General features: G+C 40.7%; 1 non-coding gene across 1 annotated transcript; it reads right to left on the reverse strand.

Moving 5' to 3' along the window:
• Window positions 1–30,748: 30,748 nt before the first annotated feature.
• On the reverse strand, window positions 30,749–30,823 carry Trnal-caa (transfer RNA leucine (anticodon CAA)). Its single transcript has one exon. It is a non-coding gene; the product is annotated as a tRNA-Leu (tRNA).
• Between the last annotated feature and the right edge of the window lie 41,266 nt (window positions 30,824–72,089).

Below are 72,089 nucleotides of genomic sequence, written 5' to 3' on the forward strand. Positions count from 1 at the left end.
CACGGCACGCTAAAACACTATGACGACCTGCTTAACAACGTGCAGATCCACAAATAGTGCAGTGATTCTGCGCGGTTTGGATTCTGCAAGTCCTTGGTGGCTTACTGCAGGTATGTCGCACGAAATGTCTACGCACAGGTCACGTAATTCGCATGAAGTACAGGCCGGTGGTTTGTAGGCTCGGAGCTGGCGCCCTATAGCGTCCCAGGTGTTTTCCATTGGGTTCTGAATTTGGTGGCCAAGACATCAACATGAGTTCACTGTCATGTTACTGGCACCACTGTAATACGATTCTGGCCTTGTGACATGGAGAGTTATCCTGCTGTAACTTGTAAGTTACCATCGCTGTCGGAGAAGGCAAACATGATGGGATTACAGGTGATCCGCAATAATGTTCACGTAGTCCACAACTGTCATGGTACCTTCGTTTACGACCAAGAGTTCTTTGGAAGCCTAGGTGAACGTTCCCCATCGCATGATACTGTTACCATCGTCCTGCATGTTTCGAGCCGCCGTTCACCTGGATGGCGGCATTTCAAACACGACCATCGATTTTATGTGACAAAAACTTATTTCATCCGAGCAGACGACATGTTTTCATTGATTCACGGTCCAGTCCCGATAATTCCATGCCCAATGGAGGTCGCATACTGCGGAGCCCTATGTTCAACAAGGGGCGCTAAACGGTGTGCTCCGAAACAGTTATGCCGGCATCACCATTGTACTTTCTCGGCACATCTGCCACAGATCGATGTCTGCTCTGCTATACATATCAGGCAAGCCACCGATCCCCACGTTTTGCCATGAGGCGTGGAAGTCCCAGCAGCTTGTCGCGTACTCGTAGTTTCACCGTCCTTCAACCACTTTCCGTGGTGCTCGCTACCGTAGCAACCAAACAGCCTACCAGCTTCACCGTTTCCGAGATGCCAGTTCTCATGTGCCAGCCATAACACTCTATCCTTTGTCAAAACTACTTGTCTCTGGATTTACACATTTTCCGCCCGTCTCGTCGCTAGTAGGATTCTCCTTTTCGTCTTTGTTCCACTTTCACACTTTCCTTACCGTGTTAAGCGCCCGCAGTTCCTTCAGGTGACATTCAGCTTCGCAGCTGCCAGTGGTCACAATGTTTGGGCTTACGTGATATGTACTAGCGAAACAGATACGCATGGTGATCCACTTGCTGTCTTAAAATATCGTCTCATGCAACCCAAGTTCTGACAAAAGTCGATCCTTCCTCAGGTTGGATTCAATTAGGAATCGTGCTCAGCGACTGTGAAAATATTATAATGGGGTACGAACACAGCAAACAGTCGCGTATCAATCTGAATATGTATATTCACATTATTCACATTCTTTCTGGGTCCGTACCACTCACTGCTAAACGGTATGTTTGCCTTACCATGTGATCTTCATTCTGTACAACTGCTACACTGAAGCGCCAAAGAAACTGGTATGGGCATGCGTATCCAAATACATAGATCAGAATACGGTGCTGCGGTCGGCAACGCGTATATAAGACAACAAGTGTCTGACGCAGTTGTTAGATCAGTTACTGCTGCTACAATGGCAGATCATAAAGATGTGAGTTTGAAGGTGGTGTTACAGTCGCCGCACGAGCGATGGGACACAGCATCTCCGAGGTAGCGATGAAGTGGGGATTTTCCCGTACGACCATTTCGCGAGTGTACAGTGACTATCAAGAATTTAGTAAAACATCAAATCTCCAAAACGCTGCAACCAGAAAAAGATCCTGCAAGAACGGGACCAGCGACGACTGAAGACAATCGTTCAACGTGACAGAAGTGCAAGCCTTCCGCAAACTGCTGCAAATTTCAGTGCTGGGCCATCAGCAAGTTCAGCGTGCGAACTGTTCAACGAAACATCACCGATATGGGCTTTCGGAGCCGAAGGCCAACTTGTGTTCCTTTGACGACTGCACGACACAGAGTTTTGCGCCTCGACATAGGGCTGTTGATGACTGGAAACATGTCTGGTCGGGCACATCTCATTTCAAATTGTGTCGAGCGGATGGACGTGTACGGGCATGGAGACAACCTCGTGAATCCATGGACCCTGCATGTAAGCAGGGACTGTTCAAGCTGGTGGAGGTCCATGGTGTGGGGCGTGTGCAGTTGGAGTGATATGAGACCCTTGATACGTCTAAATACGGCCTCTGAGGGGTGACAGGTACATAAGCATCCTGTCTGATCACCTGCATCCATATGCCCATTGTGCATTCCGACGGACTTAGGCAATTCCAACAGGACAATACGACACCCCACACGTCCAGAATTGCTACAGAGTGGCTCCAGGAACTCTCTTCTGAGTTTAAACACTTCCGATAGCCACTAAACTTCCCAGACATGAAAATTATTGAGTATATCTCGGATGCCTTGCAACGTGCTGTTCAGAAGAGATCTCCATCCTCTCGTACTCTTACGGATTTATGGTGTCAGTTCCCTCCAGCACTACTTCAGACATTAGTCGAGTCCATACTACGTCGTGTTGCAGCGCTTCTGCGTGCTCATCGGGGCCCTACACGATATTAAGCAGGTGTACCAGTTTCTTTGGCTCTTCAGTGTAAATGCTTCGATATAATCAATTCAAGTATCTGATTCCTATGTTTCCTTATACCATTTAGCACTGATGATGGCTGTATTCTAGCTGAAATCTAGCTGGATCTGAAATAAAATACAGATTGATACGCGACTGTTTGCTGTGATCGTCCCTGATTATAATCGATCGTTTTCTAGAGTGGTATAATGTGCGTGAGATTAGTAGTCTAGAAGAGAGCAGGAATCATTAGTGCATCACTATTTTACGTGTTGTAAATGCAAGGTTGCATAAAACTCGACTGAAAGGGACAGTTTCACCACTCTGTACAAGGGAACTGACAAGTGATGCATGCACATCTTTCTCATTGATATAACTTTTCAAGGAAACTACTTAACCTTATGGAAAAGAGGGATTAGCGTCCAACATCTGATCAAGAAGGAAGTATTTATGAAACAGAAAAGCCCATAAGCTCTATGGTGAACATGTATCTGTGAATGGACTCTACAGAGCACCATCTGACGAAGTCTGAGACAGACGTTGACCACAAGGGTGTATAAATGCAAGCCAAAATGATCGCCGTTCAGATAAACTGGGGGAGGGGGAGGGTGGGACAAGCAAGTGCAAGCATCCTGGACCTTCATGATGACGAGATCACACTGCATCCAGAGGGGGTGTGTGAATAAGCTTCTTCTATGAAACGTATGTGCATCTCACGAAGATGGAAGCAGGCGAGTCTGATGAGAAACACAGGAGAATAAACGTTCTGCAACTACTGCTGCGAGAAGTCAAGGCGTTGTGTTGGCAACAGTGATACGGCTCGGGGATTATTTTCGACTAATTCTCTAGGGTATTTGAGCCATGTGGAAAGTATGTTAGACAAATTCTATCACGAATTTTTCCCCAGTTGACACGGTCTACTCTGGGAACGATGAATTTTCCCCGGAAGGTAATGGTATATGGATCGACAAATGTCTAACAGAGCGCTATTATGCCTTCATAGTACGTTCGTGGGCCCCTGATCTCCCGGATCATAGTGAAAGTTAACAAACTGATACCACGAATCGTTACGTTATCTGGTTCCTCTGCCTCGCATCCTTCAACATCAATGGGAAGCACTATAGAAAACATTTACGGACACATCCTGCACTTTGCTGTGGAGAGTAAAGGCTGTTTCTCGACTCCGCTGTATTGATAATTTATTTACTTGCTTCGAAGCCGATAGCAAATAAAAAAAGAAACAACAAAGCCATCTGACTGTAGAAAAAATAATGATGGAATAGTCTTTATTCCTGATAACAAATCATTTAACAACTGAGATGTTCAGTGTCTATGAGGAAGATCGTGGAAACATGTCAGGAACTGACCTTTACTTCCAGTTCGTTCAGTAATGGTTTATGTTGGCAGCTGTGCTACTCTTGGTACTAAAGTGTTACTCATACTGTACCTCGACAATGTGTAAGTGGGTAAGTGGAGATAAATTAATGTAACAGAGATAGGTGGAAATCCTGCATTTTTTAAGGAAAACAACTGTGTTCGCGAGACACCATTTTAATTATAGCCTTCCAACATTAAATAAAGAATTCCGTGTTTCTGGTTTCTGTCTGCAACGAGTTTCTCTTCTGCAGGTTATGTTAATGTTCTCATCTATACGGTCTCTTGCGTAAGGGTTCGTCAATAGGAAGTTCATCAGAGACCGTTTTAAAATGTTATTTAGCTTGCCACTGACATATGCAGGGGAGTAGCTAGCAAAGATGTACGTTAAGTGAATTTTTTTCGTGATTTTGAGGATGAGGTGTGGAGTTTTACGTGGCAGACTGTTGGGGCAGGGGGGAAGGGGAATAAGAGGTAATGGAATGATTGGATAGAGGGACGCAAAAGGAACTGTTGGAAACGAAAGGAAAGGAATGGGGAAGAGAACAGCCCTGACAGCTAGAAAAGGTTTTTATTAGATCTGAAAGGTTGGTTGATCTCGTGGCTGATTTTGCTGTCAGGTCGAGAGGTGTAATTAAAATTTGCTTGTATACATTACGGAAACTACACAGGTTGGAGGGACATGCTGCTGTAGGTGGAACAGATTATGGGGTTTGGAAATCAAGGTTAAGCGGTAGGGTGGTTGATGTCAAGTTTTCGGGAAGTGTAGGAGATTCGAGAGTGTCCAGTGATGAAGGGAAGAGGGCGGACATCAAGATACTGGGTTCTTGTTGAAGAAGAAAAGCAAATTTTGGAAGCCAGGTAGAGAGCACGGTGTTCGATGATTTGGAGGTAGAGATAGAAATTTGGAGGAGTAGATTTCCTGGCGCCATTGGCATAAGAGAGGACAGATCAGATGAAGGCCTTTCGTTGGGGAGGATGGTAGAGGAATGCCATAATGATGTGAGTTAATTGTTTTAGTATGTTGTGGGCATTCGGGATTTTGATGTTAGTTAACAGTCGATAATTAGTCGAAGATACTTAATGTGTTAGTTAAATGGATAGAACGGTTGTAGATGGTGATGCAGAACTCTAGGAACGCAAATTGCGGGTGGTTCGCCGTATAATTACTACCTGGGCCTTTGAAAAGTTCACCTTTAGGGGCCACTTGTCTTACCAGGAGGTGAACTGGTTGAGACGGAGCTGAAGGACTCGCCCCACTGCTTGTTCCGCGGAGCTCGCGTGAAGTTAGCCGCTGGCTGGAGAGGCGAGCGCTGTTGCCAAGGGGACGTGCGACGTGCCACGCGCCGCGTCCCGTGTCTGCTCGCTCAGCTGTCGCCGCCTTCCGGGAAGTGCCGCCGTGATTACTGCTATCTGCCTCGACCTCAGTGCTATATTTATGTAACTGCGGCAGATTCGCAACAGCTGCCACCGCACTGTGTTAATTGTACGTTGCTCTGGTGGTCGAAATGAACTGGAGAAAAAGAAAAAAAAAAAGACTAAGGTGTGCCCTCCGATGTCTATTCTTCGGCTGCCACTTTCTGCCTCACTTTTGTTTTTGAAATGTGTGACTTCATAATCTTTTCTGTTACTTTAGGCGGAGAAATTCGTGTATGGGTTCGTAGCTGCTCAACAATTGTTTTTAAGTAGGGAATCCGCTGCTTCCCTTCATTGTTTTTTTATTGTTTTATTTATTTATACAGGATGTACACAAATTATCTTTACAAATTTGTATATTAACAACTTGAAAACTGTACTAGTTGATAACAAATGATTTTCAACGTCTGACAAAATAATTCATAAAGTTTTGTTTCTTCACTCATCAGGACTTTATTCCCTATATACATAAACGATCTGGCGAACAGTGTGAGCAGCAGTCAACGGTTGTTTCTTGTGAAGTTGTGGTGTCTGGGAAGGAATCGAATATGAGTGTCTGTAGGATCGCACATTATGACTATTCGGGAGGACGACGGTTCAAACCCGCGTCCGGCCATCCAGATTTAGGTTTTCCGTGATTTCCCTAAATCATTCCAGGCAAATGTTGGGATGGTTCCTTTGCAAGGGCACGGCCGACTTCCTTCCCCGTCCTTCCCTAATCCGATGAGACCGATGACCTCGCTGTTTGGTCTCTTCCGCCAAACAACTCCAACATGATGACAGAGACAAAATTTATAGTTGGTGTGCTGAATGGCAGCTGTCTCTAAACGTTGAAAAATCTTAAGTTAATGCTGATGAGTAGGAAAAACAGCCCCTAATGTGCGGATACAGCATTAGTGGTGTGCTGCTTGACTCAGTCACGTCGTTTAAATATCTAGACTTAACGTTCCGAAGCGATGTGAAATGGGACGAGCATGTGAGGTTATGGGAGGGAAGGCAAATGGTCGACTTCTGTTTATTGAGTTTATTGGGAAAATTTTAAGAAAGTGTGGGCCATTTGTAAAGGAGACCACTTATAAGACGCTAGTGCGGCCTATTCTTAAGTATTGCTGAAGTGTTTGGGTTCTGCACCACGACGGATTAAAGGAAGAGATCGAAGCAATTCACGGGCGGGCTGGAGATTCTTTACCGGTAGATTAAAACAATACGCGAGTGTTGCGGAGATGCTTCGGAAACTCAAATTGTAATTCCTGGGGGAAAGGTGATGTTCTGTTGGAGGAACACTATTTAGAAAATTTAGAGAACCGGTATTTGAAGATGACTGCAGAACGATCCTACTGCCGCCAACATGTATTTCGTGCAAGGACCACAAAGATAAAATACGAGAGAAATTAGGTCTCATATGGAGGCATATAGACAGTCGTTTATTTCTCGCTCCATCTGCGAGTGGAACAGGAAAGGAAACGACTAATAGTGGTAAGGGTTACCTTAGACAGGCACCTTCGGTGGCTTGAGTATTATGTACGTACTTGTAGATCTATAATAGTACATGTTCGTCTAGACTGGAAGTGCTGTTGTCCTCAACTCTGAACTTTTGCACCTGTAAAATTTGCTTGTGTGTGGACCGCTTTGGCACTCTTCTTTCTTTCGACTTCGTCACTGTAGCAGCTGGGTCGTGTGCAGGAAATCTGTAAACCTTGAACGCTTTCCAATTTTCTGTAAATGAACAAAAAGTACTTCTTCTCAAAACAATTATATTTCGCCTTCCTATGCAGTTAGTTAATGTAAAGTAACATCACGTGTTCAGTTTGCGCACAAACATTTATTTCGACGTTACTTGCGCGAGGTCTGACACTGAATGACAAGGGCGATTTCGGAGGTAACTTATCGCCTTCTGTTGTGTGACGTCATCATCTTCATTGCCACGGTGGACTCTTACTGGATGGCGCGCCCGGCTTCTCCAAGGCAGGATGTCGAAGCACGGAATAAATTCAATGTCCATTAGGTACTGCAACTCGAGGTGCCCATCTGTATCATTTTACATGCAAAAACAATGATAAAAACTTCAAATAGTTTTCCATTCCAAACTATTTAACTAATAAATGGTTTAAACTATCGCGATCATCTTTTGTTAACTAGACAGATGTTGGATTACACTTCACTTTTGCACAATATACGTCAGTGTGGAGACCGCTAGTGGCACGGACAACGTCCAGTTGGTATTCAGTTTCTCTCCTACGTTCCAGGAACGCCATGGAGACATGTTCAAGTGAACTGCGACTGCATGTCTTCAAGGCATAGAGATTAGATTAGATTAGATTAGATTAATGGATCATGAATACGATATTTCGTAATGATGTGGAACGAGTCAAATTTTACAACACATGACATAATTAAGTTAATTTAACAACATACTTAAGTTAATATAACAACTTATTTATTTTTTGTGTTTTTTTATTTAATTTCTTTATTTTATTTTATTTTTTAAAATATCTTTTTCTTTTTTTCTTAATTTATATCTAAAAATTCCTCTATGGAGTAGAAGGAGTTGTCATTCAGAAATTCTTTTAATTTCTTCTTAAATACTTGTTGGTTATCTGTCAGACTTTTGATACTACTTGGTAAGTGACCAAAGACTTTAGTGCCAGTATAGTTCACCCCTTTCTGTGCCGAAGTTAGATTTAATCTTGAATAGTGAAGATCATCCTTTCTCCTAGTATTGTAGTTATGCACACTGCACACGCATATTGGTCTATAAACTCTGTTCGATACACCTGAACCCCACAGGGAGAAGTCTATTGGTGTGAGATCAGCTGATCATGGCGGCCACCTAATAAGACCATTGTATCCAATCCACCTATCTGGAAGCTTTTTCTTCCGCGAATTGACAGACATTTAGTGTCCAGTGAGGTGATGCCCCATCCTACTGGAACATGATATCAGGTTACAAGTGTTCTAGTTGTGTCTTAGCATACTCTTGTAATACGTCTAGCAAACATCACTGTTGACAATAAAGTCGCTGAATGAGAACGGACCAATTATACAATTGTCAGCACTACACATTGGCCTTGGGACAGTCTCGATTTGACGTGTACCTGAAGTACCTTGATCCACATATGTGGACGTTATGACGGTTCATTTTGCCGGATGCATGAAAAGTTTACCCATCGGAGAAACAAATATTTTAAAAAAAAGTCGTTGTTTGTGTCAGTTGTGACTAGTATATCCTCTGCAAACTGTTCAAATGGTTAAAATGGCTCTGAGCATTATGGGACTTAACTTCTGAGGTCATCAGTCCCCTAGAACTTAGAACTACTTAAACCTAACTAACCTAAGGACATCACACACATCCATGCACGAGACAGGATTCGAACCTGCGACCGTAGCGGTCTCGCGGTTCCAGACTGTAGCGCCTAGGACCGCACGGCCACCCCGGCCGACTGCAACTGTTCACGCAGAGATTTGTCCATCGGCTTTAGTAACTAACACAGCAGGATGTTGTAGGTATAATGACGGAATTCCTTATACTAGAAGTTACACACTGTCGATTGTGGCATTTCCAACTCTCTGGCTGCCATAGGTGCTGCTATTGACAATTCCTTGCAAACACCCGCCGTACCTAGTCCACGTTGTCCGAAACAAGAAGGTAACCCGCCCTCTATGTTTGGAGAACACTACCTATTTCCATAAATAACGTACGACAAGCCCAGACAGTTGGTCCAGACGGCGGTTCTCTTTAATAATGAGCCAGAAAACTTCGTTACAGTTCCGTAGCGGACTTCGCCTCTATGAAACAGGCTACGCTTTGGGATTTCTCCTTTGGCGTCCACGTATTTCGTCGAATCTCTGCATCTGAAAAAAAAAAATGAATTACGTTATCAAATGTTGAAAGCAGTTATTAAAGTCTACATTTGTGAAGGTAATTTATTTACACTTCGTATTTCTTTTTTTATTACTAGTTTCTAGATCGCAGTCCCAGTCAAGTGCTCATTCTCGTAATCAGCGAAGCTGTTAAGCTTGAAAGCAGCATCTTCACGCAGTTAGACTTAAGATTTGCATAAGAATGTTACATACATCGACCACAGACTATATACGAGGTCTGTTCAAGAACTTCCTGAACTCTGTCCACAAACTTTTTCTACGCGGACTTTTTAATTATTGTAGTTAAAAAAATGGTTCAAATGGCTCTGAGCACTATGGGACTTAACATCCGAGGTCGTCAGTCCCCTAGATCTTAGAACTACTTAAACCTAACTAACCTAAGGACATCACACACATCCATGCCCGAGGCAGGATTCGAACCTGCGACCGTAGCGGTCGCGCGGTTCCCGACTGAAGCGCCTAAAACCGCTCGGCTAAACTGGCCGGCCATTGTAGTTAGACTCCTTCAAAATACTCTCCTCCACAATTGACACACCACTCCCAGCGCCATTTCAATTGACGGAAGCAGTCTTGGTACGCCTCTGGCGGGATCGTGCAAAGTGCCGTCTGCGAATTTTCTTTTATCTCGTCTATCGTTGCAAATCTTCGCCCTTTCAACAGGGTATTCAACTTTGGAACTAAAGTCTGCAGGGGCCATGTCTGTAGAGTACGGAGGATGAGGCAGCACAGAGATTTCCTCTCTCGTGCAACAGTCATGTAGCAACAGGGATGAACGTGCGGGTGCGTTATCATGAGGTAAGAGACATGAATTGGCTCGCCACGTTTCAGGCCGTTTCCTTCTCACATTTTCCTGCAAGCGTTGCAACACGTCCCGATAGTACCGTTGATTAAGTTTGTCCCGTGGGACAAATTCATGACGAACTAATCCTTCAAAGTCATGAAAAAACTGTCAGCGTGGCTTCGAAATTTGACCTGACCTGACGAGCTTGGAGAATCTTTCCCGACCGATTGTTAAGATAGAACCTTGGCCGCCGGCCGGGGCGGCCGAGCGGTTCTAGGCGCTACAGTCTGGAACCGCGCGACCGCTACGGTCGCAGGTTCGAGTCCTGCCTCGGGCATGGATGTGTGTGATGTCCTTAGGCTAGTTAGGTTTAAGTAGTTCTAAGTTCTAGGGGACTGATGACCTCAGAAGTTAAGTCCCATAGTGCTCAGAGCCATTTGAACCATTTTTTTCGAACCTTGGCCCTAACATCATATACATAGATCCACGTTTCACCACCAGCTATGATTCTGTTGAAGAATATCTCGTTCTCATTTGCTCTATCCAAAAGCTCTTCACAGATTGCGAGACGAAGGTCTTTCTGGTCTTGAATCACGAGCCGTGAGACGAACTTGGCTGCACCACGATGCATTCCAAGATGCTGTGTCAGGATTTCATGACATGATCCAACTGAAATGTTGCATTCTTCTGCAATCTCTCGGACAATCATATTTGATTGGCACGCGCAATTTCGTTGACGTTCCTGACATAGGCGTCATTGCTAGTCATCGAAGGGCGCACTGAAAGAGGGTCAACTTTAACTTCCGTCCGGCCATTTTTAAACCGAGTGAACCATTATTAATACCGAGCACGGCTTAAGCACTCATCACATTGTGCTTCCTGCATCATTTGGTGTGTCTCTGTAAAGATTTTCTTGAGTTTCAAGCAAAATTTAATGCAGACGCGTTGCTCTTCAAACTCTGCCATATCGAAATTCACGAACTATGCGATACAACATTCTAATCAATACAGCACTGAATAATAACTAACAGACATACAACAATGAAACTTCGGACAGTTACACATTAACCATAGGCGTGTGCAGGGATGCCTACCGCATTTCGCTCCAACATACCATTGGCGCGAAATTACGAATGTTCGGGAATTTTTTTTGAACAGACATCGTACTATAGACTATCACCAATGAGGCTAACGACAGCCATCATTGAGGAAGTGAGACTGATTGTGGCTCACAATCTGCGATTTCCTGTGATATCGATAGCGGAGGAACTGAGTGTTAGCGAGATCGTTATTAATTAATTAACAAAAGTCCTGTCAGTTGCCGTCGAGAATTTTATTCATTACCGATTTTGGCGTTTAAATTGGCGATTTTCAAGTGATTCGGAAAACTGCCATAAATATGATATATAAACATTGTGTATAACAGAAGATGAAAAAACAAGGCTTACACACGCTCGTAATTACAGATAGAGTATAAAATTTACATTATGCTGTAGAGGAGCAACGTCCAAATGACAACAGTGCAGATCAAATGGATTTAAAATGTTATGTGCGCAATGATATCATGAGAAACATGCACTACAGTCCATTAATTCGTTAAATTATATGTATTCTTTGGGTTTATTCATTGTTGATAGTACTCACAAAGATATTACTAATAAAATGTTTGACGGTTGTTTTCGGTTGATGTCTCGTAAACCGGCAGATGAGCGGAAGGCAACGTGAATGGAAAATGTCGGGAATCCATTGATACGTTTGACCGAGAGTTATCATCATCTTCACAGGTGAAGAGGTATGTTGTTGTCGATTACAGAGTACTGTGGATGACCAATACGGTATAGTATACAGCTCTTTTGATTTCGAAGAAGATATAAAGATTTGCAACAGCGTTCTAGAAACCGATTGCAAAAGAAGCGTCTTTGGCAGGAGTAAATGCTGCCAATCGGCAGAATAGTATTCTCATCTTTAATGTTGCTGATTTTTCAATCGTCAGTTGCTATTTACATGAATGATCTTTAAGTTAGGACCATCTGTCTGCAACAGAACGAAGGCAGTATTTGTTTTGCTAGACGAGTTTCGCCTCAAATTCTTCGAGCATCATTAAAGGCCTGAACTATACTTTTTCGTTTGTCTGCAGCACTTGCATCTTACATGTTCTCCCGTTGCACATGTGGGTTACAAACAGTTCTGATTTAGGCAGGTTTGGCTCAATATACGCTTTATTACTGCGTGTGTTGATATTATTCTACACGTGGTCATGCTGTAGTACTGATCAATACATAGCATCAACACATATGGTAAGTAATAAAGAGTATATTGAACAAAAGATACCTAGGCCAGAAGTGTTGGTAGCTCTCACATGCACAACCATTGATATCTCCAGAATAAAATTTTCACTCTGCAGTGAAGTGTGAGCTGATATCATACTTTCTGGCAGATTAAAACTGTGTGAAACGTGCTGTAGAGTAAAAATTTAATTCTGGAAACGTCCCCCAGGCTGTGCCTAAGCCATGTCTCCGCAATATCCTCTCTTCCAGAAGTGTTAGTCTTGCAAGGTTCGCAGGAGGGTTTCTCTGAAGTTCGGAAGGTAGGAGTCGAGGTACTGGAGGAAATAAGGCTGTGAGGACGGGTCATGAGTCGTGCTTGCATATCTCGGTTGGTAGAGCACTTGGCCCCCCCCCTCCCCCTCCCCGCCCCCCCGAAAGGCAAAGATGGCGAGTTCGAGTCTCGGTCTGGCACACAGTTTTAATCTGCCAGGAGGTTTCAGTCATTAATATTATAAAAGCATTTTGTTGTATTATATGTTTTATGGCACTATTATCTCAACTTTTTATATGCACTTGGGATGCATAATGAGCAAAATAGCTCTCCATCACATCCTGGCGAAAACTCAGCAGATTGTACATGTCTCTGACATCTATATTGCTGTACAGGGGCGTCAGAAACGGTCTGAGAAGCTAGTGGGGACGTCGTAAAGTAGGTTGTTCTGAAAATAATTATTAAGAAAAATTCGATACGTTGCGCCATTTCCGAATTAATCAGCATTGGAGTTAGCACTCGCGCTGTTGCGCGCACAAATTCAAGTGAGCCGCCAGAGAAATTGTCGCCAAACGTGCACTTCTTTGGTTTCCTATAACCGAACAAGAGAGCAATTCATGGAACGGTAGTAAGCATCGAAACCCAACCAAAGGTTGAGCCGTCTCGTGTACTATCATCTACGCTATGAGAACAGCTAACACTGCTGCTTGAATGTGCGCATGTAAAGGCCTCGTTGACTACTTTCAATGGTAATTGACATGGAAATGGCGCAACATATCATATTTTTTGTTAACAATTATTTCTCAGCACAAACTACCCTGCAAAATCCTTGCAAGTTTTTTGTCTGTTTCTGATCACCCTATATAAAGATAATGCTTTGTTTAACAAAAATCTCGATAAGTTCTTGACCAATTTATTTCAGCTTCTACACGTTACTCTTATAAACATTTGGAGGGACACTATACATATGTTTCACCATCTGAGTCGTCCGAAACTTCATAATCCTACTCACTCGCAGTGAAATACTGTCGTTGAAGCTACTACCCTCACAGATCCAGCAGCTGGAGAGGTCTCTCTCATACCCTGTATACCAATGGTCATAACCGATTTATCCAATCTTTTTAAGAGATTTCAATTCCTAATTAAAGGGGGGGAGGAGGTAGACAGTAGTAGTAAGTGGGCATGTTGAGTGCACCTGGCATGTATTAATGCTACTCTTTTTATGAATTAAGTAAATTAACTATATTATATTTATACAGGTTTTCAGTATGAAGTTTTTTATATACACTGTATTACTGTGAAAAAATCAGAGCAAAAATTCATTACCATTATTTTTAATTTCCTTGTTCCTTTATATCTCAGCTCAGAATCCCCTCCTTCAAAATACTGAAAGTCCAACTACTAATTAATTTCAAATAGCTGCCTTGCAAAATAATTTTAAATTCGTTCTTCAGTTCCAAGTATATTTTCTCTCCATGACTAGTATTCAAATATTCACAACCAGTAAAGTTATATAAAAAAATTACTTATGGCTCACTAATACTTTTAAACAAATTAGTATTGTTAGTGTTGTTGAGCTTCTTCAGTAAGGCTTCCATTTATATTGAATAAAATTTATTAATAAAATTTAAAACCTGTGTCATACTGTATCATAATTTTCTGGTACTATTCTTTTATTGTACTGAAATGAGAATTCTTTCTTAAGCATTTGTTTATTAAAATTATAATAGTTACATCTCTAGTTATTTGGTTGTAGTCTTTTCTCACTTCATGCTCAATTAATCTTCATTGTCATTCAGCTTTTGAGTATTCTTATAGTTTAAAGTGAATTCCTTTATTTTCATCTTTGAATTTTTATCATATAATAATAACTTTTAGGTCCAGCTGAAACCCAACTCTAATTTAGTTATTTGCTAATTCTTCAGTCCATTCACCTAGCACAGTATTTTCACCATTATCGATATATAATATACAGCCTGTACCAAAATATATAATATCTTTTCATACCTTATCTCATAATCTAAGTCTTGCATTTGATACAGTGACTGCAGCTATAAAGATATTTGTATATATATTTACATTCTCCACATTTACAAACTACATCACAAACTTCTTGGTAATTGTTGAAGCGTTCTTCATTGTTGTTGTTGTGGTCTTCAGTCCAGAGACTGGTTTGATGCAGCTCTCCATGCTACTGTATCATGTGCAAGCTTCTTCATCTCCCAGTACCTACTGCAGCCTACATCCTTCTGAATCTGCTTAGTGTATTCATCTCTTGGTCTCCCTCTACGATTTTTACCCTCCATGCTGCCCTCCAATACTAAATTGGTGATCCCTCGATGTCTCAGAACATGTCCTACCAGCCGATCCCTTCTTCTACTCAAGTTGTGCCACAAGCTCCTCTTCTCCCCAAGTCTATTCAATACCTCCTCATTAGTTATGTGATCTACCCATCTAATCGTCAGCATTCTTCTGTAGCACCACATTTCGAAAGCTTCTATTCTCTTCTTGTTTAAACTATTTATTGTCCACGTTTCACTTCCATACATGGCTACACTCCATACAAATACTTTCAGAAACGACTTCGTGGCACTTTAATCTATACTCTATGTTAACAAATTTCTCTTCTTCAGAAACGTTTTCCTTGCCATTACCAGTCTACATTTTATATCCTCTCTACTTCGCCCATTGCCAATTATTTTGCTCCCCAAATAGCAAAACTCCTTTACTACTTTAAGTATCTCATTTTCTAATCTAATTCCCTCAGCATCACCTGACTTAATTCTACTACATTCCATTATCCTCGTTTTGCTTTTGTTGATGTTCATCTTATATCCTCCATTCAAGACACTGTCCATTTTGTTCAACTGCTCTTCCAAGTCCTTTGCTGTCTCTGACAGAATTACAATGTCATCTGCGAACCTCAAAGTTTTTATTTCTTTTCCATTGATTTTAATACCTACTCCGAACTTTTCTTTTGTTTCCTTAATTGCTTGCTCAATATACAGATTGAATAACATTGGGGATAGGCTACAACCCTGTCTCACTCCCTTCTCAACCACTGCTTCCCTTTCATACCGCTCGACTCTTATAACTGCCATCTGCTTTCTGTACAAGTTGTAAATAGCCTTTCGCTCCCTGTATTTTACCCCTGCCACCTTCAGAATTTGAAAGAGAGTATTCCAATCAACATTGTCAAAAGCTTTCTCTAAGTCTACAAATGCTAGAAACGTAGGTTCGCCTTTCCTTAATCTTTCTTCTAACAGTCAGTATTGCCTCATGTGTTCCAACATTTCTACGGAATCCAAACTGATCTTTCTTGAGGTTGGCTTCTATCAGTTTTTCCATTCGTCCGTAAAGAATTCGCGCTAGTATTTTGCAGCTGTGACTTATTAAACTGATAGTTCCATAATTTTCACATCTGACAACTCCTGCTTTCTTTGGGATTGGAATTATTATATCCTTCTTGAAGTCTGAGGGAATTTCGCCTGTCTCATAGATCTTGCTCACCAAATGGTAGAGTTTTGTCAGGACTGGCTCTCCCAAGGCTGTCAGTAGTTCTAATGGAATGTTGTCCACTCCCAGGGCCTTGTTTCGACTCAGGTCTTGCGATGCTCTGTCAAACTCTTCACGCAGTATTATATCTCCCATTTCATCTTCATCTACATTCTCTTCCATTTCCACAATATTGTCCTCAAGTACGTCGCCCTCGTATAGACCCTCTATATACTCCTTCCACCTTTCTGCTTTTCCTTCTTTGCTTAGAACTGGGATTCCTTCTGAGCTCTTTATATTCATGCAAGTGGTTCTCCTTTCTCCAAAGGTCTCTTTAATTTTCCTGTAGGCATTATCTATCTTACCCTAGTGAGATAAGCCTCTACATCCTTACATTTGTCCTCTAGCCATCCCTGCTTAGCCATTTTGCACTTCCTGTCGATCTCATTTTTGAGACGTTTGTATTCCTTTTTGCCTGCTTCATTTACTGCATTTTTATATTTTCTCCTGTCATCAATTGAATTCAATATATCTTCTGTTACCCAAGGGTTTCTACCAGCCCTCGTCTTTTTACCTGTTTGATCCTCTGCTGCATTCACTGTTTCATCCCTCAAAGCTACCCATTCTTCCTCTACTGTATTTCTTTTCCCCATTCCTGTCAATTGTTCCCTTATGCTCTCCCTGAAACTCTGTACAACCTCTGGTTTAGTCAGTTGATCCAGGTCCCATCTCCTTAAATTCCCACCTTTTTTCAGTTTCGTCAGTTTTAATCTACAGTTCATAACCAGTAGATTGTGATGAGCATCCACATCTGCCCCTGGAAATGTCTTACAATTTAAAATCTGGTTCCTAAATCTCTGTCTTACCATTATATAATCTATCTGATATCTTTTAGTATCTTCAGGGTTCTTCCATTTATACAACCTTCTTTCATGATTCTTGAACCAAGTGTTAGCTATGATTAAGTTATGCTCTGTGCAAAATTCTACCAGGCGGCTTCCTCTCTCATTTCTTAGCTCCAATCCATATTCACCTACTATGTTTCCTTCTCTCCCTATTCCTACTCCCGAATTCCAGTCACCCATGGCTATTAAATTTTCGTCTCCCTTCACTACCTGAATAATTTCTTTTATATCATCATACATTTCATCGATTTCTTCATCAACTGCAGAGCTAGTTGGCATATAAACTTGTACTACTGTAGTAGGCATGGGCGTGGGCCACAATAATGCGTTTACTATGCTGTTTGTAGTAGCTTACCCGTACTCCTATTTTTTATTAATTATTAAACGTACTCCTGCATTACACCTATTTGATTTTGTATTTATAACACTGTATTCACCTGACCAAAATTCTTGTTCCTCCTGCCACCAAACTTCACTAATTCCCACTATATCTAACTTTAACCTATCCATTTCCCTTTTTAAATTTTCTAACCTACCTGCCCGATTAAGGTATCTGACATTCCATGCTCCGATCCGTAGAACGCCAGTTGTCTTTCTCCTGATAACGACGTTCTCTTGAGTAGTCACCGCTCGGAGATCCGAATGGGGGACTATTTTACCTCTGGAATATTTTACCCAAGAGGACGCCATCATCATTTAATCATAGAGTAAAGCTGCATGCCCTCACGAAAAATTACGGCTGTAGTTTCCCCTTGCTTTCAGCCGTTCGCAGTACCAGTACAGCAAGGCCATTTTGGTTAGTGTTACAAGGCCAGACTGTTGCCCTTGCAACTACTGAAAAGGCTTCTCCCCCTCTTCAGGAACCACACGTTTGTCTGTACGGTATGGCTCTCTGTATCATTGTGGCATGCAAGCCGCCCCACCAACGGCAAGGTCCATGGTTCATGGGGGGGGGGGGAGCATATATTACATTTTTCATAATATATCTTATTTTCTGCAGTGTTATGTACTGTACAATTGCATAATACACATTTTTATCTCTATCTTGCATTCATGTTCATTCTTGTTGTTATACATTCTGTTACATTTATCACAGGAATATGATGACCCTAAGAATGCTGACAAACAGTTAAATACATCAAAATGGTTGTGATTTTTATGCAGATGTATTTTTATTGCTGTCACAGAACTGTGATGGATAACTGAATTGAAATTTTTAGCATATACAACATTTATTTGAATATCCAATGGTTGCACATCATTTTTTAAAATCACCTGGAGTAAATGCTCCTCCATTGTATTCGCCTAATTGGTTACATAATGTCCTGTTCAATGCTTTATGTAATTTGCATTTATCTCCTCTAATTTTCTTAAGTTCACAAGTAGTTAATTCTTTGCCTAACATAAAATCTATGTGATGTGTTGATGCAACTATTATTCCTTTAGGACAATACAGGTTATCTGTATTATTAATTCTAGTAATTCCTTTAGTCTTTCTATCACCAGCTTAATTTATTATTTAATTACATTTGCCACCTCTTGGAATAGCTAACATTTGAATATGAAATGTAGTATTCCCTACATCAGCAGGTTCATCATATGTTAATGTCTCTCAGATTTTATTGCACAAAACTTGAACAGATTCTTTAGTATTATTTGATGCTTTGTGTCCTGTAGAAATTGGATTAAATATTTTTGAATTTTCTGTTGGTATATTCACCTCACCTCCTTTTCTAAAATTAGCTATTTCTACTATAGGATTAAGTGCTTTCGTTATATAATCAGTTATCTCACTAACAGTATCGAGTTTATTAATATTAGCATTTTAAAGAGTCTCTAGTCAACATACCAAGATTTAATTTTTTCATTTAATTTAGATTTTACTTCTTTAACCTCAAATAAATCGTTTTTCGACAGCTTGTTCTCTTTTTCTTGCTCAAACAGCTCACTACTGAATGGTTAGTTTTTATCTAGTATTATTTTCTTGTTATCTTAATGGTCCAGTTTGTCCATAAACATCCTGGTCAAATCTGTAACAAACATTTATATTATGTACACGTTTTGGTCTTGTTTTAGTCTTTTGGAATAATTCTTGATGAAATAGAACATCTTGTAAAATAATTAAATTAATTAATTATGACTTCTTTAATTTACTGTAGCCTCTAATACCAAGATTTTTAACTGTAGTTTTGAGTTCTGCTTCTCATATTATTGGGAATCCTTGTAGGAATAGGTAAATGATGTGATTTAATTAATTAAGTGATCTTTTATTAATCTGTTGTAATTAGTTGTATTATTTCTTCTCCCCACATGAACCACGGACCTTGCTGTTGGTGGGGAGACTTGCGTACCTCAGCAATGCAGATAGCCATACCGAAGGTGCAACTGCAAAGGAGGGGTATATATTCAGAGGCCAGACAAATGTGTGGTTCCTGAAGAGGGGCAGCAGGCTTTCCAGTAGATGCAGGGGAAACAGTCTGGATGATTGATTGATCTGGCCATGTAAGACTAACCAAAATGGCCCTGCTGTGGTGGTACTGCAAACTGTTGAAAGGAAGGGGAAACAACAGCTGTAAATTTTCCCAACAGCTTGGAGCTTTATGTATGGTTACATGATGATGGCGTCCTCTTGGGTAAAATATTCCAGAGGTGAACTAGTCCCCCATTCGGATTTGTGGGCATGGGCTACTCAGGTCTTTGTCAGGAGAAAGAAAACTGGCATTCTATGTATCGGAGTACGGAATGTCAGAACTCTTAATTGGGCAGGTAGGTTAGAAAATTTATAAAGGGAAATGGATAGGTTAAAGTTACATATAGTGGGAATTAGTGAAGTTTGGTGGCAGGAGGAACAAGACTTCTGGTCAAGTGAATACTAGGTTATAAATACAAAATCAAATAGAGATAATGCAGGAAAACATTTAATAATGAATAAATAGGAGTGTGGATAAGTTACTATGAACAGCACAGTGATTGCATATTGTGGCCAAGATAGATATGAAGCTCATGCCTATCACAGTAGTACAAGTTTATATGCTAACTATCTCTGCAGATGATGGAGAGATTGATGAAATGTATGCTTAGGTAAAAGAAATTATTCAGATAGTGAAGGCAGACGAACCTTTAATAGTCATGGGTGACTGGAATTCGATACTAGGAAAAGGAAGACAACATTCCATTAGAACTACTGATAGCCTTAGGAGAGCCAGCCCTGACAAAACTACCATCTGGTGAGCAAGATGTATGAGACATGCAAAATACCCTCAGACTTCAAGAAGAATATAATAATTCCAATCCCAAAGAGAGCAGGTGTTGACAGATGTGAAAATTACCAAATTGTCTGTTTAATAAGTCACAGCTGCAAAATACTAACATGAATCCTTTACAGACTAATGAAAAAACTGGTAGACGCCAACCTCGGGGACGATCAGTTTGGATTCTGTAGAAATGGAACACATGAGGCAATACTGACCCTATGACATATCTTAGAAGATAAACTAAGGAAAGGCAAACCTACGTTTCTAGCATTTGTAGACTTAGAGAAAGCTTTTGAAGGTGGCAGGGGTAAAATACAGGGAGCAAAAGGCTATTTACAATTGTACAGAAACAAGATGGCATTTATAAGAGTCAAGGAGCATGAAAGGGAATCAGTGGTTGGGAAGGGAGTGAGACAGGGTTCTAACCTATCCCTGATGTAATTCAAACTGTATATTAAGCAAGCAGCAAAGGACACAAATGAAAAATTCGGAGTAGGAATTAAAATCCATGGAGAAGAAATAAATACTTTGAGGTTCACCAATGACATTGTAATTCTGTCAGAGACAGCAAAGGACTTGGAAGAGCAGTTGGACAGAATGTACGGTGTCTTGAAAGGAGGACATAAGACAAACATCAACAAAAGCAAAATGAGGATAATGGAATGTAGTCGAATTAAATTGGGTGCTGCTGAGGGAATTAGATTAGGAAATGAGGCACTTAAAAGTAGTTAATGAATTTTGCTATTTGATGTTCAAAGTAGAGAAGATATATAATGTAGACTGGCAAAGGCAAGGAAAGCGTTTCTGAAGAAGAGAAATTTGTTAACATTGAGTATTTCCTATTACATTAGAAAAGACTGACCGCTCCAATTGGAAATATTGAAGGGAAATGAAAAATCAACCATTTACTTCAATGAAGGAGGCCTTTATTATGTACTTTTAAAATCACAAAAGGAGGAACACAAAAATTTTAAAAATGGGTTATACATTAAGTTTTATCATCAGTTTTTAGACATGGAGGATGCGAAATTAAGGAGATATATCGAACTCAAATAACTCACTTGGAAAGTATAATCAAGATTGAGGATGAATACACAGAAAATTTAAATGGCATAATTGGTAATGCTTTAGAAATAGTACAAGAAAGGAACAGAGAAATAGATACCTTATTACCTCACGTTCTTCCTCAAACATTCGATCGGAATTGAAGACCACCATTGTTCTTTGAAAATTATTTGATGAATACTTTGAATATAATTACTATGTATTAGAAGCACAACGAAAAAATTTACAAGGGCAATTGTATATAATTGAAGATAGATATCGAAATCTCGAAGAAATGTTAAGACTTATTTCTAATTTTAATTCAGTAAATTTATACCAAAGAAGGACAGAAACCTTAAGAATTATATATTGGCACAGTTATATTAATGTTTTGGATATCTGTACACAAGAACAGTTGATTATTGATATAATTAATCTTAATCCAATCCGAATCAAAATGTACAATAATATATTTCCAGAAAAGAGAAGATAAATAATTTATAATTTCTCAAGTATGGAATTTCAGAGGGTGTGGTACTAGTCTCTTTAAACTTAATAAGATCATATAAAAAAACTAATAAAAATTATTTTCTCTAAATGGAACCAATTCCATATACATCTAGTCCAGAAGCACCTATGATGAATAGTTTTCAATTAATTCAAAAGAGCAATTATCAGTTAAATTCAGGCAGTTTGCTTAAAGATATTTGGTTTCCATTATTTGAGGAAAAGAATGTGTTGATTACAAATCATACTTCATGTCTTATTCACTATGGAATGACAGGACGTCCAAGCAGAAGGGCTGAAGTAAATAACGAAATTAACTCAAATATTATTAAATCTTGAAACAATTACAACTTAGAATATACTGAACTAAAATATGATAATCCTCTTCCTTCGGAATATGAATACATTCAGAATAAAGCAAAAACACTAGTTCCTAACAATGTATTTAAAAAACATTTATTTTATTGCTTGTTGATTACTTTAAGAACTTGCAAGGAGTTTAAGAAACAAGGTTGCTAGTGGAATTAAAGATTATTATATAATACTTGAAGTTATATTTTATGATTATTTGAAATAGAAGAATATAATGTTATTCAATCTCAGGAGCTAAATATATATAATTAGAAAATAAACCAAAAGTATGTGAAAGACAAAATCAACTACTTGCGATACAGCAATAAGAAGAGAAAGCAAAGTGTGAAGAGCTAAGACAGGTAAACGACAAAAGAAAGAAAAACGGAGTTGAATGGTATAATATACATCATCACATCTGGTAATCTACAAGAAGATCTTTTCTTTAAGGTTCGTGGAACAACAATCAAATGAATGAAATCTAGATTAACTGTGTACAATACAGGAGAGCATCAAGACAAAAAATTTTACTATGTCCACCTTCGAAAATGTATCAATATAATGTCATTGAAGAAAAGTTTACATCTGCTTTTATGTGCATCAGAATTGATGAAAGTAAAGAACTATACAATAAGAAATCTGATGGCATAAAATATTGTATAGATGGGTTTGTTTAGGAAGAAATTAATTCGTTACTACTCAAACATGATCTCAATAATGAAGAAATTAAAAGTAAATTATATTCCAGTATTCTAACACCACCAGAATATATTCTACCTGTTATCATCACTTAAGAACTCATAACTAAAGCAAACACCAAGATATTAATAAAATTGTGTCAGATCATCTACCTAGAGATGAACTAGCCCAAATTATTTGTGAAATGTATGAAGGATATCCAAAATTGTGGTAGTCGCTCAACCTTGGGAGGAACTAGCTCCAATTATTTCTGATATCTATGACAACTATGGTTTTAAAAACACTAGGAAATTTTCTTGAGTTGAAAGGATGTTTATTTAAGCGAAATATGATAATGAGGATATGGAATGTCTCTGTTACTACTTTAAGAGAAACTGATCCAAATTCAGGAATAAACTTCGAGCTCCATAGTAAGTAACTTACATCTGTTTCTCACCGTATTCATAAACAATACATATTCCTTGTCTATTTAGATCGTTCAAATAATTCACTTTTCATAAGTTAACTGAACTATGAATTTCAGGTACATCATCATCCAGATAACACTTTTATACTGCACTATATGTTTATGTATAAAAATTTTATTAATAAGTATAAAAATGTAATAAAATTTCTGTTAAAATGTACCAACTTTAATTACATTTTATGCCAAAGCATCTTCAATGAATATATTGCAGGATACAGCAGAATTATTTACAATAACAAAGAAGTGTTTGTGTGATAGAGATGTAATCCATGGTTTAAAGCTAAGGATGTTGCAGAGATACTGAAGTATAAAGATAGTGATGATGCAATTCGAAAACATGTGGATAGTGGTGGTAAAGTGCAATATGAAAATATATTGAGACCCTGCGATTCACTGGGTGTGACTTATAATGAAGAAAGAACCAAATTTTTCAATGAAACTGGACTATACAAGTTTAAACTTAGATCAAATAATTGTCTTGTTGAAAAATTTGCAAAATGGATCACTAAAAAAGTTTTACTATATATTCAAAAACATGGGATATACAAACTGAATCAACAACTGAAAATTTGAAGATTTACAAATCGATAAACGAATGGCTATTTGTTTGCTAAAGAAATGAAGAGAAGAAATTGAAAACTTAAAAACATGAAAAGAATTGTTTGTAGAACAAATTATCAGAATGCAACCACATGTTGTACCAACTGTAAATACTGATTTTAGAAGTTTCTATGATTATTTGATAATAAATTTGAGTATGATTAATACGTGAGTAGATATCAAAGAAGAAAGCTTCAAAACAAGCCTCCATTGTACATTAGGTAAGACAGATTTACTGGAAGTCAACTAAAGTCTTTAAATTTGTTAATTTATAACAATTTAGACAAGTATGTAAACATCTAGTAACATTGAAGTCTATTGAATCAAACAAAATGTATAATTTAATAAATTTAATCTTATATAAAACAGTAACCTTTCAGACAATCGTATTTTGTCTCAAAATGTGAAAATATTACTGATATATATCATCCAAATAGAACAACAACAAAAAATGAAGACAAAGAATTGAGTCAAACACAATTTTTTTGTGTTTATTACATGATCAAATGGATCTAAATTAACTATTCCAGATTCATATTCTCTAGGATGATTAGCAGTGGCAGAAGCAGTTTTAGAACTTTGTCCAGGTAATTCACTAATCATAAACATACCACAAAAGTATTTGATTTTTCATTGCTTAGCCAGTTTTTCTATATCAAAATCACTTAATGCTTTAGGGTACGTATAGATTATTTTTTGCATTTTTTAAATTCCAGCACATGATTTCTCCCCCATTGCTGAATTATGTCTTTTTTGTTCCTCTAGTTCTTGATCTTTTTGTGTTTTTTATTACTGTGTTTGCTACTGTACCAACTAGTAAACCAGCAGGAGTTAAATATTGTAATGCCACCAAAAGTAATGGCAGAAATCCTCCTTCATGTTTTCTTAGTCCCGAACCTTCTTTCTTTTTGGTAGGTATTCGATAATCCTTTTACAACAGGAATGCCTAATGTTACAAGAAAATTATGATCAAATTACATATTGCCCTGATGGGCTCTTGAAATTTCGTTTGTATCTCTCTTTCTTTTTTGTGCATCAGTTATTAAATTATCAATACTATTTAATTGCTTAGAATTGAGTTTAATTTTAATTGATTTTGGTTTAACCTTGTCAGTAGGTAGCAAAGTATAATCAATGCTAAACTTATTCATCTGTACAGATAAATATTTTTATAAGGATTTATATTTTTTATAGTCAGGAACCATGATCATCTACATCTAAACCTAAAATTAATTTTCTCCTTCCATACATTATTCCACTAACTGCAGTTGTCATTAATTTTCCTCCAATCGAAGCTTTCCTTTGCAGTTAGTTGAATTTCATTGTCTGCTAATTGTTCTTTTTCTAAATCTTTATTATCTCTGTATGCAGTACCATGCTATTTGCAAGCTTCATCTAGCAGATTTATTCCTTGATCGCCTCTAGCTGATCTTTCTTCTAATTTTGTTCCTGGACGACAATAATTATAACCAGGGAGATGCATTTCGAATGGTAGTTGACTAATTAAAGTATTAACTAATCCTTTTCCATATTTTTCATTTTTCCTAAGTGTGCAAGAAGTTATTCAAAGATCTAATCAAATATGGAATTCCTTGTGGAGTGTTGATAATAAGGTCACTAAATGTATTTGTTAACATTTGTATTATTGGCACTTTTCATTGTAACAGTTTTTATTTCCAGCTAATTATTCTCCATGAGTAACTGTTAATCTATCGTTTAAATGTCTAACATCATTCATCCAAACATATTTAATTTGTTTTTCTGTATATTTTTTTGTTAAGCCTTCACCTCTTTTCTTATCCTCATTGCCAGTGAATCATTTCGATTTCTTTTCCTCAACTCTTGAAAAAAAAATCATTGAAAGTCTATTTTATCAATTTGTTATATCAAATACCCTTACCTGATTTTATTTGGATTCTTTTTGGAAAATAATGCTCCTGAATGGTACAAAAATCTGCAAAGTTTGGTAAGTCTGGACATTCAAATTTTTTAACCATATCATGTGTAGTAATGAGGTTTTTAATTAAGTTTCATTAGTCCATGTGTACCATATGTCTGATCACCAGCTGTTAATGTGTTTCATCAAATTTTACTTTTAGTTTACCAATATATTTAAAGGTACCATCAGGTCTTTATCCAAAACCTGTCTCTTCACTACAGATATACTATAACATTATTTCGATTATATTTATTTTTCTAACAACACACTCCTTCATTTTTTTACAGCAACCTGAGCTTGAGCTATCTCTGTTCTATCTTTAACCTTTTATTTATATTTTGTCAATAAATCTTGTAATTCTGTTTCATTTAGCATATATTTACATTGAGAAATATCATACTGTTTAATTTGTGGTACATCTCCAAATTCTTCATGATGATATTGACCATAAGGAGCAATTTGTTTTTCAACTTGTCTATTTGCTTCAATAGCTTTCAGAATATGTAACACCATAGCAATCAAAGACTGCATCTTATTGCCTAATCCTTCTGTTCCTTCTTAAACTTTTTCAATTGTATTGATAACAGGTTGTTCTTCTTTCTTATATTTTTCATATTCTGTTCTTGGTTGCTTTTTCCAAATCTTGAATCCTTCTTTTAGTTCTTCAGTTTTTCTGTTTTGTTTAGTTTTTTTAACAGCTCTGGGTCATATTTCAAAAAAATTTACAAAGGATAAAAAACTTTTAGTGACATTTATTTTGTCTCTATGGATTTATGAAAATTAATATGATAGTATTTTCTGCTTTGACACTTATCAAAAAATGGCAACCACAAGTAGATGGTCCACAGGTAACTTCATACATAGACCATGAACAATTTGTGTAATTTTTACCATACTTAGTTTCAGCTATCTCTAATTTTTCAAACTTTTTTAAATAATGAGGAGCTTCTTGAATCTCATTTAGATTTTGATGTAAAATACCATAATCATTGTCTAATAGATATGCAATACCATATTTTTAAGAACTCATTTAATAATGATATGTGTTACACAATATCTATATTTCTATTCATTACATTTCCTAGTCATAGCTACTGTAAGAAATTTAAACTGATAATTCCAACATTTACTACACATAGCTTAAAAAACATCAGACTTTAAATGACCAGTGACAAACTCATGGCAGATATGATTTAAAGTTGTATTATTTTGTCTAAAAATATTTTTAAATATAATACTATCTCTTAGTAGTTGATTTGGTGCTTTTGAATATGTCTAAGCTGATTAGAAAAATTATTCTTATATGTTTTCCTCTAGTAAAATGTTCTCTGACTACATCTTGATTTTCAAGAATGACATCAGCGAATAGTACAAGTAAATTATTTTGCCATTGATCTAGTGATATAATTTCATAATTGTTGTCAATAAATATAGTAAATTCTCATTATTTTTATGTTCAACTTTTCTACACATTTTTACAAATTCTTGGTATTTTTATTGATCTAAACTTTCTGAATAAACATACAAGTGATTTTTATCTTATACCAGTTCAGTCATTCTGGAACTAGAATATGATTGTCAGTCATTAATGTAGTTTTTCCACAACCACTTGGACCTATAACAACACATCAAATAGAACAAGGTAAAAGCTGTCTGTGTTTATTTTTTTATTTCTTCTCTGGAATTCTTATTTTTGTTTCCCAGTCTATTTTCATTCAATTAAATGGAATTTTAATAATATTTACCTTTTCAAGTTGAGTTGTAAGTCATCAGTTCTCAGAAATAGAAGACAGGTTGACTGTACCTATATGAAAAGTTTTAATAATGTTGTGTATACAATATTTCTAACTCCAAATATTGGACAAAAAATAATATATTATTTTGTGATGTAGAAACGGTAGAAATTCTTGAAGCAGCTTGGAAAAATGTATTTATTAAAAAAGTCAAATATTCACTTTAAAGCAAATGAAATTGTAAACAGAATTATTATTTGGAGTGATGTTAAGTTCTATGGGGACATAAAAGACAGTATTGGAAGTGTTTGGATTTAGAAAGAGAATTATTGAAACAGATAAAAGAGCTGTTCCTAATCATCTTCCTAAATTTATTCCATTTGAATAAATCAGTATAAATTTTAATATACCTGATAGAATGTTTGTGAGGTGTACTCATCATTTTCAATAAGAAACTACTATTATTGCTTCATTCAAGCCTAATGCTGGAGTTGATGGACCAATAATTCATGACCCACATTATGTTGTATGGGAATTAGACATAATTGTAACTGATGAAAATGGTAATTTGATTGACTTCACCAGTTGTTTTAGAAATGGTTTAGTAATTTTTTGTATCTTTAATAAGTAATGAACAAAATAGAAGCTATCCATTCTGGATAGCTGATGGTACTGATTATCTGACTTATGATGGAAAAGCTGATAAAAATTAATTGATAATTATATGACAAATATTTTTGATTTTAAACCATTAAGAAAGAAAATAACTTTGTGTCTATAATAGAGCATCCTGTTATTTCATCATCAGTTCTGTTGAATTTGATTTCATCTCTTAATGATAAAGTAAATATGGAAGCACATATACTTAATAATGGTAAAGAAAAGAGTAAGAAAAATTAAATGTTTTATCCACTGCATATGCATGGTGATTTCTTTAGGTACTATAAAGATATTGTATGGAAAGGGGATCTTATTGTAATTTTTACTGGGAGTTTTATTGCTGGACATGCTCTTCTTAATTGGCTTGACTATAGTAATTTTGGAGTTGAAAAAAGATACACTACCAAAGTAATTTATTAAGATTTTCTGTATGAAGACTTTTTTATTCTACAAAAAAATCTTTGTATCAAAATTCTTTACAGCTATAATATGATTTAAGTTATTTAATTAATTCATAAAAAGGTTTGTGCATTAAAAATGTGCCAAGTGTCCTCAGTGTACACACTTACTGCTGACAGAGAAAGGGGGAGGAGGAAGAGATGTACAAAGGGAGGGGTGAGGAGGACATGGACAGAAGTGGTTGGGGAAAGTCGATTAGGACATATAACAAATATCCATACACATTTTGCAATTGCAAAGCATTACCTGCTTAGGTAATACAATATATCGACAGTGTTATACACAGAGTATGACTTTGATATTCACAGACTGCGTATGCACAGACAGCTGTGATCAGAGCACGTTTTGCACCAATAGGTGCACGAATTACTCATAGCTGCTGCAAAGCTTGTTGCTCAGGTAAATGGTGCAACAGGTCATGAACAGTCAGGGAAGCTGTTGAACAACTCTAGTTTGCTCATAGCTGAATCATTGTACCCCAGGAAACGAGTTAGCTATTCTATCCACTGGATATTCCAGAGCAGGAAGAAGGAGGAATACAAACGAATAATGAACAGGTAGGTAGATAATATTAGGCAGACGAAAACAAATTAAAGGACAGAATACAAACAGGAATTCATTGACTGATAAGTTATTCATTTTGTGTATAGCTAGTTACAAATGAGACAGAGTTGATTCCTAAAGCAATACTAAATGTATGGTTTGGGTATCTAAATGCCATGTGGCGATTGTTATGCTCTATCAAAAATCTTGTTGCAACTGCCGTGATTGTTAAATTATTGGGGATGGGACAAACAATGATTACAGACAAAAGCTTCGTGTAAAAAAGCAAGCGTAAGTGATTAACGTGACAGAAGTGTAGCCCTTCAGCAAATTGATGCAGATTTCATTGCTGGGCCATCAACAAGTGTCAGTGTGCGAACCATTCAATCGATAAGGGCTTTCACTTCCATAATTGCTACAGAATGGCTCCAGGAACATTCTTCTGAGTTTAAACATTTCCGCTGGCCACCAAACTCCTCAGACATGAACATTATTGAGCATATCTGGGACGCTTTGCAACATGCAGTATGGTTCTCCACCCCCTGGTACTCTTACGGATTTACGAACAGCCCTGTATTCCAGAATAAGATTTTCACTCTGCAGCGGAGTGCGCGCTGATATGAAACATCCTGGCAGATTAAAACTGTGTGCTCGTCCGAGACTCGAACTCGGGACCTTTGCCTTTCGCGGGCAAGTGCTCTACCAACTGAGCTACCGAAGCACGACTCACGACCGGCATTCACAGCTTTGCTTCTGCCAGTACCTCGTCTCCTACCTTCCAAACTTTACAGAAGCTCTCCTGCGAACCTTGCAGAACTAGCACTCCTGAAAGAAAGGATACTGCGGAGACACGGCTTAGCCACAGCCTGGGGGATGTTTCCAGAATGAGATTTTCACTCTGCAGCGGAGTGTGCGCTGATATGAAACTTCCTGGCAGATTAAAACTGTGTGCCCGACCGAGACTCGAACTCGGGACCTTTGCCTTTCGCGGGCAAGTGCTCTAACAACTGAGCTACCGAAGCACGACTCACGACCGGTACTCACAGCTTTGCTTCTGCCAGTACCTCGTCTCCTACCTTCCAAACTTTACAGAAGCTCTCCTGCGAACCTTGCAGAACTAGCACTCCTGAAAGAAAGGATACTGCGGAGACACAGCTTAGCCACAGCCTGGGGGATGTTTCCAGAATGAGATTTTCACTCTGCAGCGGAGTGTGCGCTGATATGAAACTTCCTGGCAGATTAAAACTGTGTGCCCGACCGAGACTCGAACTCGGGACCTTTGCCTTTCGCGGGCAAGTGCTCTACCAACTGAGCTTCCGAAGCACGACTCACGGCCGGTACTCACAGCTTTGCTTCTGCCAGTACCTCGTCTCCTACCTTCCAAACTTTACAGAAGCTCTCCTGCGAACCTTGCAGAACTAGCACTCCTGAAAGAAAGGATACTGCGGAGACATGGCTTAGCCACAGCCTGGGGGATGTTTCCAGAATGAGATTTTCACTCTGCAGCGGAGTGCGCGCTGATATGAAACTTCCTGGCAGATTAAAAATGTGCGCCCGACCGAGACTCGAACTCGGGACCTTTGCCTTTTGCGGGCAAGTGCTCTACCAACTGAGCTACCGAAGCACGACTCACGACCGATACTCACAGCTTTGCTTCTGCCAGTACCTCGTCTCCTACCTTCCAAACTTTACAGAAGCTCGCAAGGTTCGCAGGAGAGCTTCTGTAAAGTTTGGAAGGTAGGAGACGATGTACTGGCAGAAGCAAAGCTGTGAGTACCGGTCGTGAGTCGTGCTTCGGTAGCTCAGTTGGTAGAGCACTTGCCCGCGAAAGGCAAAGGTCTCGAGTTCGAGTCTCGGTCGGGCACACAGTTTTAATCTGCCAGGAAGTTTCAGCCCTGTATTATTCATGGGGTCATTTCCCTTCAGCACTATTTCAGACATTAGTCGAGTCCTTGCCACATCGTGTTGTGGCACTACTGTTTGCTCATGGGGGCCCTATATGATATTAGGCAGGTGTACCAGTTTCTTTGGCTCTTCAGTGTTGTTTCTCAGCATTCCAGTCAGCACATCTGAAGCTTCGCTGTCACCTTGGTACATTCTCACCAAATATTTTATTTATGAATGTTTTGTTTCACTTACTGCAGGAGGATTTAGCTACGTTTTCCACCTGAAATGTTGGTATAACTGAAAATTAGAACTGGTCTGACCACTTCTCAGGAGACATAGGCACTGTTATAGGAAAAAAGTATGCGAAGGCCACTTTCTACATTCTGGCCCCATTACTGTACCTACCTCCACTAGTTTCCTAGTAATTGCAATAATTAGAACATAAAATATTTGCATGCATAACCGATTTCTGTGTTAAGCGAAAATGCGTAATTTTATACCCAATTAAGGAAATAAACAGTTATGGCCCAGTAAGGAGTTTAAAATGTAGTGCGTGAAGATTTAGTTGAAATCAGATGTAATTCTGTGTTGGAGGTATATCATAACTTGGGCTCATTCGCACTGTGGAAACGACACTGGACGTTTATTTCAACATTCTTCGTGACCAACTGTTGTCTGCTCTTTTGCTCCTTCGTTATGAGCACACTGTGGACACTCTCATCTTTCAGTATCACAAATACCGTGTTCACAAGGTTGTACGCAAGTAGTAGGGAGAAGGGGGTGCCAGGACAGAGTACATTGTTGCTAGATGTATCCAAGATGATGGCGAAAATGTCATCCGAGATGGCGGCCTGTAGACTTAGCAACAGCTCATGATGTCATTCAAGATGGCGGACGTGACGTCAGCTGATTATGCAAGTACTGTTTTCCAAGATGGCAGTTTTTGGTGGGAAAGTGCCACAGCTCCCAGGTGGGAAGTTTGAATTTTGGCAGGAAATAAAATTATGTGCTGTTACTGGTCACCCAATAGTCTTCCACCCTGATGTCCAACTTTTCACATAATGTCACGTTATCCTATTGGAAAATGGCGGGAATTTCTTATTTTGGAGGGAATCTTGCTCTAAGAGCTTACTCGTGCAGCTGATGGAATTTAGTATGGTGTTGCCCCCTAGAGACTGCTCATGATGTCATTCAGTTCGAATATATTTTGTTTAAATTTGTATAAATTTGTTGAAATTTGTAGATAATAAATTTCAACAAATTTAGCAAATTTAATCGAAGTGAATGACATGATGAGCAGTCTCAGGTGGGGGAAACACCATATTAACTCCCATCAGCTGCACAAGTAAGCTCTTAGAGTAAAATTCCCTCCAAAATTCGAAATTCCCGTCCATCTTTCAAGAGGAGAATGTGACATCATGTGAAAAGTTGGAAAGGGGGCGGGAGACTGCCGGGTGACCCGTAGAAGCACATAATTCACTTTCCCGCCAAAAATTCAAAAATCCCGCCAGGGGGCTGTAGCTCTTTCCCGCCAAAAGCCGCCTTCTTGGATAATGGTACTCATGTCATCAGCTGATGTCACAGCCGCCATCTTGGATGACGTCATCGCCGCCCTCTTGGCTACATCTGGCGACACTGCACTCTGTCCTGGCATCCCCCTCGTACTACTACTTACGTGTATGTTCCTCATTTGACAAGCTCACAGACAGTGCATCATACCCAACTGGCCCGCTAAATTACCCAGTCTTAATCCCATAGAAAATGTAACTATTTGGAACAGTGAGTGAAGCTTAGGAATGAGTATCGCCACAGTTTGGTAGCTGTATGGTGACTTATTGTCATCGAGTGGCTTTGGCTGGGTACTGCGCACATGAAGAATCATGTGTACTCTTGCATGTACACCCCGCAACACAATCAACGGATCACTTTTCGAAACCGTGTAATTGTCTCCCACTACGACCCAGAAATCTGAAATTTGGCTCAAAGGTGCCTACGACCTTCTTCTGTAATGCTGAGAAAGGGTAGCACCCTTCGACGTCACCCTCGGGTTCGACAACGTTTCAAATAACAAGGTGTCAACACGTCTAAAACAAAAGCCCAGAACTGAAAACTTAATGTGTCTTTTAAGGTGGTTAATGACAACACATTGGCACCAAATTTCGCCAAAATTCCGCCCAACGCCATTGTGGACGTGTCTCACACGATACGGAGAGCGTCACTCCCTCTCTCATCCAAATTGTGCCCGTTCTTCTGACGCCTGTGCAGTGGAGGTCAGAACCACGACTCTCAGCGTTGAAATCACGCAGTCGTCTTATGGGTGGCCTAGGAAGACAACTTCTCACACACCACTCCTCAGAGTCGATACAAAAAGGCCTCAGAGAGTGGCATAAAGGGCATCAATTAAACCACCCTTTTCATTGGGGCGTTGATTCCTACACATTTCGCATTCGGAAACGGCTGTTTAAAGTGTGATGAGCAGCAGGACGACATTCTTGACAACCTTTGACACTTCAGACACCCCCAATCGTTTCAGCCCTTCTGTAAGGGCACTGTGGGGCTGCATAATCACAACACTTCGAAGTTCAGCGCGACCACAGTTTTTGCTCTCGTGTATGGGTTGCCACCAATAGGGACCAGTCACAACCATTTGACAAAATTTGAACGTGATCCGAAGCATAAAATGGTGCTTATGGATTTTCAGCCCTCCTGTTTCGTGCCCTGCTGTGGGTTGATCACAGGTGGTGCAACATAGTCACTTGTGTGAGTAAAATGGTAAAGGTTTGCTCTACGACCACACAGTTCAACAACACCCTCAGTGCCACCCAAGCAGCTTTGTTGAGCACTTTATAAATTTACGTGTATGGAGACAACTCGTGACCGAGTCCTAGGCGCCTGCAAGTAGACAACCCCTTGTCAGCACTCTGAGTCCATACATCAGTTACAAGATTCCTAGAGTTACTTCACAGATTATCTCAGTACAGGTACATTTTTCAAATTCTCAGTAAAGGTGGGTGGGTTGCATTGAGGGTGTTGCCAAACTGGGGATCTTACATTTGCCTTTGCTATATTATTTATGAATGTGCCAGTGTTGCACACCTGCATGATAACGCCACACGACGGCGCGAAACAGGAGTGCTGAATAAGCATACACACCGTTTGCTGCTTCAGATCACATTCAAATTTCATCGAATGATTTTGAATGGCCCCTAGCGGTTCCTGCACATCAGAGGAAAAATTGCGGTCGTTTTGCACTCCAAACGCGTGTTATCACATTCAGTGGAGATGGAGCCCCACAGTATCCTTAGAGAAATGGGGTTGAAATGGCTGGGGGTGTCAGCAGTGTCAAAAGTTGTCAAGAATGTCATCCTGCTCCTCATAGCAGTGCGAACTGTCGGTTCCGACCGCGAAATGGTGGGAATCGACGCCCCAAGGAAATAGGTGGTTTCATTGCTGCCGTTTACGCTACTGTCTGAGGCCTGAGCGACTGTGTGTCTGAAATGTTTTCGTCGGCCACACATTAGAAAACCGCATGATTTAAACGCTGGGCGTCGGGCTTCTGATCTCCATCGCAGAGGCGTCAAAAGAAGAGGTGGAATGTGGATAACAGAGAAGGTGACGACTTCCTTATTGTGTAACACGTCCACGGTGGCGTTGGGAAGAACTGTGGTGAAATTTGGTGCCAATGTGACATCGTTAACCCATCTTACGAGATACACGAATTTTTCGGCTCAGGCCGTTTATTCGCATGTGTCGACACCTTGCTGTTTGAAGGGTCTTCGACCCCACGAATGACGTTGCAGACTCCACACTTTTCCACCATTACAACATGGTTCTAATGGCTCTGAGCACTATGGAACATGTGAGGTCATCAGTCCCCTAGAACTTAGAACTACTTAAACCTAACTAACCTAAGGACATCACACACATCCATTGCCGAGGCAGGATTCGAACCTGCGACCGCAGCGGTTCCGTGGTTCCAGACTGAAGCGCCTAGAACCTCACGGCCACCGCGGGCGGCTCCACCATTACAGAGGAAAGTCGTATGCACGTTTGAGCAAAATTTCAAACTCGTGTGTCACTGTGGTAGACAATTACGGGATGCCTTCCTTCAATTCTGTGCTTGGGCCCACGAGCAAGACTAGAGGCGGTAATGACCTATTGTCTCTTGAGGCTGACTACTTTTTTGTCCAGCGTGCTTATTTATCTTCCTTGTCAGCTAAATCCTAGAGGAGAACATTTCCTCCATCACCGGATTTTGAACCAGCCACTGACTGAGATAACGCAGTAATTAAGTTACTAGACTCGTATTGGAGGGGGAGCGGGGAATCAAAACACTGTTACTATTTCATGGTGCGCTGAATCACTACTGTCGAATGCTGGGACTGTATCCCTAAGCAAGGGGACAGCAGGTTTCGTTCCCCACCTCCTCCTGTGCTGGGGAGTAAGCAGCTGTAAAGGTGCGAAGCTGAATGTACCAGAATATCACGGTGTAAGGATAGGAACTGCTGGGAGTCAGAGCGAAGGTAGCGAAGCTACTTTCGCCTGCAGCGTTTTGAAGGTGCCGGCAGATAAGCCGTGAGGTGGTCGCCGTCGGCTCTCCGCTGCACTGCGTCGCCCGCGGACGTGCCTCCGCCTCGCCAGCCTTTAATGCCAGCGGGCGTCTTTCACCATTTGCTAGCGGGCAGTTACCGTTATACCGGCGTAAACAACACGGCTAGGACCGCTCCGCTGCCAGCTTCTCGTCTCGTTCATGCGGTTGCCTCTATAGCGGCTCGCAATTCTGGACGTGTTATCGAGCTCGGAGAAAAAGCGTGTAATAGGCTTCACGTCGTCATTCGGTGTACTGTACAGTCGCAATCACCGGCTGCGAACCGGAGATCGCCTGAACTTGTAAGTACCAAGTTCAATCTGACTACCTGCTGCGCAGGTTACTAGTGAAAGCTGGAGAGGTGTGGCAGCGAGAGGGAAGAATGAAAGCGTATCGACAGAGAAATTTTCCAAAGAATTGCGAGTGTGTATATTTGCTGGTCCAGTACCACGTTTTACATCATGTGGCTACTATGGCTTGGTGGCTTGCAGGTGTCAAATTATAACTTCAAAGGTTCATGATTGGTCACAGGATCATTCCCGGGGATTAACGTGAGTTTTCTCCTGTGGCAACTCGCGTGTCTAAAAAACGAAAAAAAAGTCCTCGTCGTACTTAGTACACCACGTTAAATTTAAGGTCTTGTGTATGTGGTTAATGGAAAGCCGCTCCAGTTGCTATTTTGTAGAACTTCATTAGGTTCACACGACCGGTTTCTACCTTTATATTAGACAATTACCAAGTGTATCTGAAAGTTATGCTGTAGAGAAGCAACGTCGTTTGACATTTAACTTTAATGCTAATTATTGCCTCCATGCTGCGTTCTGGATTACAGTTTAACCTACAGGTATGACGTTGGCTTAATATTTAATGTTTATAAAACTGTTTTCAATGTATGCATTACCCATAGGGTATTGACGCTTCTGTTTTTAAGGGTCTATGTACATTTTTAAAAATTGATGTTTAAGTCTTAACATAGGACATCTAAATAGCCTCCCATTGGCTGACATGAACGTCATGCGGCTCATGCACGCTCTCGTTCACTCGATTTAAGCTGTGGTTGCCCAGCCATCAGAGGCATTTCGCGACTGGAGTCAGCACAGCTGTTCCAAGCGTCATCATCGTCATCCGGATGGCTAACAATACATTATTTTAACGTATATTCTTTTTAATGTGTTCTGAACCTCCATACGTAACTCAGCACTTTTAATATTTATCTTTACAGTGCATTATGTGAAGATGACCTACTACTAGAGGCCGAAATCGGTCACATATTTAATAAGTGACTGTACGATCAAGGCTGTTCTTCACTAATTGTATTTAACTTCTAGATACACTTGATGATGGCCTTATATAAGGGCCGAAACCAGTCTTGTGAACCTAATAAAGTTCTAAAATAAGCAACTGGGGCATCCTTTCACTAACTGAACAACGCTTGTGGAATCAGCTTCACCCAGAAATGGATAAACTAATAATCTCGTGTATATTTACTTGATGAGATCTTTCTTACATCAGTGGTAGCCAAAGACGTGCAATGTTCATGAAGGCATGCTAAACAAGGCACTTAGGTGTTCAGACAACGCTTCTGGTTGATGACGACTTTACTTATTTTGCACGCATTGTCCATTGGTGTTTTTATTTCTGTTTTGATCTTATGAGGGGTAGTTGTGAAGTTTTAACCATAACTTCGAAAAATCAAGCCACGAACATAAACTTGGTAGTGGTTTCAATCCTCCTCTCTATATTCACCGTTGAATGTCACAATTTCTCCCGAAAATGAATGACTTGGCGGAAACCTTGGTTGTGTAAATCTGCATTTTGGTTCTTCAGGAAAAATTCTACCTTCCTCCGTACCTTCATATTCCAATAGAAAACGGACGAGAGCATAATGACCGGCCGCGGTGGCCGAGCGGTTCTAGGCGCTACAGTCTGGAACCACGCGACCGCTACGGTCACAGGTACGAATCCTGCCTCGGGCATGGATATGTGTGATGTCCTTAGGTTAGTTTGGTTTAATACAGTAAACATACGTTTTCTCATAACTGTCTTACACTATCTATAGTTAATTTTAATAGTTATGATACATTAACTCCATTAAACTAAACCAATTCCAGTTTTCATATGTACGTGTGACCAGGAAAGTGTTAAAAGCTTAGCAAAAGACAAGAGCTACGGATTATTGCAATAAAATGAGACTGCCTACAACGTAGATGTATTAATCGATAAGAACAGTAAAGGTACACACAATGATTGGTGATACATGGAATTATTCAGTAGTGTGTAAAACCGTATTGCTTTACGTCAACTTTAGGGCGGGTGTGGTGCTTCTCTGGTCAGATATTTGTTGGCAGATTATTCATTACAGATGCTGTACTTATGCCCTCTTGAGTAGAACTGAGGAAAAATCGCTGTCTTTTCCCTAAAAGACTCATGTCAGCATTTATGATAGAAGCAACAGATAAACAAAATTTTGGCTGACAGACCGGGATTTCCAACAGTTCTATGTTTATAACTGCGCCACATTACTCATTAGTTCTATTCAGCAGCGAAATATTTTTGGAATTGTAGGGATTGTAAAAAGCAAATTAAGAAAGATGTTTTAAACAACGATTATAGTTGACAGTAGTCGATTAGTCACGGGATGAGACATCTTTTAGGGAAATGTTAGACTTTTGTTGCAAATTTAAGTTTTAAAGTTACGTGTAATAACTGAAATGCAAGGAAGCTTGTTTCTAATCTATTGCAAATATCTCATAATTTTGAAGGTTTTCAAGCAGTAGAAAATGGAACATAACTTTTTGTACATAAATAAGGTGTTGATTCGTGGATCATTTCATGGACATGTAACTTGCACGTATTATGCCGGTTCTACGTGTTTTCAGATCTATATTATTCCCGATGTTGTTGCCCACGTCCTCCAACAGCTGTTCGGGAGAATTCTGAATGTTTGCCTTTCCCACTATCAATGCATTCTTCTACCTCCTGAAGTTCAACGCAACATTTTCTTACAAGACCTCGTGGGAAAATATGTATGAAGAAGCATACAGGGCACCACCATTCTGCGAGTTACTGACAGCGATGACGCCAGATTTGGTACTCAAACGTCGAATGAATTGAAGGATCTACGAAGAATATACACTATGTGATCAGAAGTATCCGGACACCCCCAGAAACATACGTTTTTCATATTAGGTGCATTGTGCTGCCACATACTGCCAGGTACTCCATATCAGCGACCTAATTAATCTTTACACATTTTGAGAGAGCAGAATGGGGCGCTCCGCGGAACTCACGGACCCCGAACTTGGTCAGGTGATTGGGTGTCACTTGTGTCATATGTCTGTACGCGAGATTTCCACACTCCTAAATATCCCTAGGTTCACTGTTTCCGATGTGATAGTGAAGTGGAAATGTCTGCACATAAAACACAAAAGTGTACAGGCTGCCCTCGTCTGTTGACTGACAGAGACCGCCGACAGTTGAAGAGGGTCGTAACGGTCGAGCGGCTGATCATAAGCCACACATTATGCCGGTAAATACCAAATGATGCCTCGCTTGGTGTAAGGAGCGTATACATTGGACGATTGGATACTGGAAAAACGTTGTGTGGAGTGACGAATCAGGGTACACAATGTGTCGACCCGATGGCAGGGTGTGGGTATGGCGAATGCCTGGTGAACGTCATCTGCCAACGTGTGTGGTGCCAACAGTAAAATTCGGAGGGGGTGGCCTTATGGTGTGGTTGTGTCTTTCATGGGCGGGGCTTGCACTCCTTGTTGTTTTGCGTGGCAATATCAGAGCACAGGCCTACATTGATGTTTTAAGCACGTTCTTGCTTCCCACTGTTGAAGAGCAATTCGGGAATGGCGGTTGCATCTTCCAACACGATCGAGCACCTGTTCATAATGCGCGGCCTGTGGCGGAGTGGTTGAACGAGAATAACATTCCTGTAATGGACTGGCTTGCACAGAGTCCTGACCTGAATCCTATAGAGTACCTTTGGGATGTTTTGGAACGCCGACTTCGTGCCAGGCCTCACCGACCGACATCGATACCTCTCCTCAGTGCAACACTCCGTGGAGAACGGGCTGCCATTTCCCAGGAAACTTTCCTTCACCTGATTGAACGTATGTCTGCGAGAGTGGAAGCTGTCATCAAGGCTAAGAGTGGGCCAACACCGTATTGAATTCCAGCGTTACCGATGAAGGACGCTACGAACTTAAGCCATTTTCAGCCAGGTGTCCGGATACTTTTGATCACTTAGTGTAAAAGGAAGGGGACCAGTGCCCGGCAATTTTGCTGAAATTGCACATGCAAAAACAGTAACGACTGTTTGATCTCGAGGACATTTGATTTGCGACTGTGTGTACGGGGGGGAGGACGGAGATTGGGGGGGGGCGATGGTGTTTGAGGAGGGCAGGAGCAGTGAGCAGTGGAGGGGAGGAAGCCATGGAGATAGTATGACTGCCTCTGAAAGAGGTCAGATTCGAATCTCGATTTTAAATATGCCCTTCCCGTATGTGTTGATTTCATCCTTGGTTGAACGTTCCAAGAGTCGTCAACGACATTAAGCAAAATGGAAATTGAAGGTTGAGATGGAACTTAAGCACGCTTCAATGTGGCGTCCGTCTTTGATTACCTTCTCTACATTGGTTTGTGTTTGAAATTTAATGAAACACTAAGTGTTCAGCTTTATCAACAAATAACTTTCATGGTAATGTGTTATGTACAGTCATTCACTTCCGCGTTTTTCGTTCGATTTACTACACAGTCACACATCAAATATTTTTACTGTTATTGTACATTTGATGATTCATATCTCTCATCTGTGCTGTTTCATTTCATAAGGATCTAATTATCTTTCCTGTAAGCAAGTAAAATGATGGAACAACCTTTGGAAGTTATATATATGGAAGACATAAGGCCTATATTAGTAAACATGTGTCAGTGGTGCAAATATTAACATCATGAGCAGTTTCAACTATAGTAGTTATAGACTACATTAGAGTTGAACCAAATATTTTACTTCTTATTCTACAGACCATAAGCCTTCCACTATTTTAATGAAAACGGTGTATCGTTACACACAGTACGCTGAAAATTCACGTAACGTGGTACATAATATCCCTACGGATATCCAATGCGGAGTCTTGTACATTCAATTGATGCTTCTGTTTGCTCTGATCGTTGTAAAACAGCTATTATTAAATATCTATCATTACACAGAATGGACCAGTTCTGTACGCTTTCATGACTTTGAAGATCGAAGCGTTCAATTGATTGGCCTGAAAACGCTTTTTTGCACAGAATTACAGATAGCAACCGCAGCTAGGTGAACAGAAGTTAAAGAAATGTAGTGATAGCAATATTAGAGTTGCACATAACTTACTGCTGCTTCTAAGACTATACTTGTTTTTATTTTTTATGCTGGAACTCTTCTGTTTGTCGTAGGTGTTCCCAAGTTGTTTTTTCAAAGTTTTTCCCTTTATCAACCAGCTACAGTTTTCGTGAGCGCTACTCCAGCACCATTCTCTGTGGTGAATGATTATGTAATTAAGATAAAAAGTAGCAACAAACTGTAAAATGTCACCCGTGAAACATAAAAACTCTGAAACAAAGTTTAGTGCCGATTAAATGTGAGTTCAGTTGATTACCAGATCTGACGATGGCAGTAATCGTACAGTATTGTAATTAATAAGGAATAGATAAGCCATATATCCTGTATTATTCAAATAAGTTCTTTGTGGTCATTGTCGCATTAGGAGAACTTTATTTACGTTATTAATAACTGATAAATTCGGTTGCAATTTTCAGACCGTTTCCACGTCTTTTAACGATACTCTCTAAGGAATGAAACACAACGCCCTGACAACTTGGAGCAGAATATTCCCCGTGGTAACTTCTGTATTGTGCGGGATGATAATGCATACGTTACTTAAGAAGAAAGACGCATAAAAACAAGAAACCAGGTGCCAAATATAATTTCTTACTCCCCGCACAGTGATGAAGTTTGGGAATCGACGCTATTGATGGACAGTTTCGGTCGCAGTGGATCGACTTCATGATAGAGAGTACTGTACTGTGTCACAGCAAAGAATGTCTTCTTGATACTGCATCGTGGTATGCTGATGTTACTTGTTGCCTAAGAAGTTCCGCCAACCGACTTTTAGCAGTGTATAAGGAAATTTTGAATGATATATCCCGCACTCACAAGTGTAGTTAACAAAACTACGCAACGACTTAGAAGAGTGCTGCAAAAGGGCGTGCGCCGTGGCCAGTCTCACCATAGTAAATATTGTTACAGCAGGCAACCCTCAACACACAAATCAGTCGACTGTCCTTAATTTTTATAGAATGGTTATGTTCTCAACGAAGCTAATCACTGATACCTGTTGTCTTGCACTTTCATTAATTTCATTACGTCTTTCACACAAAAAGTTAAAGGTGAGAGTACAATATAACGCTTGCTAACATTCTTTTTACTACGAAGTTGTCTTTTCTTGATACTTAGATTTTAATATTCTCTGGTATAAAGTAGGTTTTCACTCATTTCACAAACACCATGAAGCTATCGCGACTAAAAGCAAGATATATTTATTGATCGTATGACGACAGGAGAAAATACTAGACAACTATTTGTAACAAATATGTACATTTCTACTCAGATGCAAACAATCTCGAGTTCAGAATGGGTTCATTGCCTTAATAGCAGGTTTGAAATCAGTCATAAGCTTCTGTAGACAAATTGTAAAGGTCTTCCATTGTCCTTCTGAGTGATGAGACAGCATTCAAATGTTGTACTATGTGCTGCTCTTCCACGCAGTCACATAGAGGAGAGGACTTCCACCCCCAATGGTGTAGCAATGTTCCAAACTTTCCGCAGTCAGTTCTGATCCAGTTCTGTTTGCACCAGAGCCTTCGAGTTGGATGAAAACCTTTTGGTCACTCTCACGAAATTTTAATTGTTAATGCATCAAGGAAACTGGCTTCTCTCGTTGAATATTCCAGTCATCTTGCATGTTGAAATGACTGTTCTGCAGTCTGATTGCCGTGCGTCGAGACTGTTTTGTACACCTCGGTCGTTAGGGTTCTGATAATCAAAATTATGAGTTGTTTTTTTATTTTTGCCCATACATTTAGCAATGACTACCATTTTGTTGTGGATGGTGGTGGAATATTACTAATTACTGGTAGCGAGTGGGTTTTTGTGAGACGAATACACCCTGAAGTGAAGCGTATTGTTTGATTGGACTGTGCATCAATTATTTTAGTGTGAGTACTTTTCAGTATTCTGCAGGTGACTATGGAAAAAGCTACAGATGATGATATGAGGACTGTTGGAATGGAACTGCAGATGGTTCTTGTTAACTTATGAAGTATATTGTTCTGAGTTTTGGATGTAGATTACACAGTCCGGAAAAGAATTTTTTATGTCGATGACCTGTCTTGGGTCACACCTAGATATTTTCGAGTGTTGCAATACTGGAGAGTCTGAGATCTAAATGTGACTTTGGGTTGTTTGCTTTTTCGCAGAGGGGAAGTTGATTAAAAGGTCTTTTGAGGATTCGATCGGAAAGAATTATACTATCCGATCAAACGTAGCCTAAAATCCGCATGTAATGCAGAATTGACCAATAGATGCCACGAGTGTTAAGAGTCGTCAGTATAAAAGGAGGTGGGAGTATTGCGTTGTCAGTAGAAGAGCACTATCAGTGGAATGGCTCTGTCAGGAGAGCTCAGTGACTTCGAACGTGGACCAGTCATTGGGTGTCAGTAACAAATCCGTGTCCGCAGCTCGTGGTCGTGCGGTAGCGTTCTCGCTTCCCACGCCCGGGTTCCCGGGTTCGATTCCCGGCGGGGTCAGGGATTTTCTCTGCCTCGTGATGGCTGGGTGTTGTGTGATGTCCTTAGGTAAGTTAGGTTTAAGTAGTTCTAAGTTCTAGGGGACTGATGACCATAGATGTTAAGTCCCATAGTGCTCAGAGCCATTTGAACCATTTTTGAACAAATCCGTCAGGGACATTTCAACCCTCCTAAAGCTGCTCAAGGCGACTGTTCCTGACGCGATTGTAAATTGGATATGTGAGGGAACAACCGCAGCTAAATCAAGATCATGTTAATATCATGTACTGACGGATAGGGACCATCGAGCATGAAACCAGAGAAACAAATTACTCTAAAGTATCAAAGTGCTACCAGTAGCCCACTTAACACAATGACTGTGCATAGGGAGTTAAAAAGAACGAGGTATAATTTTCATACAGCTCCTTATAATCCACGCATTTCTGTAGTCAATGCTAAGCGACTGTTGAGGTGGTGTAATGGCCGACACCACTGGAGAGCGGATGACGGTACACGACCACAACGCAATCGTCATAACCACTTACAGATATATCAATACACATATCATGGACCATGAACAGCAGCATTTACTCATAGGAAGAGCCGACTGGCAAAAAGTTCGAGATATTGTTGAGGTGTCGTCACTACACACTGTTCAAAGCAGTATAGATTACAAAACGCATGTACTGACAGATGTCCTACAAAGAACGCAGGAAGCAGCTATACCACGGGCAAAAACTGGGTGGAGACAGAAGCAACCGTGGTCGACAGAACTGGCAAGAGTAAGGAAGGATTCACGGGAGAAAAGAAAGTATCACCAACAAGCAGACAGCTCCTCAAAGACAGATAAGATCTGATCTGTATCGTGACACTAAACAGAAATACCAAAAACAACTAAAGACCACAAGGCAAGACTACTGGACCGATTTTGTAAAAACCCAGCTACAGAACGACATCTGGGGACAACCATTCAAGATAGAAACAGAACGAGTTAAGGCACCGACAGTTCTGTCAACACTGAAACAAGCTGACGGCACAATGACCAGAGGATGGAGAACCACAGCAGAACATCTTCTGATCAGGCTCCTCCCAGATGACGAACCCACGCTGACCTAAGAGAGAGCATGAGGCAACCACACATCAGTGACAGTGTAACCATGCCATTCGCACAAGAAGAAGTCACGACGGCAATCAGCAGGCTTAAAAACCGAAAAACACCCGGCCCAGACAAAATACTTCCAGAAACATTAAAACAAACAGTAACACAAATCACACCTTTTCTTACTAACATGCCCAACGAGGCACTACTAACAGGCAGAATTCCAAACCTCTGGAAAACTGCTAATGTAGTAATAATCAGGAAATCACAAGACAAAGAGCCAACAGACCCCCAAACGTAACGATCGATCTGTCTCTTAAACACTCTCAGCAAGGTACAGGACCGTTTACAATCGCACAGACGCCTTCTCGGCCTAACGCTCCATCAATTCGGCTTCAGGGAAGGTAGATCAATTGAAGACGCAGTCAAGCAAGCACTGACAGTTACAAATAGCATCAGCGTCAAATACACGGCCGCCATAGTAATCGACATAGCCGGGGCTTTTGACAACTTGTGGTGGCCGTCCCTCTTCGCCAGGTTAAGGGAAATAAGGCTATCAGCTTCCTTCTACAATAGCCTCCTCGAGTACTGCAGAGGTAGAGTGGCGGAGTGGAGGGCTGATACATGGAAGGTTGTCAAGAGAATAACAAAGGGATGTCTACAGGGCTCGATCTTCGGACCAATATTCTGGGATATCGCAATCGAGCTCTTGCTGAACACGCTGTCCAGTGACGACAGGGTAAGAGGTGTGGTGGCTTACGCAGATGACCTGTTCGTAGTGGTGTCAGCCAACTTGAGAGCGGCACTAGAGACAAAAGGCACGCAAATGCTTCAGAAAATTAACAGTTGGTACAAAGAAAATGAATTAAAAATAGCTCCCAACAAAACTGTTTATTTACTGCTGAGAGGGACACTACAGAAGAAGCAAGCCACACGTTATCTCAGACTGTATCTAGACGAAAAACAGACTTTCAACCATCATATAAGATTGACAATTGGCAAAGCCTCCAAAATTATGCACAAAGTAGCAAGACTAAACACAACTCAGTACAAATTACCTATTAAGACTATAAGGACCTACCACATTGCGATATTTGAATCCATCGCATGCCGCAAGTCCTTGGGCTCACAGACTGAACATACAGACTAACAAGACAATTGCAATACGAGATTAACTAAGTGTACTCCTGAGAATGAGCGAAGCCTTCAACACCACGTCACTAGAGGTAATTTTCGTTGTGATGGGGACCTGTCGTATAGACATAACAATACGTTATAGAGCTGCACTTTACTGTCTTAAGAGGGACAGGCTCGATAAAGTCGCCGAAATTACGCAAACCAACATTATGAACAATACACAAATGAAACAATGGCGGATTCGAACATGGCAGGGAGAGTGGGATGCATCCGACAAGGGTCGCCGAGTACACTCTTTCTTTCCTGATGTACACGAAAGACTACAACTGAAACGTGTCGAGCAAAGCCGGGGGATGGTCCATTTCCTGACAGGCCACTGGCCGTATCCGGTACATTTAATCCGTATGGACTAACTAACGATGAAGTATGCGTATGCGGGGAAACTGGGACACCAGAACATGTTACACAGCTGTGCAACGCTCTAGCACAAGTGAGACCTATACAGAACGACAATGACATCGCCAGAATAATACATAATCCCGATGACTGGAACACAATAAATAGCGTACCCGATGTTGTATCGAACACTCTGCACGAAGAATACAAGCGCCAGAACCCATATGGAAGGAGGCGTAGACAAGCACAAACAACACAACAAACCACGTGGGAGGACACAAACACGACCACAGATTCCGAAACCGAGGAAGGAACACTAAGTGAACATGGCTCAGAAGGGATCAACATGTAAGGGACCAAAACCAACAATGCATGACACTGCATGTCACAAACAACACAACAATCATAAAACAAATAAACACCGGCACCACATACTAAGACTGTAGTACTAAGGTAAGGTCGCTTGGGAGGAAAAGGCTCGAAGAACTTTTATTCCGAGGCTCCTCCTCCCCATTGACATACTGCATAGTGTTTAAAGTGTACTGCGCACAAGCAGTAATGTATTGCTCATCTTATTGTGTGCAGACAGAAGTATATTCTCTTCTCTATTCAAAGCTACACTCAATTAATTTTATATATCAGAAATATATTAAGTTATTTAAGGAACAATGGATTCAAGTAGAATGAACTACATTCTGTTTCTACCAACAAGTTACAAACGTACTTATATTTCTCATGTAAAGCTATAATTCATATATTCCACCTATAAAGTGCTCAATCAGCATTTAATCTGTATAATCTGTGTAAACATACATTAGCACAAACCATTTCATATGAGAATAGCTCGAGGTTGTACCGAGACCTTCTCATCTGAAATAGGCAGCAATAGGCCATTATTAATCAACATGCTACTTAGACTGTATTTCACATGCAAATACAGCATATTGCTTCCCTCTACATACTGCAAATTATTTTCACCACGCTCATTGTGTTAAATTTTATTATTTTAATTTTTCTTTGACATTTGCATTATATAAATTACATTCTCATCAAGTAGGTAGTACGAAGTTATATGGAACCATTTTAACAATTGTTAAGCAATCAATTCGCTGTAGCCTCAGAGAAATCTTTATGTATTATGTTCTTTATATTATTAAAAAAAGCATTAACAACTGTATACCAATAAGATTGTAACAATGAGAAGTCTTCGCTATTAGATTCAAAAGCATCCCACCCACCTTACATTTCAAGGCGGTGGGTTACTCTGTACTGTTAATGAAATAAATAAATAAAATAGTACACGAGTGGTTTGGAGTGATGAGCTACGCTGTACCCTGTGGCAATCCGATACAAGCATTTGGGTCTGGTGAATTCCTGGAGAACATTACCTACCATCATGTGCAGTGCCAACAGTGAAATACGGAGGAGATGGCGTTAATGTAGGGGATGTTATTTATGGTTAGGGTGTGGTTCATTTAAGAAAACGCTAAATGCGGTACGATATAGCACATTTTACAGCGTTGTGTTCTGCGTACAGTAGAGGAACAGTTCGATGGCGATGGTTGTTTGTATCACCATGTCGCTGCACGCTGTCATGAAGTAGAGTCTGCGAGGCAATGGTCTGTGCTCAATAACATTACTGAAAAGGACTGGCTTGCCCTAAGTTCCGGCCTGAACCCACTGGAACACATTTGGGATGAGCTGGAACGTTGACTTCGCCCCAGTTCCTAGCGTCCAACAACGCTACCTTTTCTGGTTGCGTCTCTTAAGGAAGAATAGGCTGCCAATCCTCCACAGACATTCAGACGTTTCATTGAAAGTGTCCCAACCAGATTTCAGCCGTCACACAGGCGAAGGATTGACATATCCCATATTAATGTTTCCCAGTAGGTGTCGGCATATTTCTGATCACGTAATGTATTCACCCAACGTCTTGTAGTCCGATGTCACGGTTGCTTCAGCTTTCCTAAAGCATTGATCCTGTGCGAACAAAAAGGTCGCATGTGTACAGATTAAAAAGGCGTAAGGCCAAAACAGGACCTTGTGCATACCATCAGTTACTTTGTAAGAGCAAGCTGCTTTCTTCTCTGATGCACCAAACTGATCCTTGACCATTACGCTCTCAACTTTTCTTCCTGTTATCAGTATTTTCATCTAGTGAAGAACTTACAGGTGTGATATATCAGACTGAACATTCTAATGTTCATCCGCACTCAGTAACTCTGAAGGTACCTTATTGACTCCTGCCGATTTGTTTAGGCTAAAATAATTCATTTCTCATTCAAACGCTGAATGAAGAACTGAGTAACCTTCAACATGAAATTACTCTTCTTTCATCAGGCTGCGAGACAACTCTTTTAGATCCTACATTCTTACAGTGTCTGTCTACGACCCGACGTTTGTCCTGCACGTAACAGAAGGTGAAAGGCTAAGCTTTACAGATCCACACCATTACTTCTTGTTCAAATTATGTTTTAATTTTCCTGCGAATACAACTTACGATTTCTTTACATCTGTCTCTAAATCTTTCTGATTGAAATCCTTTAAAATTCGCGTTAATTTCTGTTTTAAGCGACACAGTCAGCGATGGTCTTATTTCAGTGTAAGAATAAACTTTCTCATTACTTAGCTGCATTAACTGCATAGAGTTTAATATAGCTCCTGTTGACGTAAGGAAAATCGCATTTTGCGAAAATTAATTGCATTTTATGTTACTGGTTCATTTATTAGTTAGATGGTTTGTCTTATTCCCTTCAGTAGTAGTATTGTCACTGAGGGTAAATACAACGTCGTTTTAAATCTCAGTGGCTCTGGGGACTGACGTAGTCATTTACCGCAGTTCTAACTCTGTGCGTTTACGTTTATGGACATTCCTGAATAACCCTAATAATAAAATACAGCGCTGTAAAAGACATTTATGTTCATTCTCTGCCCGTCGTTTATCCACGTACTCATTTGCACGAGCGGTTGGCTAGAGAGTAGAGCGAAAGGGGTCAGAAACTAAGACGTGGGTCCGAACCTCGCTTCTGCATGGGATATTCGAGCGCAAGCAGTGACACTATTAATTCGACTTCGTTACAAACATAGGCAAGTGTTATCGTAACGTGGAAATATAATGTAAACAAATCGAGCATTAGATTTTATTTGGAAATCATTTGGGAGTTAAAAGTTATAGCGGTACGAAATAATTCGAATGTGTCTCTAAAGTTCGCTAGATCTTGACAAGACTTTCACCTTGAGATTGCGGCCATAAACATCTAAGGAAATGACTTGCCCTCCTTTGCAAAATTTTCTTGCAAGAGGAAATTGCCACACCTCCGCTTGTCCGCATTCTTACTTCTATATTTCTTTTCGCATGCTCCAGTTTGAGAGAAAATTGTACATCCTGGTTTACGTTTCAGTGGCCGGGTGCGATTCTTGTCGCAAGGGATCCCGATAGACACTTGCCCATAGACCATTGTGTGATGTCCGAGAGCAGCAATTACTATAGAGACTTAATTTTCATAGAATTTCTTAAAATGCACTATTCAAAATCCGTGCCATGTAAGTATTATTTCTGGGCTCTTTCTTCAAGTTCCTCAGGGCAGCATATTAGGATGATAGACCGTATTTAGAAGAGGTGAGAGATACGATACTGCCGGCCGGTGTGGCCGTGCGGTTCTAGGCGCTACAGTCTGGAACCGCGCGACCGCTACGGTCGCAGGTTCCAATCCTGCCTCGGGCATGGATGTGTGTGATGTCCTTAGGTTTAAATAGTTCTAAGTTCTAGCGGACTGATGACCTCAGATGTTAAGTCCCATAGTGGTCAGAGCCAGATACGATACTGCGGCAAGAATTTGACAGACACTGAAAGCAACGAGAGCAGTGTAGTCGAAACAAGGCCCCTGTAGCAGACGACATTCACTCAGAATTATTGATATCCTTGGGGGAGCCAGCCATGACAACTATTCCACCTCGCGAGCAAGTAGTATGAGATACGCGAAATACCCTCAGACTTCTGGAAGTATGTAATAATATGAGTTAGAAAGAAAGCAGGTGCTGACAGGCGCGTATGTTACCACAATATAATTTTCATAAACCATGATTACAAAATGCTAATACGAATTCTTACAGAAGAATGGAAAAACTGGCAGAAGTTGACCTCGGGGAAGATCACTTTGGACCCCGGAGGGACTAAGGAACACGTGAGACAATACTGATCCTACGACCTCTCTTAGAAGATAGGTTAAGCGAAAACAAGACAACGTTTATAGCATTTGTAGACTTGGGCAAAGCTTTTGAAAATGTTGACTGAAATGCATTATCTGAAATTCTGGAGATGGCAGGGGTAAAATACGTGTGAAAGGCTGTTTGTAATTTGTACCGAAACCAGATGGCAGTTATAAGAGTTGAGGAGTATGAAAGGGAAGCTGTGGTTGAGAAGAGTGTGAGACAGGGTGATAGCCTATCTTCGATGTTGTTCAGTGTGTGCATTGAGCAAGCATTAAAGGAAACCAGAGAAAAATTTAGAGGCAGAATTAAAGTTCAGGGAGAAGAAATAAAAACTTTGAGCTTTGCCGACGACTTGTAATTCTGCCAGAGACAGCAAAGGACATGGAAGAGCAGTTGAAAGAAATGGACAGTGTGTTGATAGAAGCATGTAAGACGAATACCAACTAAACCAAAACAAGGGTTATGGAATGTAGTCGAATTAAATCAGATGATGCTGATGGAATTAGATTAGGAAACGAGACACTTAAAGTAGTAGATGAGTTCTCACCTAAAAAAGTCAGCAAGGTGAACAGCAGAAATATTGTCTTCAGATGATTGTGTGATCTGACTGCAGACCCAAAAAGAATATCAAATCTAGACACTGTTGCACAAGCAGGACTGTCTGCGATCATGGAATAAGATCTACATTGGAATTAATTTTACCAGGGAAGAAAAAATATACAGGGTGATTCAGCTGCCCCTACCGATGGGTTTTATGCAACCCACACTGCCTTCAAAAACAACATGCGAGATTTTTTACTCTCTCATTTCGCTACACACAAACTGTTGGTCCTACAGAAAAAACGAACCGCATCCTTTTTTTTCGGAATTTTAGTTAAATTTTGTATTGAGATACATTTTTGTGGGAGCCCACAGTTTCCGAGTTTTTCAAGAAAAATGCATTTGAAGGTCACTTTTATACTTTTTTCTTGAGTAATTCGAAAACGTCTAGCAAAAACGTATCCCAGTACAAAATTTTACTACCTTTAATTTCCTACAAAAATTTCCCATTCGTTTTTCTGTAGCGCTAACAGTTAGCATGTAGTCAGCGAGAGAGTATGAAAATTTTGTGTGGGGTATTTGAAGACATTGAGGGTTGCATAAAACCCATTGGTAGGGGCAGCTGAGGTCATTGGTCCCATCGGATTAGGAAAGGATGGGGAAACAAATCGTCTGTGATGTTTCGAAGGAACTATCCCGGAATTTGCCTGAAGCAGTTTAGGGAAATCATGGAAAACGTAAAACAGGATGGCCGGCCACGGATTTGAACCATCGTCCTCCCGAATATGAGTTCTGTGTGCTAACCACTGTGGCACCTCACTCGGTGGTATTGTTGTTGTTGTGGTCTTCATTCCGAAGACTGGTTTGATGCAGCTCGCCACGCTGTGCTATCCTGTGCAACCTCTTCATCACGTAGTAGCTACTGCAATCTGTGTCCTTCTGAACCTGCTCCCTCAACAACTTTCACCCTCCCCACACTTTTCTCAAATACTCACTTGGTGATCCCTTGACATCTCACAATGTGTCCTATCAACAAACCCCTTGTTTTAGTCAATCTGTGCCACAGATTTCTTTTCTCCACAATTCTGTTCACCTCTTGAATAGTTATATGATCAGCCAATCTAATCTTCAGCATTTTTCTGTAGCACCACTTTTCAAAAGCTTCTATTATCTTCTTGACTGAGCTGTTTATAGTCCAAGTTTACTTCCACAGATGGCTACACTCTAAACAAATACCTTCAGAAAAGACATCCTAGCACTTAAATCTATATTCGATGTTAACAAATTTATCTTCTTGATGAACTCTATTTTTGCCATTGCAAGATCACATTTTATATCCTTTCTACTTCGTCTATAATAAGGAATTTTGCTGCCCAAATAGCAATACTCATCTACTCCTTAAGTGTCTCGTTTCCTATTCTAATTATTTCAACATCACCTTATTGAATTCTGCTATACTCTATTACCCTTCTTTTACTTTTGTTAATGTTTATCTTACATCCTCCTTTCAAGACACTGTCCGTACCATTCAAATGATCTTCTGAGTCCTTTGCAGTCTCTGACAGAATTACAATGTCATCGGCAAACTTCCTGCACGAATTATATATAACGTTTTTCTTCTTATATTTTACCCAACGTTTTTCTTCCTACATTTTACCCCAGCTACCTCCAGAATTTCAAAAGAGTATATTCCAGTCAATATTGTCAAAAGCTTTCGCAAAACCTACAAGAGATATAAACAGATTTTTACCTTTCGTTAACCTACCTTCTAAGATAGGTAGTAGGGAAAATATTGCCTTGCATGTTCCTGCATTTCTCCCACATCCAAACTGGTTCTCCCTGAGGTCGTATTCTTCCAGTTTGTCCACGCTTCTGTAAATAATTCGTGTTTATATTTTGCAGCTATGACTTATTAAACTGATAAATCGATAATATTCACACATGTCAGTAACTGCTTTCTTTGGAACTGGAATTATTACATTCTCTTTGAAATCTGAGGGTGTTTCACCTGTTTTATGTCTTGCACACGAGGTGGAATAGTTTTTTTGTGGCTTTCTGCCCAAGGACATCAATAGTTGTGAGGGAATGTCGTCTGTTCCAGGGGTGTTGTTTCGAATTAGGTCTTCCAGTACTCTGTCAAATTCTTCTCAGAGTGCCATATCTACTATCTCATCCACATCTATGTCTTCTTCCCCTTCTATAACACTGCCTTCTTTTCCTTCGTGTGGCCCCTCTTTATACTCCTTCCACCTTCAAGTTTTCCCTTCTTTGCTTAATACTGGTTTTCCAGCTGAGCTCTTTATACAGCTGCTACCTTTGCCTTAGTTATATATGCTTCTATAGTCTTATATTTGCCATACAGCCATTCCTGCTTAGCAATGTTGCACTCCCTGTCAATCTAATTTTTTTTGACGTATGTATTCCCTTTACCTGCTTCATTAGCTGCTCTTTTATATTTGCTCCATTCATCAATAAGTTTAGTACTTCCTGTGACATCCAAGGATCCCTATAGGCCTTGTATCTTTACCTATTCGAATCTCTGCTGCCTTCGCTACTTCATCTCTCAAAAATACTAATTCGTCTCGTACTATATTCTTTTCCCCAGTTTCAGTCTATTGTTGCCTAATGCTCCCTCTGAAACCATCAACAACATCTGGTTCTTTCAGTTTATTCAGGTAATAACCCTACCACTACTATTGTAATTTAGTATGCTTTTACCTAAATAACGGAAACCCTGTCTCTATGTTGCCACATGTACTATACCCGAACAGAACAAATAGTCCTGTCACCGAAAAGCCACGTGTAACTCTCTTACTAAAATTTATTTTAGTTTCCAAATAAAGTACACAGCTGAAAATAGGACAACTCAGTTTCAAGTTCATTTAATGGTTTAAAATATGTACTAATGGTCGCCAGCCTATCCAGGCAATGAAACAGGGAAGTATTGGAAAAGCAGAAGTATGAATTTTGCCGATTTTCTTGCTACTGTTTAAGTTGCTTCTTCAAATAAGTGTTACTCCATGTAAACAATGTTGGTGCAGACACTGGAATTTATTTTTGTCTACTACATTACGTTTTAAAAGAAAAAGAGCCCAGTAGATAACTTCAAGAAAGCTAAAAAAATTGGCCGGCGGGGACATTTAGAAAATCACTTTCTATAACAAAAAAACTTAAACACCAAAATGCTTCGATACTAAAGCACACACTTGTTATACTGAATATTTCACTTCAAGAAAAAAACTTTCTTACTGGAGTTTTCTTTCAAAAGCTATTACTCTCTGAACTAACTCTGTATAGTCATTTTTACTTAAGCAACCCTTTACTATAACGCTTTGCAATAGTTAAGAAAACAAAAAAATAATTTAAATGGTGTCTTTTTATATTAACTTGGCGCTTCATAAGTCTGTAAAACAAGATACTCGGATTAACCAGGAAGGAACCCTATATAGGTATATGATTAGGATGAAATAACAGGAGCCGGCCGCGATGGCCGTGCGGTTCTGGCGCTGCAGTCCGGAACCGCGGGACTGCTACGGTCGCAGGTTCGAATCCTGCCTCGGGCATGGGTGTGTGTGATGTCCTTAGGTTAGTTAGGTTTAAGTAGTTCTAAGTTCTAGGGGACTTATGACCTAAGATGTTGAGTCCCATAGTGCTCAGAGCCATTTGAACCATTTTTTTGAAATAACAGGGTGAACCAGTTACTTTAAATTTCAAAAATTATTATTAAAGCACAGTTTAAATTAATGGTTCACGCAGTAAAAAAGTAAAAATACAAAAAGAATCTTATCTGATGACTGTAGGCTTGGGTGTGTCGAACAATTATGACAACTACACTACCCACAGTACGGCCTGCAAGTTTCTTCCTCTATGGGCTCAGTTTCTCTTCTTGGCGTCGTTCATTTTTACATACAGTAGCCCAACAACTCGCAGGAACGCCGTAAGCCGTTTGCACACTTCATCCGAGGCAACTGTGCAAATTTTCAGGCAAAGCTTCTCCTGCTCCACAGAGGTGTTGCCTCAATCACTGCTGCCTATAGACTGTGACTTACCTGCCGCGGTTGCTGTAGGTAGCGCGTCAGTTCGCCCTTGTCACCTTTTCCATTCCCCAGAGCCACTTTCGTTTTAAACAAAAGCACACTCGCTTTTACATAAAACCTATTTCGTACATTGTTCCTAAGAGTGGCCATTTTCTAAATTGTCAAATCTACATCAGCTTGAACAACTTATACACACAAATAGCTTTAAATACAAAATGTCACGAGAAAATTATTTAACGTCATAAAAAATGTTCATAGTATTGTACATGCATTATTCGCATACAATGTAAAGAACTTCAGTCTCCAGTATAGCACGCTTTACTTTACATCTACAGAAAATATAGTACCTACAAGAGAAAATTTTAAAGCAAAAACGTGGTAGTGTGGACGAAAGCAAGACAAAAATTACAGTAACGATGGTCTCCAAAATGCATACCCTAAGAGCTATGAGCACTTTTCCATCTTCGCTACTGTGAAACACATCTCTTCTATTGAACAAGTTTATAGATCTTAAGGTATTCATTTTAGGCACCATGTTTTTTCTTGCTTTGGTCCATACTAGTACCGTTCAAAGTAGGGAATACTTTTTTAACGCCCTTATGTTTCTTTTTACTTAATCTGGCGTGCGTGTATCATTGTAACACTGATCCACAGATGAATAAAACTAAATTATTGGTATAAGGCCGAAGTGTAATAGCGGACATGTGATACACGTGTCGGAGACGCTGTGTTCACATGCTCGTCCTACCATCCTTAGTTTGGTTCTCCGGTCTTTATTTAATCAGTTTGGACGAATTCTGGGACGGTTTCTTCGCTGACAGTGCGGGCAGTTTTCTATCAGAACGTAGCACATTCTGAGCTTGTGTTCCGTATAGAATAACAACGAGGTTATAATACCACTGATATTCCTCCATTTCGAATCATTTTTTTCTGTTATCGTGATGTTAATTTACTGCCCTATTGTCATCAGTCTTTAAACTGGTTTGATACTTTCTTTACATTTCGTCCTATTCTTTTCATCTCTCAAAATCATTCATAGTCCGTTTAGAATATTCTTGCCTTTAAATGAAGTGTATTCGCAGCTGCGACTATGGAAATCCACCAGCTGTATAGTGGAATGATGACAGTGAAAATTTGTGCCGGACCAGGACTCGAACCCAGATTTCCCGCTTATCGCGAGCGGTCGCCTTGCCTTTTGGCTATACGAGCACGATTCACGGCAAGACCCAAACTTCCGTATGTCGTCAACCATGTGTCTACGACCTGCACTCGTAGCATCCATTACGTATATTCCCGTTCAGGGGAGACATTTTTCTTGAAGGTCGCTTTCCCGGTGTCGGCGGATAAATATGATATTGCGGTGCCTGTGTTATTCCGAATTAAGATGCAATATTCCTCCGGACATACATGCGTGAATACATGCATACATATCCGAAGGAACATTGCATCGTAATTCGGAATAACATACGCACTGCAATCTCGTATTCTTACCTTTGTCCATGCCTACAATTTTTTCCCTGTAATGTTTCTTCTTGCGCCAGTTGACTATTCTTGAATGCCATAACAAATATCTCAGTAAATCTTGTAGAGATCTGTTTTGCCTAGTACATCTTTCTTGCATGTTTTATGTGTCTACTTTACATTTAATATCCTCTTGTACTAGAACCTATGAAATGCTTTTAATTCGTAGTTCTCCGGACTTCCCACAGTACACGATTAATTTGCTTACGCCGGCCGGAGTGGCCGTGCGGTTCTAGGCGCTACAGTCTGGAGCCGAGCGACCGCTACGGTCGCAGGTTCGAATCCTGCCTCGGGCATGGATGTGTGTGATGTCCTTAGGTTAGTTAGGTTTAATTAGTTCTAAGTTCTAGGCGACTGATGACCTCAGAAGTTAAGTCGCATAGTACTCAGAGCCAGCCAATTTGCTTACGATGTTTTTAGGAAAGTATTCTTTAAATCTGTACTAATACCTTGCGGGCTTTCAATCAATAATACAATGAATGAAATGAGGTCTGGTGGCCCTCAACTACGTACCCTGAGACTCAAGGTTGCAATATTGAAAGTTTTGGCTGGTTTCGTTGTCTAGGGGCTGGGATACGTAGTTGCCGCATTACAGGCCAAATACTGCTGAGGCTACAGTATACGATAAGAATACACACATGAGTCGAATGGACGAAGTTTCTATCACTCGGCAATTGCGAATAATGAATGTAACATATAAATTTATAAATGAAAGATTGCAATTAAATAAAATTTGTAGGTACTATCTTAACGACTTTATATGATGAATATGATACTAGAAGTCCTTTTAAAAATGCGGTATATTTCTGCAAAACCTTTATTGGTGTCGATGGTCCAGCAATTACATAAAATATAAGCTGAATAACAGGGAAACAATAGATTCCTACTACACGTAATTAGTTATGAACAACAACATACACTACTGGCCATTAAAATTGCTACACCAAGAAGAAATGCAGATGATAAACGGGTATTCATTGGACAAATGTATTATACTAGAACTGACATGTGATTACACTTTCACGCAATTTGGGTGCATAGATCCTGAGAAATCAGTACCCAGAACAACTACCTCTAGAAGTAATAACGTCCTTGATACGCCAGGGCATTGAGTCAAACAGAGCTTGGATGGCGTGTACAAGTACAGCTGCCCATGCAGTTTCAGCACGATACCTCAGTTCATCAAGGGTAGTGACTGGCTTATTGTGACGAGCCTGTTGCTCGGCCACCATTGACCAGAAGTTTTCAATTGCTGAGAGATCTGGAGAATGTGCTGGCCAGGGCAACAGTCGAACATTTTCTGTATCCAGAAAGGTCGGTACAGGTCCTGCAACATTGGGTCGTGCATTATCCTGCTGAAATGTAGGGTTTCGCAGGGATCGAATGAAGGGTAGAACCACGGGTCGTAACACATCTGAAACGTAACGTCCACTGTTCAAAGTGCCGTCAATGCGAACAAGAGGTGACCGAGACGTGTAACCAATGGCACCCCATACCATCACACCGGCTGATGCGCCAGTATGGCGATTGCGAATACACGCTTCCAATGTGCGTTCACAGCGATGTCGCCAAATACGGATGCCACCATCATGATGCTGTAAACAGAGCCTGGATTCATCCGAAAAAATGACGTTTTGCCATTCGTGCACCCAGATTCGCGTTGAGTACACCATCACAGGCGCACCTGTCGGTGACGCAGCGTCAAGGTTAACCGCAGCCATGGTCACCGAGCTGATAGCCCATGCTGCTGCAAACGTCGTCGAACTGTTCGTGCAGATGGTTGTGGTCTTGCAAACGTCCCCATCTGTTGACTCAGGGATCGAGACGTGGCTGCACGATCCGTTACAGCCATGCGGATAAGATGCCTGTCATCTCGACTGCTAGTGATACGAGGCCGTTGGGATCCAGCACGGCGTTCCGTATTACCCTCCTGAACTCACCGATTCCATATTCTGCTAACAGTCACTGGATCTCGACCAACTCGAGCAGCAATGTCGCGAAACGATAAACCACAATCGCGATAGGCTACAATCCGACCTTTATCGAAGTCGGAAACGTGATGGTACGCATTTCTCCTTCTTACACGAGGCATCACAACAACGTTTCGCCAGGCAGCGCCGGTCAACTGCTGTTTGTGTATGAGAAATCGCTCGGAAACTTTCCTCATGTCAGCACGTTGTAGGTGTCGCCACCGGCGCCAACCTTGTGTGAATGCTCTGAAAAGCTAATCATTTGCATATCACGGCATCTTCTTCCTGTCAGTTAAATTTCGCGTCCGTAGCACGTCGTCTTCCTGGTGTAGCAATTTTAATGGCCAGTAGTGTAGCTCGTGAGATATTCGCTTCTAAACGCACACAACGTCTTCAGTGTAGAAGCCACGGAGATCTCACAAGTGCACAAGTCGGCACTCCAAAGTATTTCTATCTGCCGCGACTACGTGCAAACCGCTCCACACTCTCCAAGTCTCTGCCGCGACCCGCGACCGAGCGTCCGTCGCGCCGTCACGTCCACCACTCCCCGTGTCCTCTGCCGTCCTCCCCTGCCCTCCCTCCCGAACTTGCTTCCAACCAGTCTCCCCATTCACGAGCGCTGTGATTGGCTAAAGCGCTCGCGCCATGTCTTCAATTCAACGCACGCACACAAACATAATGAAACGCATTCGAAATACTGGATTTACATTTAAATAACTTGAAATTAAATAAATATTCCTATGGCTGGACCATAAACACGCTCTAACACACATTATTAGATACATAAACAAATTAAATAAACATATATTAAAGGAATAGAACAAAAGGTAGGCCAGTATCCTAATGTCTCTGTGCTTTCTAAAACACAATAATATTTAACCAATTTCTTCATGAGTAATGTATATATTGGATATAAACAAAGACATAGACGAATAAATATATTTATAAGCATGCTGCTACCGTTTCTTCTTGTCATTGTGGAGTACTTGTGGCCTGACACAGCCGCGCGGGACTAGCTGAGCGGTCAAAGGCGCTGCAGTCATGGACTGTGCGGTTGGTCCCGGCGGAGGTTCGATTCCTCCCTCGGGCATGGGTGTGTGTGTTTGTCCTTAGGATAATTTGGGTTAAGCAGTGTGTAAGCTTACGGACTGATGACCTTAGCAGTTAAGTCCCATAAGATTTCACACACATTTGAACATTTGCCTGACACGATCGATAGTAAACGGCCATTGACCTCCAATAACTCCTGTGACATTCAAGTTACATGACTGTAATTTATACCAATTTTGGTTTGCACTAATAGCTTTCTAAAGATACGTCGATCGACGAAATCGGATGAAGCGTTTAGATTTCGTAAATTCGTTGCTAGGTGTTACTTGTATAATTTACAGTCAGATACTAAACTTTAAACTAATAAAGATATTGAAAATCTGATTACACCATCAGAATCGTCGTGCAAATAATGGTAATGTACATGTTTCTTTTTGAGGTATCATGATTCATCTGGCTCCTATTAATTTCTATACGAACTGTGAAATGTCTGCCATTAAGGTTTCACCAAGTCCGCCATCTTTGACCTTCCCGGCGCACAGCGCCACCAAGGAATTCCCAGCCATGTGCTCGATGGACCATGCGCTGGGGCTAACGCTCTCGTCTGGCCAACGTTCAGCACGACGTGTTTGCTGCCGGGCCCCGGCTGGCCGAGCCCACTGCTTCCTCCGAACTTAGAATATTTTCAGGGCGCCGCGACTCGCCCGTTACCTCACAACCTGACACTAGTAGATCTGTTTTCTTGATAAAACCTTTCTCCTCCTGCACCAGTCTATTTGTAATATATCTTCAGTCGTTTCGAAAAGAATTGCCAACTGCAGTTAAAATATATAAACAGTTTTTTCTGTTAAAACATAAAATACAGTAAAAAATATTCCTTTTGATGATTTGCTACAAAACAAGATGACGATGGTGTGGCTGGTGCTACGATGTCGATAATGCACTCACTAGGCTAACTCCCAATAAATCCTGTGTGAGTAGGAATAAGGGACAATAGGACGACAGAGACAAATGGGTCGCTATTTCTGAGAGGGGGGGGGGGGGGGTGTTCTCGCTTGTGAATAGGGATGTATAAATGTAGTCTGAACAGAAAGGAACGTAGGTGAGTCGGTAGGCTGGGACAGGCATTGTATGTAACATTGATCTAAGGAAAGGAAATGGGAACTATAGCTAGGAGTTCAAGCCCATGTCCTACAGCAAGATAACCTGACGAGGAGGACAGAGAGTGGGACGTGTAATTATAGGCATGGCAGTAGCCCAGGGTTGGAGACAATTGGGGAGACAATTGGGTTATGAACTTCGAGTTATAAGATGTACGTGGTTTGCGAAGATGATCTAGGATGTGAGAAGAAAGGGGGGCTATTAACTGCTAGGCTATAAATGTATAAGAAGTAAGATGGATATGGGGCACAAGAGGGAGAGAATGGCGTTCGAGGACTTTCATGGAGAGGCAAAATTTTGGGGATATGCAGATCAGGCTACGTTAGCAAAGCTTAGTATGGGTTGGGTAAGGTTTTTGTAGATGGTAGGACGTTCCATTCCTTTACAGGGGCAGCTGACAACTGCTGGATGTTCGTTTTTGCACGTGGACATGCTGCAATACATCTCCCCAATGCAACCCTTACGTGCTTGATGGGATTTGAGTTGGGGGAACGGACAGGCCAGTCCATTATCTGAATGTCGTTTCATTCCGAGAGCTCACTGTGCGCTGTTCGATGTGTTCGAGCGTTGTCATCCACAAAAGTGAGGTGAAGATCGAACGAACCGCTGAAATGCGCACATTGGGAAGGAGTACAATGTCACAATAACGTCGAGCGGTGACTTTTACCTCCTGACTCATGGGGCCGACATTCGTGGCTACTAACCCTTGTATACCCCGCTCGACATTTCTGGTTGCCTAAACCTTCTGTATTTCGTACTACTTGCCATAGAAGAGAGGCGACGTCGTGGCGCTCTTCCGCAACTGACACAAGGATCACATTCGGGAGTGGATCATACCTCATTTGTCCGATCCTTTAGTGTAACACGTCTTCGAAGCGCTGGCACCACTAGATGAATTATTCTGTTGTTGTGACATCCTATACTAGAAGAACTTGTGTCACGTCTTCTGCGACTCCTTTCACAAACTGTGAGATTTTCTTGGCTTCTGACAAGCGGCATTGGACCAAAGCATTCTCTATATTAGACTGTGTCGTTTCACAATGGCACTGGGCCTTGTTCTTCAGTTTTTCTTCCACTAAGTGGACTTATTGCTGATTGACACCAAATGTTTCCCTGATTATGGCCTTGAATTTTTCCCAGCTATCGAGCTTCTCTTCTTTGTTCTCGAACTAAGTAAAACTATACATGTGTGAAACACATCTTATCAACTTGCATACTGTATTTGACGACTTCCAGGCATTTTGTTGGGTTCTGACCGGCATCTCTGGAAAACGCTGATGGAAGTCTGATGTGCATCTGGTTTACTGCCGTTTCGAAATTAATTGGTCTCTTGAATATCCAGACCCTATTAATGAAGTACTGCTTGTATTTCGGTTCCTGGTTATGTAGGCGACAGCTTCTACGTTGCCTAATTGGATACACAATGATGTACGCGTTTCTCTACCAAAGTATCAAGTCATAACCACAGTTAGACCCAAATTTGAAAGTAGCGTTTAATGAAGTCCAACACTTAGCACTGAAAGCACACTTATTACGATCGTACAGAATAGAACTGCCTCTTGGAGGGAAGGTGCTGCTATTTATATTAACATCGAATATTCCACAATATGCAGACATGACAAAGATAAAAAATTTCAAGAATCTTGCAGAAAGAATAACCTTTCTCATCTTGTTTCATAGCCAGTCATCAAAAGGTATCTTTTCACTGTATTTTGAAGATATTGTTCATATTATAAATAGATTGATGCTAGTGAGGACAGGTTTCTTTGAGATAAGACATCCCCTCGTGTCAAGTACTGGCATAGATTTAAAGCAAGGAGAGTATGTGTGTATATGTCTGGGATCTCCTCCCAAACCTCTCAACCGATCTCAGCCAAATTTTTCACAGATATAGCAGACCTCACAAGTATCGAGATTGTGGGATTTATAACCTCCTAGCTCCGGTGGAAGCGGAGATAAAGGCATAAACGTGTTTTCTTTGACCTCTGCATAGACTGCCCTGCAAAACAGTGGGAACAGTATCAGCATACCAAATCAACCTGCCTCTGCAGGGCATCTTACACGTCAGGGGCAAAAAACGATTTTCCAGGCCGCAATATGTAGGCTGCCCTGCAAGTCAGGCATATTACGTTGGTGTAGTATCGACTTGATTTTTTATCTACCAAGCTTATACATCAGGGGCAGAACACAGTTTTCAATTTCCTGACATATAGGTAAATTATTTATATTTTGTGGTTCATTAATATTCCACAAGTTCGTTATTACAGTAATAAACCAACTAGCTAGAATTTGTATCTGATGATTATTACATTAGTGAATAATTCCCTTATCTTTTGCAGTAAATTAAATAGTAAAATTGTGATTCCATCCATAAAGTTTCAATATTAGAGCTATGATCTTCTCTGCATATTTAAACTCGTTGTGTGTCTCACCAGCACTAGATCTTACGGTTGTGTCAGGACCAGATCCGATTAAGTAGCCATATTGTCTCTCACACAGGGGGTTTCGCATAGTTCTGCGGAACCTGATTAGCAGGGCTGTGTGTGGGGATGGGCCTGTCTGGGGGAAGGTTGAAATGGACAGAGGTGGGGATGGAGGGAGGTCAGGAACCTGGATGAACAAACAGAGAGGAAATGAGGGGGGGGGGCAGAGAGAGGAGGAGGAGATTATGTGGAGGGGGCGGAGACAGGAAGAGATGAATAATGAAAGATGAGGAGGAGGTGGTGGTTGGGGTGAGGGGAGCACGAGGAGATCGATAGGAAGTGGTGGGGAGGAGGAGACAGAGAGATAGAGAGAGAGAGAGAGGGGGGGGGAGGAGAAGATGAACAGCAAGGGAATGGAGAGGAGATATGGATGAAGACGAGGGGATAATGAGACAGCAGAGAGGGATGGGGAGGAATAGATGAGCAGAGGAGGGGGGAGTAGATGAGGTGAGAAGGGGGCAAGGAGGAGTGGGCAGAGAAATGGGGTAGAAAGGTGTGTCCCAAGAGAGGAGGAAGAGGAGATGATCAGAGTAAGGGGGAGAAGGAGATTGGCTGGGGAGGAGGGGGGGGGGCAGATGGACCAAGAGAAAGGGAGGAAGGGATCGTTACATGTGACATACATTATCCAAGAACGAAGTGCTCGTATCCAAAATGTGTAAGCTAAAAATGTAGTGTTTCGCCCCTACTGTTCAATCTTATGTCGAAGAACCAATGAGGGAAATAAAAGAAAGGTTCAAGAGACAGATTAAAATTCAGGGTGAAAGAATATCAAGGACCAGATTCGCATATTACATTAATATCCTGAGTGAAAGTGAAGAAGAATTGCAGGATGTGTCTAATGAAATGAACAGTCTAATGAGCCCAGAATGTAGATTAGGAGTAAATCGAAGAAAGAGAAGTAGCAGAAATGAGAACATGGAAACACAACCAGCTCTTTAGATCACAAAGTGTTGAGTGCTATTGACAAGGGATTTCAAATTTATTCCGCATTTCTAGATCTCCAGAAGGCTTTTGACTCTCTACCACACACGCGGCTTGTAGTGATATTGCATGCTTATCAAATATTGTCTCAGTTATGTGACTGGATTCGTGATTTCTTGCCAGAGAGGACACAGTTCCTAGGAACTGACGGAAAGTCATCGAGTAAAACAAAAGTGATTTCAGGCGTTTCCAAAGATTGTACTATAGGCCCTCTGCTGTTTCTTATCTGTATAAATGATTTAGGAGACACTCTGATTACTGGTCTTAGGTTGTTTGCAGGTGATGCTGTCGTTTATCGTCGGGTAAAGTCATCAGAAGATCAAAACAAACTGCAAAACGATTTAGAAAAGATATCTATATGGTGCGAAAATTGGCAGTTGACCCTAAATATTGAAAAGTGTGAAGTAATCCACATGAGTGCTAAAAGGAATCAATTATACTCCAGTTACACGATAAATCAGTCAAATCTAAAGGTCATAATTTCAACACAATACCTAGGAATTACAATTAAGAACTACTTAAATTGGAAAGAACACACAGAAAATGTTGTGGGGAAGGCAAACAAAAGCATGCGTTTTATTGGCAGAACACGTAGAAAATGTAGCAGATCTACTAAAGAGACTGCCTACATTATGCTTGTCTGTCGTTTTTTGGAGTACTGCTGCGCGGTCTGGGATCCTTACCAGATAGGATTAACGGAGTACGTCGAGAAAGTTCAGAGAAAAGCAGCACGTTTTGTACTGTCGAGAAATAATGGAGAGAGTGTCACTGACAGGATACAGGATTTGGAGCGGACATCATTAAAACAAAGGCGTTTTCCGTTCCGGCGGAATCATTTTACGAAATTTCAATCACCATCTTTCTCCTCCGGATACGAAAATAATTTGTCGACGCCGAACTATAGGGAGAAACGATCATCGTAATAAAACAAGGGAGATCAGAGCTCTCATGGAAAGATATAGGTGTCGTTTTTTTCCGCGTCGTTCGAGATTGGAATAAGAGAGAATTATTGTTAAGGTGGTTCGATGAACCCCCTGCCAGGCACTTAAGTGTGGTTTGCGCAGTATCCATGTAGATGTAGATCGGGAAACTTAATATTACAGTTGGGGATCAGAAAGTAGACTAAGCAGACTAGCACTAGCGAAAAAGGCATTTCTGTCCATGAGAAGCCTGCTAGTATCAAAAATAGGCATTAACTTGGTGAGGAAATTTCTGAGAATGCACATATGGAGCACAACATTGTATTCGTACGATAGTGAGACTGGGACTGTGGGAGAAACGGAACAGAAGAGAATCGAAACCTTTGAGATGTGGTGCTACAGAAGAATGTTGTAAATTAGGACTGATAAGGTAAGAAATGAGGATTACAATGAAATGAATACCCCTAGCTGCATACAGGCGTTGATATAAGTCAACGGGGACAGTTGAAAATTTGTGCCCCGTCCGGGGCTCGAAACCGGGATCTCCTACTTACATGGCAGACGCTCTATCCTTCTGAGCCACCAAGGACACAGAGGATAGTGCGACTGCAGGGACTTATCTCTGGCACGCCTCCCGTGAGACCCACATTCCCAGCTTATTGTTTCACACTATATTCGTAGTGCCCATTATATTCATTACTCCTGGCTCGCTGCCGATTCCCGTAAGAGTTCGGGCACTGTTTGTGCCATAGCCATTTGACCATCTTCTTCTGTGCTGTAAGCGTTAGATCCCGTATCCGAGCCCCGGACGGGGCACAAATTTTCAACTGTCCCCGTTGACTTATATCAACGCCTGTATGCAGCCAGGTATATTCATTTCATTGTAATTTCATTCTAACGGGCTGCATGGTCACCGATGGTATCTGTTCTTTCGGACATGTGCGAAAGAACAGATACCATCTTCATATATAAGAAATGAGGAGGTTATCTGTAGAATTGGCAAGGAAAGGAACATATGTAACACAATGACAAGAAGAATAGACGGGATGATGGGACATCTATTAAGGCGTCAGGGCATAACTTCCATGGTACAAGAGGGACCTGCAGCGTGTAAAAACTGTAGAGGAAGGCAGAAATTGGAATACATCCAGCGAATTATTGAGGAGGTAGAGTGCAATTGTTACTCTGAGCGAAAAGGTAGGCACAGGAAAGGAATTCGTGGCGGTCCGCATCAAACCAGTCAGAAGACTGATGACTCAAAAAAAAGACAAACCACTTAAGCATCCGTAGGAATATACTTTAAATAAGTTAGAAGCTCTACAAATGAGAATATTAATTGTACATTTTATTTCTACTCCCAAAGGGAAACAAAGCAAGAAGACAAAGCGAAGCTGGGCAGTGAATTCCCACCATTATTATAACTAAACATGTGTTACGTGGTATAAGATCTCTCTTATAGTTTCTCCATTTTCGTAGTACTGTTACAGTCTTATTCACTTGAAGAGGGGCTTCGATTCGAAAATAATAAATAAAACTATTTACTACTGAAACAGTCTGTTATCTGAGTCCACAATATGCAGTTGTAGATATTGTATTAATCAAATTTTATGCAATGAAATATTTGTTGGAGATGGGTTAAGCGACTCCACACTACATGCAGGGCAGTTCACGCAGTACTAGCGGTAGCGCACTGGGGACAGAGGAGGCGATAAGCCGCCAGTATCGGCAGCCGGCGAGGCAGCGACAGGCAGCCAGGAGATTCGGCTGCTTATCTGTGGCCGGGCTGCGAGGAGCGGCTGCCAGCGCAGATGGCCGACGGTCGGGTCGCGCCCACGGCGATGCAGATAACGCCCGCAGATCGCTCTCACAGCATGCCCGACTCTCTCCCCAATGAACGTAATGAACCTGCGAGCAGCAGATATCATTTCAACAGCCGTTTATTCCACGCCAGTGTTATAACACATCAAACTGAAGTCTTTCCTATTGCCCCTCCTATTTCATTTTCCCGACTGCTGAGCTGGCCTCTGTTCGCACTCGGTAACGCAGAGTAGCATTTGATGAGCGATGATATTTTGAACTGATATAGGCGTACGTTATGGAAACTTTTATGTATTCTTGCTAAACCAGATACAAATGCGATCGTGCTTCCATCTTACGTCCTACTCGACTGCCACAGAAAAAGAGACCGGTCTCAATTCTTTCTACATCTACATACGAGTACATCATCTACAAGCTACCATATGGAGAATGGAAGAGGGAACCTTGTACCATTACTAGTAACTTACTTTCTTGTTCGACTCGAAATGGAATAAGGGAAAAACGTGTCTCTATATGTGCCTCCCTAGGAGGCCTCATGGCCTCATTTATCTAATATCTCGGTGGTCCTTGCGCATGTACGTTGGTGCCAAAAGAATCGTACTGCAGTCAGGTGCAAAAGCCTGTTCTCTAAATTTACTCAATCCCTGTAGGGATTCCTATTTGAGTGCACGAAGAATCTCTAACACTCGAAGTGTTGATCGAAATCTACCGGTAACAAATCCAGCAGCACGCCTCTGACTTGCTTCTATATCTTCTCTGACCTCATGGTATTTCAAAGGCTCAAGAGTATTGAAGAATGTATCGCACAAGTTTTGTATTCGGAGTCTCCTTTGGTATGATCATTCCATTTCGCATAATTTTGCAACGTTATACCTACATATTTCACCGACGTGACTGTGCGAAGCAACACAACATAATACTGTTTTCGAGCACTGCGAAATTGTTTTTCCTACTCCTTTGCATTAACTTACATTTTTCCATATTCAGAGCAAGCTGCCATTCATCATACGAAGCCGGCTGTTGTGGCCGAGCGGTTCTAGGCGCTACAGTCTGGAACAGCGCGACCGCTACGATCGCTGGTTCGAATCCTGCCTCGGGCATGGATGTGTGTGATGTCCTTGGGTTAGTTAGGTTTAAGTAGTTCTAAGTTCTAGGGGACTGATGACCTCAAAAGTTAAGTCCCATAGTGCTCAGAGCCATTTGAACCATTATACGAAATAGAACATCTGGTTAAGTCGTCGTGTGCCGCGCGGGGTTGGTCGAGCAGTCTAGGCGCTGCAGTCATGGACTGTGCGGCTGGTCCCGGCGGAGGTTCGACTCCTCCTTCGGGCATGGATGTGTCTGTTTGTCTAATTTAGGTTAAGTAGTGTGTAAGCTTAGGGACTGATGACCTTAGCAGTTAAGTCCCATAATATTTCACACACATCTCAACAATGTTTAAGTCGTCGTGTATCCTTCTGCGGTCTCTCGACAACGATGCTGCCCATTATACTACAGCTTCGTCAGCAAAGAATCCCAGATTGCTGCTCACTCTATCCATTAGGTCATTTATGTAAACAGACAATAGGACCAGGCCTGTTACATCTCCTTGCGCTTCTCCCGACGATACCCTAGTCTCTCACGAACACTCGCCCTCGAGGACATCTTCTGGGTTCTGCTACTCAAGAAATCTTCGGGCTACTTACATATCTGGAAACCTGTTCCATATGCTTGGAAGTTTCATTTAGTGATAACTAAAATTGACTATGCAGCTAAAAATAACTAGGCAACGGAGGTATCCTTTTCTCAGTTGAGCGCCTAACCGGGAGCAAAAGAGACGTCAACGGCAAAATAATACAGATTGCGTTATGTTGCATTTAGAGAGAGGTGTTCCCTAATGGGAAGCATAATCTAAACATGTGTCTCCATTTTCTGAACTGGTTATCGAAAGGTTTCCCATGACTGTAAATCCTAGTAACATGACGTAAGATATGCAGTAGTGTCGGAATAAATGGTTAGAAATTTCTGAAACAAAAGACAACAATTAAAGCAGTAACTAAACTGCAACAAAATACGTGTAAGTACGGACAGGAAAAAAATAGTTTTATCTTATGGCCAATTTTAGCGTTATTTGTTTGTTATTTATGGTTCTGTTTTCTAATTGCTTACTTGTCATCTATAGATTTTTGTCTCGATTATTTTTTAGTATTATCTTGAAAATATACGCATCAGTTAAATTATATTTATGGACGTCCTGTGCTGTAGTTGTCTGATGATAATAAACTGAGTAGGTGCTATCTTATTATTTTTTCCCAGAAGTAAAGTGCAGTATTCAACAGTTTTCATATTTGTATTTGCGTACTTAAAATATGCAGTGTATCTCGTAATTGTGGCCATGTCTTAGGAATTATGCTCTCCTTTGTTATAATGAACAAATTAACACTGACTGGATCACAAATCCTTATTACTACTTTCGATTACGATCAGCGCTGCAAACCTTCCTCAAGTCTCGCGCCGCAAACTGCAGTTTGTCAACAGTGGTGTGTGTTTTTGTATTGTTGGCACACCACATTCAAGATCTCTCCAGAAGGTATCATTTCTGGTCGGATCTGCTGTGCAAAACCATCGGGAAATGAAACGTTGGCGGATAAAACTTATACTGGAATAAAATTCGTTGCAAGTAACGTATTTTCGTCTAAGGCATCAGTTCTTTTCGCGGAGTCTTAACGGTTATTTCTTTGTTACATGCAAACCTTTGTCTTGAGGAAAAAGAATCAAGATCCAATTTCAACATAAGGTAACTATCAGTTACCAGTGTTAGTAAACTGGTGTCCTCAGATTTACGGCAGTTTTTCACGAAACAAAAAAATACCAAAGTACGCGATATTTCTTAAAAACCGCCAATTTCCCTTTATGTCGCTATAAACCACCCATTTCGCACTATCACTTACACGATATTTTCATGTTCCTAGATATAGGATATATCATTGAAAAGCGACAAGCCATTTGGCCTGTCTCTTTTCATAATCAATCACCCTTCACATTTTTTCAGTTTCATAGTGAGATCAGACAATAGTAGGTTACATGGGCGCAGACATGGGATTAACTATTACAAATATGTATTTGTATAACCTTGATTGATCATATAGATTTTCATTTTCCAACGGACACTCGAAATAACCTGGCACTGATAACTTTACCCTCTGGATCTGGAAGCGAGCCACGAGCTTCACGGGCGCTGAGGACGGCCGGGCTAACGGTACGGCTCAGGGCGGCTTCGCGGAAGTGACCCCCAAGTGTCCGTCTGGGAATTGTTGCGTGGAGAGCAGGCCAGTGACCGCGGCTGGGACAGGCACCGTGCACTGTGAATCGGGCCACGAAACACCCTTCGCTCTGGTGAACGATACGGCGCTTCGTCCTTGGTGTGTCGAATTCAACTCCGTCGACTGGGTCTCTCCGAAAACGGCCAACACAGAGTGGGAGTGTGGGAAGTGTTGGAAGTGGGAATCGTTAGCGCTAGGATTTCACCCAGAACAAGTCCCGCCCACTCACCCCTCCGAAACAAGTCCTGCCCATTCACCCCCCCCCCCCCCCCCCCCCCCCGCTTCCCCCTTCCCGGTTTTCCTGGTCTTTGTTCGGCGCCTGGGCATCGTTTCAGTTGACCCACGTGGTTTACCGCGTTCGGCTGCACTTGGAGTGAATGTTAAATTAATATCTTGCTAGGTCTTAAATTTTGCCAGATAGTTAAAAGACACGTTACAAAAAACGTGTGCAATTGGCCTCAGCTCTGCCATGTACTTCCACAGCAAACATAACAGAAAACAATTTAGCACTGAATTCTTTAAATACGAGAACTCAGTATTCAGATGAATAGCCTATGAAGAAACATACTTCTATGTGAGAAAAAGCGCCCAAAGGTAAAACAGGAAAAACCTACCTTCAAAGAATAATTTGCTTGGATAAAGAGGAACCACAGTATACTTGACACTTAAGTTTCAGAACTCAGACAGTGTATGTGAACCAAGCACCAATCTTCACTATACTTCCAAAGCGCAGCACAATTACTTTGTTCTTGCTAGATCGATCCAAGCTGTTTTTGCATGCTATTCACTGAATAGTTTTCCTGAAAAGTTTTAGGGGTGGAAGAAGAACTAGCAGAGTATGAAGGACGTTTTACAGCCGTGAAACACTGCAGCATTTATTTGCTCCATAACTGCTCTGTGACAAACAAACACATCATCATTATCATTTTTAAAAATGGTTTGAATCACATTTACGAAATTAATAAATCTTTTCGTTAAAAACAGACAGGACAAAGAATAACGACAGATTACTTCCCTGGGACATTTGCAACAGCATATAGGACACTAATCACACAGAAACAACCACAATTCGTTATAACCTCGTTTATAATGCGCAGATATGGCACTGGAAGAATTTACAAGTTAAAATTCACCTATTACTCATGCAAATACTAACGAAATATGTCATATAAGCAAATATCTTACTGCTTTCATTAGGCATTTCTACTTTATGGCATTCTTATATAATTCTTTAATTTTCGTGAACTACTATGAGGTCCTACATAAATAAAACGACTTTGACTTATTTCTGTATGAAGTTGATTTTAGACAACAGAGTTATTCGACTGCGTCCGTGGCTTCACTACCGACATGACAGATTCAAGACCATTGTTTTCGCATTGTATGTTTGCTTTTCTGTTTCCCTCAAATAAATGTATTATAATAAGTGAATTAGTTAATGAAAATCTGTCCTTCTTGCCCTTAAATAACATCACGTTATTTTTTTTGTATTGTATTGCTGGCGATGCTTTCAATTCTCTATAAATATTTTTATTTCTTTAATAATGCAGATTCATATTATATTACTATCCAGAAAAACTTAAATTTCTTATCATTACTGAATTTCATCACAGTGTAACATGTGTTGGACTGTGAAGATAACTACTTTGATGTAGCTTCCAGTTTGCGGAACTGGAGGCTGTTTAGGGGAGGGCCTTACACTATGGATAGGCGTGGATGGGAGTGAATGGGCGGGACTTGTTCCGGGTAAAATCCTAGCACTAAGGGCACATTGGAAGTGTGAGGAACTAGCCTCTCGCCCAGCATTCCTGCTTTCTCGCGGACTCCGTAGCGAGACTAGCTGTTTAATAGGAGGCACAGGTGGTCTACGGCTCTGTGACTTCAAATGAACGTTGGAAATCTGTTTAACAGATGATTTTCTCTCGCAACACTTTGGGTGGGACAGTAAC

Source organism: Schistocerca serialis, chromosome 2 (assembly GCF_023864345.2).
Source record: "Schistocerca serialis cubense isolate TAMUIC-IGC-003099 chromosome 2, iqSchSeri2.2, whole genome shotgun sequence".
NCBI classification, from domain to species: Eukaryota; Metazoa; Arthropoda; class Insecta; order Orthoptera; family Acrididae; genus Schistocerca; species Schistocerca serialis.